This window comes from Vicia villosa, unplaced genomic scaffold (assembly GCF_029867415.1).
Source record: "Vicia villosa cultivar HV-30 ecotype Madison, WI unplaced genomic scaffold, Vvil1.0 ctg.000227F_1_1, whole genome shotgun sequence".
Lineage (NCBI taxonomy): Eukaryota > Viridiplantae > Streptophyta > Magnoliopsida > Fabales > Fabaceae > Vicia > Vicia villosa.
In genome coordinates this window covers 414,450-486,538 of record NW_026705085.1, presented here as the reverse complement: position 1 = coordinate 486,538, position 72,089 = coordinate 414,450, and the positions used below count along the sequence as shown (strand labels likewise).

The 72,089-nt window shown below is 37.5% G+C and overlaps 4 protein-coding genes across 4 annotated transcripts; all 4 read right to left on the bottom strand.

Annotated features, from left to right (window-relative positions):
• Positions 1 to 11,758: 11,758 nt before the first annotated feature.
• Positions 11,759 to 14,433, bottom strand: LOC131625593 (ADP,ATP carrier protein 1, mitochondrial-like). The gene is made up of 4 exons (XM_058896440.1): positions 14,279 to 14,433; positions 12,819 to 13,305; positions 12,355 to 12,726; positions 11,759 to 12,264 (listed from the first exon to the last, which is right to left on the bottom strand). Exons 2-4 carry the CDS (start codon positions 13,293 to 13,295, stop codon positions 11,968 to 11,970), a joined length of 1,146 nt encoding a protein of 381 aa, XP_058752423.1. The 5' UTR covers positions 13,296 to 13,305; positions 14,279 to 14,433; the 3' UTR covers positions 11,759 to 11,967.
• A 5,801-nt stretch (positions 14,434 to 20,234) lies between these two features.
• LOC131625601 (uncharacterized) lies at positions 20,235 to 24,390 on the bottom strand. The gene is made up of 7 exons (XM_058896448.1): positions 24,043 to 24,390; positions 23,544 to 23,780; positions 23,259 to 23,429; positions 22,085 to 22,556; positions 21,641 to 22,030; positions 21,043 to 21,574; positions 20,235 to 20,949 (listed from the first exon to the last, which is right to left on the bottom strand). Exons 1-7 carry the CDS (start codon positions 24,388 to 24,390, stop codon positions 20,235 to 20,237), a joined length of 2,865 nt encoding a protein of 954 aa, XP_058752431.1.
• Positions 24,391 to 27,485: 3,095 nt separating this feature from the next.
• On the bottom strand, positions 27,486 to 28,199 carry LOC131625600 (uncharacterized). The gene has a single exon (XM_058896447.1). The coding sequence runs from the start codon at positions 28,197 to 28,199 to the stop codon at positions 27,486 to 27,488; it is 714 nt and encodes a 237-aa protein (XP_058752430.1).
• A 21,202-nt stretch (positions 28,200 to 49,401) lies between these two features.
• LOC131625599 (uncharacterized) lies at positions 49,402 to 51,116 on the bottom strand. The gene is made up of 3 exons (XM_058896446.1): positions 50,741 to 51,116; positions 49,795 to 50,532; positions 49,402 to 49,658 (listed from the first exon to the last, which is right to left on the bottom strand). Exons 1-3 carry the CDS (start codon positions 51,114 to 51,116, stop codon positions 49,402 to 49,404), a joined length of 1,371 nt encoding a protein of 456 aa, XP_058752429.1.
• Between the last annotated feature and the right edge of the window lie 20,973 nt (positions 51,117 to 72,089).

Here is a 72,089-nt window from a genome sequence, read left to right as displayed (position 1 = left end):
GCCGACAAAGTACATGTACCTCCAGTCCCATTAAACGTTCTGACAGCTCCTTGGCCTTTTGCAATGTGGGTTATTGATATGATTGGAGAAATCAAGCCTACTGCCTCCAACGGACATCGTTTTATCATGGTCGCTATTGACTACTTCACAAAATGGGTAGAGGCAGCCTCGTTTGCTTCTGTCACCAAGAATGTTGTGGCCCGGTTTATCAAGCATAATCTCATTTGTCGGTATGGCATCCCTGAAAGGATCATCACAGACAATGGCACAAATTTAAATAACAGGATGATTATCGAACTCTGCACGCAGTTCCAGATCAAACATCATAATTCATCCCCATATCGACCAAAGATGAATGGCGCCGTGGAAGCTGCCAACGAGAACATCAAGAAGATCATATAAAAGATGACAGTAACCTACAAAGACTGGCATGAGATGTTACCTTTTGCTCTTCATGGTTATCGCACATCAGCACGTACTTCAACAGGGGCAACTCCATTTTCCTTAGTCTATGGTATGGAGGCAGTTCTTCCGATTGAAATTCAGATTCCTTCCCTAAGGATTATGAAAGAAGCCGATCTAGACGAAGACGATTGGATTCAGACTCGGTTGGACCAGATAAATTTGATTGATGAGAAGAGGCTTGCGGCTATTTGTCATGGCCAGTTGTACCAGAAACGTATGATCAAAGCCTTCAACAAGAAAGTCAGAAGTCAGGCATATCAAAACGGTGATTTGGTTGTAAAACGCATCATCTTACCACAGGGTGACCCCAGGGGCAAGTGGACTCCCACTTATGAGGGACCATTTGTAATCAAGAAAGTATTCTCCGGCGGAGCCATGTTGCTTACCACTATGGATGGCGAGGATTTCCCACACCCTGTAAATGCGGACATAGTCAAAAAATACTTCGCTTAAAGAAAAGCTCGCTAAGTTGAAAACCTGAAAGGGCGACTTAGGCAAAAATGAGCGTCTCGGTGGATTGAAAACTTGAAAGGGCGATCCAGGCAAAAATTAGAGACTAAAATATAATAATAATTATCCCGTTAGGCTGGAAACCTGAAAGGACAGCCTAAGCAAAAGTTAGGGAATAAAGCATACGACTATGTCCCGTTTGGCTACCTACTCACCTTCAAGGTTCAACACATCAAAGGCACCAATCGCTCCAAACATTTTCTTCCAACAAGTGAGGGATGAGATACTCAAGGACAGATTGGCAATAGCAGAATTGAAACTTGACTGGATTGTTTTCACATAGCTATTTTTCTTTATAAGCACTTTTCAAAGTTTTTTGTCCCCTTGTACTAATTAGCCTATTATGGCTCTCTTTCAAAATCAATATAGTTCATGCTCAAAGTCAATGTTTTCACTTTTTCTGTTTTGAACGCGTAAAATGTCCCAATGATAATTTTGAATGAACATATGCATTTGAATATGATTGATGTTTATAAGAAAAAGAGGAATAGCATTCAGGTAATGTCCCAATCATCTGGACATCATCCCGAAACCAGCAACATGGGAATATCCCCCACAGAGTAATCTTCAAGGAGTTATCTCCAGATAAGCAAGGCTCAATTAATTCCCCGACGAAATGTTTCATCACCGACACCGAGTACGGGCATCAGAAGAAACAGTTCCCCAACAGAGATATGTTTCTCAACAGAATCCTCAATGAGATTTTTCTCTCCAACAAAATGATTCAAGAAACCTTATTCCCCAGCAGGGTTGTTCAAGATCACTATCCCCAGAAGGTGTGATCCTCCACACCAAAGCTTGATCAAATAGTGCATCGGAGGATTACGCATCTTTCTTATTCCCAGTCAGGGTGCATCAAAATCAGAACCTTCAAAGTTACCTTCATCCCCAAGCGGTAATCAAAGATCCCTCAACAGAGCATCCTGGTCCGTAAGGAAGTTCCCCAGCTGAGTATACTCGAACAAGATAGTAAAGATCATCAACGGTCATAATGTCATCGTTTCCAAAAATAACAAGCAGGGATTTATTTTCCCAACCAGAAGTTTGATACGCTCTAAACTGCATAAGTCATGTCCATACATCATACATCATATGCATATTCATACATAGCATATAATGTTTCATAACAAACGCATACATAACATGCACGATTCTCATTCAGGTTGAGAATCTCAACATATACATTACATACATCATGACATTGCATGTCACTAACTTGGTTTTTCATGTGGACGAATATCCTCAGCAAGTTATTCTCAATCACATGCAGTATTCTCCTGGGTTCTGTTCGGACGAGCATTCCTCTCAGATATAATCAAACCAAAGATTCATTCTGAAGAGATCTCTCTTTCCAAAACAACTTATCAACCCTAAACAAGCAAAGCAGATACGGTCTAATGGTGACTCATTCTGACGCTTCCAGACTATACCACAGTCGAATAAACAACTTCAAATTCTTCAGATCTAAGTCGATACCTTGGACGGTTCCTTAATCATCTACCTTCAGATCTAAGTCGATACCTTGGACAGTCCCTTAATGATCTACCTACAGATCTAAGTCGATACCTTGGACGGTTCCTTAATGATCTACCTCCAGATCTAAGTCGATACCTCAGACGGTTCCTTAAGGCAATCAATCTTCAAGATCTAAAAACGGACACCTCAGACGGTTCCATAACGATCAACATTCAAAATCTAAAGCGGAAACTTTGGACAGTTCTGTAACGATCAACCTCCAAGATTTAAAACGGAAACCTCGGACGGTTCCGTAACGGTCAACACAGAGATTTAAATCCTTCATCAAGATATAATCAATGGATTCATTCTGATGAACAAACCATCAACACATTCACTAGATGGCATCTGAAATCCCATCTCAGGTAATATTTTGATCCGCCAACGATATTTCTCAAGCCGCATTCAATGCAAGTTCCAACATTACTTCCGGTGGAGGTAAGTCCAAATTTCAGGGCATCTAAATATTCAATCATCTTCTACCTTCATATTCCAATCGGTCTCTTCAGGTTTAAGAAGACTGAATAGGGGCAACTGTTGTACCCCAAAATTTGCCCGCATCTTTTTTCAAAGAGAAGGTAACGGACTTCTGTCTAAAATTTGGAGTTTCATATAATCTTGGATTTTATTTCATAAATATCCTGATTTTATGAATACTCAGTTTTTTAGAATATTCTTATACGGTATTTTGGTTCGCTGTTGAATTTATTCTTACACAAACGCCAAGTACTGTTTATCACTTCACACACGCTGTTTATTTGAGATTTATTTACAGATAAATAGTACTGACGCAATTGGTACAGAATTAAATTTTGCAGGCACAGAGTCCGGGGATTCAGACTGTACTAGTAACAATTAAATTATTATTGTTTTTTGTTTCCCACTAATTTTTGTACTATATTATTGTTTTCAAATCTCTTTCTTTCAAATCAAATCCTAACTTTATTCCATACATCTTTCTTTTCAAACCCTACCATACACTTTCTTTCAAAACCTACTATCATTCAAACTTTCCTTTTTTGTACGGTATCACTTCATTCCCCAACGTCTCCATCCTTCTTTTCTCTCTATAAATACCCCTCATTTTTTCCATAAAATCTCACATCAAATTTCACTCATCTCCCAGATTTCTATCTCATAGATATTTTCTCTTCTTCCCCGGCAAGAATGGCAAAGTGGATGGATACGTTTTTTCTTATGGTCATCACTGTTTTGGTGGTGATCATGTCCTTTTTCTGTCTGCATAGTCCTGAAAAATGCGGACCTGGGATGCTTACACTTCCGTGCATCTATTTTCTGTTGTTTATAGCATGGGTCTTTAATCGTCATACTTAAAGTTTGTCGTATCTTTCGCTTTCAAATAACGTACCGTTCATTATATTTGTCGTACTGTTCGCTATATTTGTATGTAATATTTGTACTGTCAGTATTAAATATTATACTACTTGTTATACCGTCGTTTAATTATCGAGATAATATTATGTGTGTTTATTGCTAGTTAAATACTTACTTCTGTGCATTAAATCTTTTTTTCAATTTTATTATCAGTAATTTTGTTCGCGTACAGTATATTTTAATTATTTATTATGTTTGTGTTTTTCTAACAAATCATGTAAATAATTTTTCACCATTAACACAACAAAAACAAAAAGAAAAAAAAATTAACTTTAACTGTTAAGTTTTCACTTCAACTGTTACGTTAATGCCTGGACAGCCAGTTAACAGTCAAACCCGCTGACAGCACGATTCTCTGTGTTTTGTATCATCATTCAAATCAATCTTTCACATTTCAAAATTCCAAGATTTTTGTTCTAGAAGTCTTCTGATAATCACATGATCAGCAGAGACTCAACACTGCACAAAAATCAGGTACGCTTAACTGTCTCCTACACAAACAGTCCCTAACTAGGGTTTTTGTTTTTTTTAGGAGAACAAGTTTTTTGAGACCTCAAATGGATTTCATGGATCTCCATATGTCTCAAAGTACCACCAGACAAATTTTCAAACTTCGATTCGCTCGGACGCACAATCAGCAGCTCAAACAGTCAACAGACGACCAGTTTGACCGAAAAGTCAACAGACAGTCAAAAATGAAATTTTTTGTCAACATCCATATTTTGTCAAAAGATTCATCATTTGATCAATGGTGGATCATAATTCATCAAGAAAAGTTCAGAAATCAACAAAACCCTAAGTTTCAAAATTAGGGTTTTCTCCTAAAAAGTCAACTGAACTTTGACCGGCCATAACTCTTTCCTCGTTCATCCTAAAAATTCTAACCAAAGCTTATTTTGAAGGAAATTCAAATATCTTTCAAATGAAATTGGTCCCATGGTCATTGGATTTACCATTTGGAAAATATGAGCTCAGACATTACCGGTCATTTTCAAAGTCAACAAAAAGTGGTTTCTTGTCAAAGCCTATAACATCAAGATAACTTTTCCAAATGCAAAAAAGTTTCCAAAGTAGCTTGTAGAGGATATTTTGAGGTTTCTAAAAAGTACGAGAACTCCTTCATATGATCAAAATTGAGGGATTTATGCCTTGTTGAAGTTGGCTATTTTTTTGGAAAATGCATGAAACCAACATTGATCAAAAGTGTTTTTTTCCCAAAAGAGGCCAAGCATTCATGATCCAAACATGTTTCTAATGATGTTAAAGGGCTCCCACGACCAACATAAGGCCCATGACATTTTTATTTCTTTTTTAATTTAATTTTATTCCATTTAAAGTTAAATTAAAAAAGAAATGGTTCAAGATAATGATCAAGGTTTTTGTCCTTAGCATGAGCCATCAAATTCAATCCAAACTCTACAGCATAGAGATGTACAGCAGACCTATAGCAAGAGGGGTGAAGAAAATTGAAGCCATGGCCAAGAAATTCAAAGCTTTTATTCATAAAATATTCAAAGATTCAAAGGCACTCAAGTATGGAAGAAAAGCTTGTTAGCTTAAGATTTCAGCACCTCTATTGCTTATAAAATGCTTAGGACACTTCAGCAACAATAGACACACGAATTCAGAACCAAACCTATGCTTGTATCACTCTTGTACCAACTTGAAAATTTCAAAGAAATTGAAAATTCGAATTTTTAGTTTGAGTTAGATTCAGTTGCAAATAATTGTCCAAACACGACCCTCAAGTGATTCTGAAACTATTCCAATAGTTTCCATCAACCAAAACACCTTAAACCGAGCTCCATAGCTCACGGTTGGTTCAAACAAAAACCTATAAAAATATAATCATACATGCATATTCAATAAGATGTAATCCCATATTTAAGTTTAGTTTGATGTTCTGATCATTTCTGGAAGTTTAATTGGGGTTTGGATGCTTGTACACGAAGTTGCCATTCTAGGGTTCTTGAGCTCCATTTTAGGATTACTCGATTTAGGCAAAATTAGGAGAAACTAAGGGCATATTTGAACTCAGGGGACAATTTTAAGTTGAACAATGGCCTCCTAATTAGTTTATATTGCTTGTGTAAAGTTTTGATTGTTTGCAGGTCTACAGCTACGCAAAAAACCGTAGCTAAAAGCTTTAGCCACAGTTGCAGAATCTTTAGGAACGGAAGGGAGGAAGAAGACGGAGCGTGGCAGGCTCTAATTGGCCAGAAAACGCGCGTCAGCAAATTTAAATTCCTTGGATCCAGTGTTTGCGCGCTCATCATAAGCCATGCTTCCTTGCTTCAGCAGTCACATGATCAATCCTGCCAGCTCATCCAACACATCTGAACACGCATCCATACCATAGACCCTCCCATCAACCACACCAGATCGTATATTTAATATATTTTCTATTTTATTTGATTTTCCTTGTAAAATTAATTTAAAATAGTTTTAAAAATCAAAAAATTATATTAAAAATATTTTTAGGGTGATAAAATGTTTAATTAATGTTTGACACAAAAATATTTTATTTTTCTTCATAATTAAAATATTTTGTTTAATTAATTAGATAATATTGTTACATTTATCTTTTAATTAATTTTTAACCTATCAAAAAATCAGAAAAAATATTTTCTTTTTATTAAATTAAGTTTATATATTATAAACTAATTTTGTACATATTTAGAATATTTTTCTCTTTAAGTTTAATTTATGTGTATAATTATTTGTATAATTATATGTTAATTAACTTAATAATCTCCAAAACAAATCTCAAAAATCTAAAAAAAAAATTAATTTTATTTTAAAATTAATTAACAAACAATTTGAACATATTTTAGACTTAATTTTTTAGGTTTAAATTTTATTTCTAATTCGTAACCTTTTAATTAAATTAATTATGCATTAATTTTAATTAAAATCAACCATCCAAAAATATTTTCCCTTTATCTTATTGCAATTTAAATTCATAGATAAGTGTATAGGTTGTCAAATTCATGTAAATAGCGTAGTTTACATTTCTCGCACAATCGATGTAATAGCGTAGATTTACTTTCCGCATTTTACATTCCCGCACTTTAATTTCTGTACATATAAAACTGCGTGTATGACAAGAATAATAACTGAAGCGCTAGATCACTAATTTCAAAGATAACATATCTGAAAATAAAACACAATCACACTTGCACCTCTTAGGGTAATCCCTCTGTTACTCTTTTCAAAATCAATTCTACTATTTCAAATACAATTCAAATTTCTTCTGTACCCAGTCAAGGAAAGTTTTCTAAAGAAATAGAACCTTATAAACTTAGGGTATACCTCCTAATTGCTTGCTCAATCAAACATAACAAAAGCTTTTCCACATCACTGTTTTTCAAAACAAACTTTCAAAAGACTACACTTTGTATATATCCAAACAAGGATCATTACGAAGTTAAAAATCTTTTTTAAACCATCAAAATATCTTTCGAAAGATAAACACTTTGTATACATCCGCACAAGGTTCATTACAAAGTTAACTCTCTACAAAATATTTAAAACCACATACAAGCGTTTCAAAGCAAGACAAACGATTCAAAAAAGTGAGCTAAGCAATTAAGAGCCCATGGATAACCATGGATACAAAGGGGTGCTAACACCTTCCCTTTGTATAACCTACCCCCCCCCCCCCCCCCCCCCCCCCCCCCGAACCCAAAATCTCTTTAAGGTCTTTTTCTGTTTATTTTATAAACCTTTCCTTAATTGGATAAAATAAAAGTCAATGGCGACTCTCTGATTTTCACAATTCAAAAAATAAAAAGAAGAGTCAGTTCGCATCCCACAAAAAACCGAGGACGACAAGTCCACTTATTGTAAATATTTTATCTGATAATTTAATCACAAGACAATGTCCATTTTGGTTCTTTACCAAATTTCAGATTCCTTGGATATGGAGATGGTCTGTCACCATATCTCAAGATAAATTCAACATATCCATTTTAGAAAGAAATTTCTTCTATAATTGGTGGAACAAGATGAGTTCTGAAGAAATCCAGAATAAAATTATTCTGATTCAAGCAGCTATAGCTGAAGATCAAAATAATAAAGTCAAAGAGCAAAGCTCCCAACAAATGTCTATGGGAAATTTGAATAACTTCTTCCAGAGAAAATATCCAAATGAATCGGAAGAAGAAATCATGGTTAGAACTTTGGATCATATGAAGAACCAATTTTTCTCCACTTTTCCAACTAAAGCATCAAAAGATGAGAATTCATCTATGAAGACTAGCTCTTCTATGGGATCAATGGATTCCAATAACTTTGATTGTTTAGCAGGAGAAGCCCGAGCAGAGGACCCCACTGCTGAAGATTTTTGGGATGCAATGATTCAATCTATGGCTCAAAAAGCAAAAAACAAAGCAAAGAGATAATAAAGAATCTCAAGACAAAGAGAAAAATACAAGAGAGAATCTTATCTTGTCTACCATTTCAAAAACAATAAATAATTTCAAAAGATAGGAATCTTATCTTTAGGGAAAAACAATGCAAAAGACAAAAGTAAATATAAGAAAGAATCTTATCTTGGAAGAAGGCACATGCAAGCATTTTATCTTCGAATAACGAAAAAATATTTTCTGCATTTTGTAAGAAAGTTTGTATTATTGTGAATTATTATTGTGTCGATGGGGCCCAATGTGTACCCGGCATTAATAATTCATCTTTGTTTGTTGTAACCGGCTATCATAGGTAGTTCTTACCGGCTTAAATAGTAAGTCTTTGTATCCCTATATAAAGGGAATTTCTTTTCTTTTGTAAGCACGCAATTCTAATAATACAACAAAGTTTTTATATATGCTCTGTCTTATATATATATATATATATATATATATATATATATATATATATATATATATATATATATATATATATATATATATCTATATATATATATATATATTATGGAGTTTTTATTTTAATTATTTTAAATAAAAAAGTTCATTTAGGGTCGGGTAGCCCGAAGCCCATCTAGGGCTGGGCTCTGATAGTAAATCTTGAGCCCATATAACACAGGTCTTCTTGGCCCAACCCTGAAAAGCTCAGGGCCGACCCGTTTAGAGTTGGGTAGCCCATTTTGACAGCTCTTTACATGCATTAAGACACTTGTCTTGTGCCTTCCATGCAAAATAACAAGTGTACTTTGCAAGGCATGCACCACAACAAAGGTATTTTACAAGACATGCACCATAACAAGTGTACCCCATAAACCTTGCTAGATGTCATCATATGGAACCTTCCATTTTGTCAATGTCATCACATGGAATCTTTCATTTTGTCAAATGTAGGTGCACGCACGCACAAACGCACATCTTCCCTCATTAACTAATATTTTACATTTTATTAATCAACTTAATTTTACTACTAAAAATTATTTTTAATATCATGACGATTACTAATCAACTTCATAATTTTATCAACCAAGATTTCACTTTTCATTAATTAACTTAGTTTTACTAATAAAAATTATTTTAATAAATGTTTATTAACCAACTTCATCACTTCATTAACCAACATTTTACTTTTTATTAACCAACTTTATTTTACTACTAAAAATTATTGTTAATATTTGAACATTTATTAACCAGCTTCATCAATTCATTAACCAACGTTTTACATTTTATTAAACTAATTTGTTTAACTACTAAAAGACATTGTTCATGCACTGTTCACGAACATGTTTACAGACATTGTTTAAAATAATATTTTTTTTATTTAAAAAAAAAACATTGTTCACAGTATAAATACGATAAATAGTGTATACGGTGTAAGTATTTTTGTTAAATTTAGAGGTCACCATATAACATTGTTGATAAAATAATACAAAAGGATGATGGTGATGAATTGACCGTATAAAACTATAAAACTTTTTACACTTACATAATAATTAATCTCTTTTATCTATAGACAAAATTGTAATAATCATTAAAAATTTACGTGCAGAATTCTGTGAAATATTATCATGCACACAATTCTGAGTTTGAACTTTGGTAACTATCATTTACATTGAAATTTTATCTTATCACAGTTCTACTGTAATTAGAGGCAATAAAATGGGGTTTGTCTCGTTAAGTATGTCCGTTTTACCAACACTTTAGTGTGGAGCAATCCAAACGTATAAGCATTCACCTTCGAATGTCTCTGCCCTGCCCTGCCCTATTTTTGTATAGATTTTGGCATGGAATTAACATAATTTTTTATACTTTTAAACTTAAAGATATAATCTTCACATGTCTAAATTAGACTTGTCCATCAGCGAAACAAAAATTTAAATAACAATGTTTAAAAAAAAAAATTACCAAAAAAATAAGTTTTTCAAAAAATTTACCAAAATGTCTAGGTTTTGCGGAACCCCCTGGAGTATGCGCCAAACCATTTGCCGCATTGGTATACCATGTAACTCAATTAGCCAATTCATTTGGCGTATGAGTGTAATAGGAATAGGAAAAGAAAAAAAAATACCTACATAGGCGCCAAACCATCTGGCGCATACACCTAATTTTGTACCAATGCGCCAATTCATTTGGCGCATACTCCAGGAGGTCCTACAAAACCTAGACACTTAGGTAAATTTTTTGAAAAGCTTGTTCTTTTTTGTAATTTTTTTTTTTAAACCTTGTTATTTAAATTTTCTTTTCTCCATCAGCTATGTCCATTATGCCCCGTCTTATCTTATTTTTTATTTTGTTTTTTGGACTTTTTCGAGATAACGGAACGAGGATGCTCTTTTCTACCTCTAATCATAACGGCATCCAAACGCTAGTTGAGTTTTTGAGTTAAAACTTTAGAGTTTTTGAGTTAAAACTTTAGTAACGAAGTTTGAACACGCAAGTTTTCAAGTTGAACATGTTTTATTTTAAAAGAAAACTAGGTGCGTAAGCCATATTAATGATGATACATTCATTTAACAAGAAAATGATTATTAAATCATGTGACTATAATTGTAATTGTGACAATCGAAGACAACTCCAACTCGTAAATGAATTTGGTCTCTCCTAAATCAAAGGATATTTACTCCAATTTTATTTCAATTCAACTTGGAGAAACCAAATCAAAAGAACTCCCCTTCCTAGCTCGATACTCTATTTTTTATTTCAATTCAACTTGGAGAAACCAAATCAAAAGAACTCCCCTTCCTAGCTCGATACTCTATTCCAGGTTGGCATCGATTTAGCGATATGGAATGTTTAGTTTGGCTTTTAAATAATATAAAACAGATCTAAAATTGATTCTTAAATGATTTGAAATATTTGGTCTGGCTTTTAAGGGCAAAAACAGATCTAAACTTGATTCTTAAATGATTTGAAATGTTTATTCTTATTCAACTCAATTTTATATAAATTGTATCCAATCATAAATCAATTTTGTTAAACTCAATTCTACTCAAATCAATTTTGTCAAAATCACACCCATCTTCTCATAATTTTCAGCCACCTTCGTCAAGAAAATTCCCCAATAATGATTCATCCATCACTAGAGAAAAAAAATTTGTTGCTTACTATTTTATTCATCTGGCTTTGGAATATTCCAAATTACCGGCCAGAACCACTTTGACGAAAAGTGCAATAAGGAAAGGGGCATGTACCACACATAATTTATATATAATTTATAAAGGATGACAAATAAAATCTAGGAATAACCAACACCTCAGCTAAAATTATGAATAAAACCAAACACCTTATCATACCGGTATTGTATTGACTGAATAAAGATCAATCAGGACATCAGATTCACATTTTTTTTACCAATAAGAATAATCAAATGAAAACACACTGATTGTCATTTTATTCTTTAAATAGAACAAGAGACTAATAAGATAGTATTTCAAAATCTTAAAAAACAGAAATTCCTAGTGACAGTACCTTACCTGCCACTCCAATAAATCAACTTTCAATTTCAACTTTCCAACCAAAATTATAAAAGGAGTTTGGGACAGTATCCCACCGAGTAAATTTATTAAACAAAATTTGCTGCAAGCAATTAGTCTAAACTCTCGGAACATAAATGATTTTCATCGCCATCTAAAAACAATAAATTTGACTTAAAACAATAAACTTAAGCACCACCAGATCCATATTTCTTGCCGAAAACAATAACCTGCAACTTGTCATAACCAGCAAGCACACCAGCACCAGCCACGGCACGGAGGATGTTAGCACCGGCTCCCTTGAACAATGACTTGGCTCCCTCGTTCTTGAGGATTTGTTGGAATGCATCCAAAGAACTCTTGTACTTGACAGCTTCTCCGGATGTCATCATCATTCTTCTCCTAACTGTGTCAATTGGGTATGAGGCTAGACCAGCACCATTGGTGATGAGCCACCCAAGTCCAAAACTGGCGAAAAAGCTATCCTGTAATATCATAAACAAGTAAAAATCTTTCAGCAAATGATTGAATAAAATTAATATAACTTTATAATGAGGCAACCAACAAGTACTGACCTGCAATTTTCCAGTCAAAAGAACTGGTTTGAGGGAATCGTACATTCCGAAGTAGAGACCACGGTACACAATGATTCCAACACAGGAGATGTTGAAACCACGGTAGAGTCCAGCAACTCCATCGGTTGCGAGGGTCTTCTTGTAGACATCGACAAGACCGTTGAATTGTCTTTCTCCACCCTTCTTAGCTGCCTTGGCATCATTGGCGAGACGGGTACGGGCATAATCGAGTGAGTAGACAAACAAGAGGGAAGAGGCACCAGCAGCACCTCCAGATGCCAAGTTACCAGCAAACCACTTCCAGTAACCATCTCTGTCCTTCTTGAAGTTGAAAAGCCTCTTGAAGTAATCTTTGAATGCAAAGTTCAATGCCTAGTAGAATTAAAATAGCATACGCATCAACATCGATAAGCAAATCAATTGAAATTAAGTAATAACCCATAAGATAAATTGACTTGACTAACCTGAGTGGGGAAATAACGAATGACATTGGCAGTGTTTCCTCTCCATAGAGCAACCAAACCCTCCTCGGCGGTTGTTCTTTTGAAACAATCACCAATGCCCTTGTATGGCTCAGAAAGCCTTCCAGTCTTGATCATCTCATCCTGGTTTTGGATCAAAAGCTTAACACGCTCGATGGGAGCAGCAGCAGTTTTGGAGACAGCAGCTGACACACCACCCATGAGAAAGTCAATAAGAAAATGGCTCTTTTCTGCTGGAGCAGCAACAAACATAGGAGAAGCATTGCTTGAAACTGCTGATAAATCAACAGTTGTTCTGCATGCAGGCGCCAATGCAGTGTTTGAGTAATTCCCGTAGGAGTATTTTTGGAACATGGCAGGTTGACGGAAGCTTCCACCATAACCAGATGAGACACCACCAGATCGGCGGTGGATCTGGCCAGTGACCTTCTCCATGATTGTAGGGTGTTGATCAACCATGGTGACTTTCCTGAAAAATGTAGTCAACCAAAGTCAAACAGTGTTTCATAAACGCTAATAAAAAGAAATAGAACAACATCAATCAATCTCCAATATAAGATGCAAACAAAAATCAGAAAGCACCCATCAATCTTATCTCAAGTACATGACACAATCAAAACCAGATGAGACGCAGCCATGGTAAAAAAAACAACATTTGATTTGTATGATTTTCAAGTCTACGAGTTCATCAGTGACAAACTATTAAGAATTATGTGTCAAAAAATCAAGCAGCAACAACAAAAATAACCCAACTTAAATAAACTACAGAACTTCAGTAGCATGCAACTAAACTATACCATAGAATTAGTAAAATTCGCCAAATCCAAATCAGAAAATATAAAACAATCAAAAAAAGGAGTATTAAAGCCATGCAAACTCAATCTCAAATATGAAAAAATTTAAAACAGAATCAACTAAATAAACCAATAAGCAAGAACCAAAGTATAATAGACAAATCACATGGAAAAAACAGATACAGATAAATAACAAATGAGATCTAACCAAAACCACAGATTCATTTCCACCTATTACAAATTTAAAAAAAAAAACAGATCTAATTATACAAATCGAAATTCCACTGAAAAAAAATTTATAAAACAGATCCATCAAATTCTAAAACCTAAAAAAGGACAATTTTCAATCACAGAACCAATCTGGATCAGATCAGTTCAGATCCGAAAAAAGAACAACAGAATTTCACAGATCTATTACATCTGAGGGTTTAACAAGTAAACAGCAATGCAACTCTCACATGCAAAATCAACGCAACTAAAAAAACTATAAATCAACATTTAAGAACAGTAAAAAAAAAAAATCAAAACCACAAAATTCGAAATCGAAAAAAAATAATTATAATTAAATCAAATCAACTCATCAGTATCATACAAAATTGAACAAAAGAATTCAGATCTGAAAAAAAATGATGAAGTGATGAAGTTTACCTTTCACGTAGGGTTTTAGCGAAAGGATGAGAGAACGAGAGAGAGACAGGAACAGAGGTTTGTGTGGAGGCGTGCGTACTTTGAACGGAGCAAAATTCGACCTCTTTATATATGCGACTTCAGTGGGTGAGTGGGGTACACTTTACACGTGGCGTGTTAGGATTCATAAAGATTGGATTCATAGAAGCGAGCATCACCGTCCAATATATGGTAGCTCTAGGAAGGTTCCAAAGGGGATGCATGCTTGAATTGAAAGGACAACCGTTGATTATTTGATGGCTGATAAAGAAAAATTACAAATATATTAATATATTTGTAGTTTTATTTCGACTTTTTTTGACTGATGAGATAATTTTTTAAGATGTAAATATAAAATAGTTATGCAAATGTAGACATGGCAACGAGGTGGGTGGGGACTGTTATTTTTTTTTAATTTAAATTTAAATTTTTAAATAATTATTGTTTTACGTCTCAAATTTAAATAGAGATAAAGAATTCAAATTCAAATTCGATTGAAATATATTCGAGTTGAATTAGGATATCCTGTTCTGTCACCATTTATTTTATTAAATCAATTTTTTTAATAGAAATATTTTTTTTTAAAATTAAATTACATTATAAATAATAAAATAAATCGATTTCAAAAAATTTCATACATAAATTTTAAATTATAAATATAAATCAAAATATTAAATAATTGACCTCATATTTAATATTTTAAATTATAAAAACTAAATAATAATGTACATAATGAAATAAACGAAATAGGTTCGGGGACGGGTTCGAAATGGATACTAGTGTCCTCATTAACCGACATGTCCCCATATTTTATAATCGGAAAAAATTTAAACTGAGTTAAAATGAGTTTTTCCCGTTAACTTCAAGACAGGTTCAGATGGACATTTGCAGTATGGGTTTTGTTTTCATGACTAAATGTAACTGTTTGTTCAAAAAGTTAAAATTCAAAGTTCTAAAAATTATATATATATATATATATATATATATATATATATATATATATATATATATATATATATATATATATATATATATATATATATATATATGGATGAGAGATGAGAGAAAGAGATATCAACCATTGGATTCATCAAGAGAGAGAATGTTAATACATTAATGAGGCTATTAATTTCTCTCACTTGATGAATCTAATGGTTGATATTTCTTCCTCTCATCTCTCATTTAAAAATGCTCTCACTTGATATGCTCCATATATATATATATATATATATATATATATATATATATATATATAGATATATATATATATATATATATATATATATATATATATATATATATATATATATATATATATATATATATAGGGGACGACTCAAGTGAGAACACTTTGTTATTATGAGAAATGAGAACAATGAATCACGATCATTAAATTTTGATTTTGTTGATTTTAATGGACTGGATTGATTTCTCTCTCTATGTTTTAATTAAATTAAATATTAAGGATCATAGAAAGATCCAATCATGTCCATTAAAATCCACAAAATCGAAATTTAATGGTCGTGATTCATTGTTCTCATTTCTCATAATAACCAAGTGTTCTCACTTGAGTCGTCCCCTATATATATATATATATATATATATATATATATATATATATATATATATATATATATATATATATATATATATATATATATATATATATATATATATATATATATATATATATATATATTAAAAAACTTAATTATTTTATTATTAAATAAACAAATATAATGATATGCATGTCTAATTTTACATTGATGTCTAATCACAATTCTTCAATTTTGCACTTCATGTTTGTGATTTCTTAATAAAAATTAGCATGTTGTTTGTCTTAGCATAACTTTAAAGTAATAATGCATGCCAAATTTTCTCTAATGATATTTTTAAGTTTTAAGTACATTCTAGATCTCCCATTTTATATAAAAAATAATAAATGAAGGAATTCATTTAATATAAACTAATCAAATGTTATTCAATAATGTGTATTTATTATAAATTTTATTATGCTTAATTATAGTTTTGGTTATCTATTTTAGTTTATTTGTAAAATTAATTCTCTTAATTTAAATTTACTAGTTTTGACTTCTCTCAAAATTTTATATTTAAAATTGACGAAGTATATAATTTTAAATATTACTTGATTAATTGATATTATTAAATTGAACGTGATTATCAAAATTCAAATATTAAATAATTAAGATTGTGTTTGTAAGTTTTTAGTGGTTATTATCCATTCAACTATTAATAAAATAAATAAATTTTAATATAAAATTATGAGAGAATATCAAAATTATTTAAATTTTAAATTGAAGAATTAGTGTCAATTGATGAATAAAAATAGAAGTGTCAAAACTATAGTTAAATTATTTAATTATTAGAAAAAACATTATTAGTGACATTCTAATATATATATATATATATATATATATATATATATATATATATATATATATATATATATATATATATATATATATATATATCCATTAAATTATGTTTTAATATTATCTTTTAGTTCCAAAATATCCTTAAAAATTATTTGATTGAATACATTTGTAAAATTGTTTTACACATTAGATATTAATTTATTTATTTTTAGAGAAATAAGATATTATATATATCTCAAAAAAACAATCCAATACAAAGCAACCCTTAGGGTTCAGCTAAAACCCACAAACAGTACAAACTAAACCATACACAGTTGAGTTATATGTTCATGCAATTTAACCTTCCTCCAGCATTTGTGTGTTACTCCATCTATAATGCTTCTATCTATACTCCTTGTATCAATTCTATTCTCATTATCTCTATACACAGTGTTGTTCCTATGTCACCAGCAAGCATAAACAGTTTCAGCAAATGCAGTTTTGAGAATTCTGGTTTGCCAACCCTTGTTCTTGCTCGCATCTATCATCCAATCCAGTTCTTGCTTCCAACCCTCAGGACACCGGTTTCTACCCAATGTTGAAAGTATTTGTGGGTAAATATTTTCGGTAATATATCGTATATCCACAGGGATTGGTTTAATATCACTGTCGTTCTATAGTTGATTATTTTGAGTGAGAAAAGTTAATTGCGTTTGTTTTATGATTATAGTACTATCAAATGTAAACAATAATGTAAATGTAAATAATGAACGTTTGTTAACGATTAAGGAAATATGTTGAGCCTTAGGGTTCATCAACCTATTCCTATACAATTTATCAATTAATTTACAATTGAACAATCTTTTGAATTACTATCTTCACTTATCCTCGAATATGATTCCATGTCTGCAAATCAAATTAGATAGACTTTTACCGGTATGAGATTCGATCTCTCCAAATATCAATATCGATAATAGTAATAAGGAACGATAATTATGAAAACTCAATCACAATTCCATCTCTGCAAATTGAGATTGAATCAATATAGTAACCTAGGGCAAAAGTTAGAATCTTTTCTTTCGATCAAAGACTCCACGATAATTTAATATAAAAACAAGGTTTCTTATTGATAATACATTCAAACAATTGTTCATAGGAAAGAATCAATGATATTGTATATTCATAGGTTAATTACTACCTTAAACTCAACAAGAGGAATTTAGCTCTCCATAGGCATGAAGAACACACAAGAATTAATAGACGGATTCATCTTCATCAATGGAATGTCTTCGATTGGTAAAGATTTGGCCTTCAATTGTTGTTCTTGACTGCAAACTCAGAATGCTCTCCTAATTTCGCTCACCAAAGATCTCTCTCTTATGAGGCCTAGGGCTTCTATTTATAATATTTTAACTTTGTAACGCAGCCACCGCGCCTCGGCACGCAATGGCGCGGCGTAAACTCAAGGCAGAGAGTTTGGCGCGTCTCGCTCCTTTATTGGCGCGGCTCTCCCTTTAATTCTTCTTTCTTCTTTGTGATTCTTCCTCTCTAGAGCTCTACGCCTGCGTGTTTCCTAGTCTTTGCCTCTTAGCTTCAATATCTGCACAAATAACACCCAAAGTGATGCAAGTTGTTCTAAGATTAGCATCGAACCTCGAAAGTTCGATTCTAACTATAAAATCCGTAAAATTCACAAGATCTATTCACTTTTAGCTCAAAAGGTAGTTAATTTAACACATGAAATTACCATTAATTCACTCCTAACAAACTCTCCCCAACTTAGAGTTTTGTTTGTCCCTAAACAAAATTACTTACCTCAACACAACATACCAACAATCATGCACAAGTTTTTCAAAAAGGTTTTTCAAGTGGTTCAATTCAGCAACCAAATCGGATACTCCTCATCTCCTTGCAAACTTAGAACATATACATGAAATAGATTTTGAAAGAAAATTACCTCCAGAAGTTCAAAACACTACACAATTGCAATTGAATCAGCACTAATCACTCACATCAAAAAGTATGATGAATAATAGAGGGGTTAAACACTCATCCAAACAATTAAATCAACAAAAATCCATATCATACGTTCACCATGTTGTTTGCATCAAGTCCTGTGGAATCTGAGAATCAGAAGGTCTTTCTAGGGTTGTAATGTGGTTTAAGATTCAAAGAAAAGAAGACAAACGAGGGTTGTTCCTATTTCAGGGAAGCATCCAAATCATAACTCCTTTCCTTTTCCTTCATACCTTCAACTTTTTCACCCCTTCTTCTTTTTCATTCGTAGCTCGATGTTTCTCTTTTTATTTTCAACAATTATTTTCTCTTTTTTTTTTCGAGCTACGAATTTTTTCGTTCTTTGCAATTTACCACCTATAGACTTACTTTTCTTTTGATTATGACTCTCCCCAACTTGGAGATCAACCTGTATTTAGATTATATGAATGCTCCCCTACTTCTATGAAGGTCAAAGAGAAAACACATCACCAAATTTTATGGTTGATGGTCCAAAACAAAACTTTTTATTGAGATCAAAACTCACCAGGTTTTTCCTTGGTGCATATGATGAAATTTACCTTGATCTCAGACTCAAAGAATGGCTAGCAAAGGATCACACTCTCACAGAAAAAAAATTTTAAGATGGAATCGGCTCAGAAAAACTCTCAGATTCAAACAAATGCCTAAATCACTTTCACAGATTTCCACAAGCGATGCGACAAACGGTTTAGCATGATACAAACAAGTCAAAATAATTGATGGTCTCCTGCATATAGTAAACAATGGAAAGCTTTCCTCACAATGGTTAAGGCTAAGCCGATCCAACAGAATAGTGTACCATAAAGAACTTCTGCAAAATATTTACTAACAACTTACGTTTCATGCACACAGTAGAAGTTTGAGTTTGAAAATTCATACCTGACTTGTTACTTATTGAAAAAGAACGTGAACTAAAAATTTTTGAACATTCACTCACTACCACTTTCATACATGTTGCTCCATTGTTGGTACTTTGCTTGAGACTATCTTTGCGTTTTCAGGAATACTCACTCTAAATTGGGGACAACATAAATAAAATAAAATAATCTGCAAAAACAAGGTCAACAATATCATCATATCCGTTAGCAAACATAGAATCAATCTCATCCGCTTTCTCTTGCGGTGGGTTATTGGTTTCAACACCTGTACCCCCCCCCCCTTACTGGACAAGGGTTAGGTTCCAGCCAACCATAATATGGGCCTTAGCTTTCCAGGGACGGGATACTTCTCCCCTTAGGCGCAGCAGATTCGTTAGTGCGGATTCTCAAACGACCGCGCCTCGCCTAGTTACACCCGAGGCGCGCCAAACTCTCTGTTTGGCTTCGCGGCGCGCTTCTTTGCTCCCGCGGCGCGCCAAACTTCTGTTTGGCCTCGCAGCGTGGTGATTGCATTCACATAGCGGGTTTGCGAAGATAGGATGATGCATAAAAATAATAGATGAAAAACAAAAGAACTTACTCCGTTGGGTTGCCTTCCAACAAGCGCTTCGTTTAACGTCGCATGGCTCGACGGTTGATATCTTTCTCTTATGTGCTCAAAAGTGAGATTGTGCACACTTCTCTATCAAATTCTCCCCCAAGGTAGTTCTTTAACCGTTCTCCATTAACGGTCCAGCTTTCTTTAGTCTTACTATCCTCAATAGTAATAGCGCCATATGATTTAACTTCCTTGATTAAGAACGGTCCTGACCATTTAGACTTTAGTTTCCCTGGGAAAAGCTTGAGTCTCGAGTTGAATAGTAGAACAAGGTCTCCCACTTTGAACTCTTTCTTCTTGATTCTCTTGTCGTGATACCGCTTCATATTTTCTTTGTACATCTTATTGGATTCATATGCTAGGTACCTGAATTCTTCAAGCTCATGGATTTGATTCTTCCTTTTCTTATAAGCCAAGCTATCATCTCTATTGAAGAATCGTAAGGCCCATAATGCCTTATGTTCCACCTCAACCGGGAGGTGGCATGCTTTACCGTAAACCATTTGAAATGGAGATGCACCAGTTGGTGCTTTGTATGCTGTCCTATAGGCCCACAAGGCATCATCAATTCTTACCGACCAGTCTTTTCGGGATTCTGATACAGTCTTCTCCAAAATATTCTTGATTGCTCTGTTTGAGATCTCTGCTTGCCCGTTGGTTTGGGGGTGATATGGTGATGCTATCTTATGGTTGATATGATACTTATCCAGCACTTTAGCTACCTGCTCATTAACAAAGTGAGATCCACCATCGCTTATAATCACTCTAGGCATCCCAAAACGTGTGAATATGTTTCAATTTAAAAATTTTAGCACCGTTTTGGCATCCGCTTTTGGTGTAGCGATGGCTTCTACCCACTTGGAGACATAATCCACTGCAACTAGAATATATTCATTAGCAAAAGATGGAAGAAAAGGCCCCATGAAATCTATGCCCCAACAATCAAAAACTTCTACTTCAATAATGGTTTGAAGCGGCATCTCATCACGTTTACTTATCCCTCCAACTCTTTGACATTTGTCACAATTCTTTGCATGATGGTGGGCGTCTTTGAAAATAGTAGGCCAGAAAAATCCGGATTGGAGAACTTTTGTTGCCGTCCTCCATCCGTTGAAATGCCCACCACTAGGCGCATTATGACAGTGCCACAAAATTTGTTGTGCTTCTTCTTCAGTAACACATCTTCTTAAAATGCCATCCTTACCTATCTTAAACAAATATGGGTCATCCCATACATAATATTTTGCATCGGCTACCAACTTTTTCTTCTTATTCCAATCAAAGTTTTCTGGTATGATACCGGTTGCTTTATAATTAGCAAGATCGGCGAGCCAAGGTCTTATTTGGAGTTGAAAAAGTTGCTCATCCGGGAATTCATCATTTATTTCAGCTTCTTGGTTGGTGACGTTTACATTGACCAAACGGGATAAATGATCTGCTACCACATTTTCTGTACCTTTTTTATCCCGTATTTCTATGTCAAATTCTTGCAAAAGGAGAACCCAACGAATGAGCCTTTGCTTCGAATCCGGTTTAGTAAGCAGATATTTAATGGCCGCATGGTCTGTGTGGATTACCACTTTTGACCCAATGAGATAGGATCTAAACTTTTCAAGGGCATACACTATGGCTAACAATTCTTTTTCTGTGGTGGCATAGTTGACTTGAGCATCATTTAACACCTTACTTGCATAGTGTATGACATGAAATATCTTTCCTTTTCGTTGGCCTAATACTGCACCAATAGCATAATCACTAGCATCACACATTAGTTCAAAGGGGTTTGTCCAATCGGGTGCTACGATCACAGGTGCGGTGGCCAGCCGGTCTTTTAGGTCATTGAAGGCTTGAACACAAGATTCATCAAAATTAAAACAGGTACCTTGGTTGAGTAAATTACTCAAAGGTTTGGCAATCTTTGAAAAATCTTTCACAAATCTTCTATAGAATCCAGCGTGACCTAAAAAACTTCTTACTCCTTTGACATTTATTGGAGGTGGGAGTTTTGAGATTACCTCCACCTTGGCCGGGTCCACTTCAAGTCCTCTGGAAGATACTTTGTGTCCGAGTACAATCCCTTCAGTCACCATGAAATGGCATTTCTCCCAATTTAATATCAAATTGGTTTCAATACATCTTCCAAGTGCCACATCCAAATTATTCAAGCACATATCAAAATTTTTTCCAAATACGGAGAAGTCATCCATGAATACTTCAATACTTTTTTCAATGAGGTCGGAGAATATGGATTGCATACACCGTTGGAAAGTAGCTGGAGCATTACATAATCCAAATGGGATCCGTCTATATGCGAAAATTCCAAATGGAGATGTAAAAGCTGTCTTCTCATGATCTTCTGGGTTCACCACAATCTGATTGTACCCGGAATACCCATCTAAAAAGCAATAGTAATTCTACCCCGATAACCTCTCAAGCATTTGATCCATGAACGGTAGGGGAAAATCATCTTTCCTCGTAGCTTTGTTGAGTCTACGATAATCGATGCACATTCTCCACCTGGTTACTGTTCTTGTTGGTATGAGTTCATTCTTGTCATTACGGATCACCGTCATGCCTCCCTTCTTTGGTACAACATGTACTGGGCTCACCCATGCACTATCAGAAATTGGGTAAATCATACCTGCTTCTAGAAGTTTGATCACCTCTTTCCTAACTACCTCTTCCATTGTTGGATTTAGTCTTCTTTGCGGTTGAGCTACCGGTTTGAATTCTTCTTCTAACATAATCTTGTGCATGCAATAGGCAGGACTTATTCCTTTCAGATCCGCCAATACCCATCCAATTGCATCTTTGTTCTTTTGGAGAATTTGAATGAGTCGGGCCTCTTCGTCTGGAGTCAACTTAGAACTGATAACGACAGGTTTATCTCCTTCTTTATCTAGAAAGACATACTTCAAATGAGATGGGAGTAGCTTTAATTCTATCTTTGACTCTTTAACTCCTTTTTTTAACTCCAAATCTTCTATCTTTTCCGCCTTTGTGACCGTGTTGCCACCTTTTTCTAATTCCTTTAAAAACAACTCAATCTCTTTTTCTTCTTCTTGAGTAAGTACATTGAAAGATTCAACAAGAGATCTCTCTAAAGGGCTAGATAGATGAATTTGGTTCGCCACTTCCACTACACTCTCTTCAGTAACATCCATGCGAAAACAGTCATTCTTGTCTTTTGGTTGCTTCATGGCATCGAAGAGATTAAAGCATACCTCTTCATCTTGAACTCTTAACTTCATTATACCATCATCAATGTCGATCATCATTCGGGTTGTTTTCATGAATGGTCTCCCAAGAATGATAGGTGACTCCTTATCTTCTTCCATGTCAATCACAACGAAGTCTACCGGAAACAAGAATTTGTCAACTTTCACTAACATGTCTTGTGCAACACCGTAAGGTAGAGTGGTTGATTTATCTGCTAACTGTAAAGTCATTCTTGTTGACTTCATCTCAATATTTCCCAACCGCTTCACTATTGATAGAGGAACTAGATTGATACTTGATCCTAAATTAATCAGTCCATTCCCGATATTTTGATTACTAATTGTAACTGGCAATGTGACTCTTCCGGGGTCTCTTGCCTTTTGAGGAAGGCGTGATATTATGGCACTACATTGTGCATCAAGTAGAACAACTTCTTCTTCTTCCGGTCTTTTCTTCTTTGTTAAGATATCTTTCATGAATTTGGCATATTTTGGCATTTGAGCAATTGCTTCGGAGAATGGAATATTAATTTGTAGTTGTTTAAAAATTTCCATAAACCTTGCATATTGCTTAGCATGGTCCTTCTTTGATGGAGCATGAGGATATGGCAAAATGTTGACTGGGTATCACGTTGCTTGCCAAATTTTCTCTACTGCTTTTTCTTTTCAGCTTTTCTTTCTTTTTGACTTCTTTATTCACATTCTCTTCTTCAGCATTAGTATTGATAATTTCATATTCTTCATCTTCTCCGTCATGTTTTTCAGCTTCCTCTTCCGTATTATCTTCAACCACATTCCTTTCAGTTTCATTATTACTTCCTTTTTGCCTAGTCCTTGTCACTACCGCTTTGCAGTGCTCTTTTGGATTCTCTTGAGTGTTGGCTGAGAATGTTGCATTTGACTGATTAGCTGCAAGTTGTTTAGCCAGTTGACCCACTTGAGTTTCCAAACTTTTTATCGCTGCCTCTTGATTCTTGTTATTTGTCATTGACATTTGTATGAACTGATTCATGGTCTCTTCCAACTTAGATTGTCCTCCTTGTTGTTGTGGTGACGGTTGAGTGTAAGGTTGAAAGGCTTGTTGTTGGTATCCCTGATTCTGTGCCCTTTGTTGATAACCTTGATTGTTATTCCTTGGTGGATACCCTTGTTGATACGGAGGATTCTGATATTGATTCTGCCTTTGTCCTTGGTTATTGTTCATGTAGTTCACTTCCTCTTCCAGAACTGGTGGACAGAATCCTGTTTGATGATCTCCCTTGCATAACTCGCACTTAGCAACTTGATAAGAATTAGATACCCCATTCAGCTCCTTGATTTGTTGTGGTAATTTAGACATTTGTTGTGCCAAAAGTTCCACTTGTGATGTTAATAGCTTATTCTGGGCCAGCAGAGCATCACTGTTGTTCAACTCCAATACTCCGGGTTTCCTATCTCTGACCGTTCGATCATGGTTGCCCTGACGATCATTTAGAGCCATTCGCTCTATTATCTGAGTAGCTTCAGCAGGTGTCTTGGACATAAGTAAACCACCAGCTGTGGCATCCAAGAGTGTCTTGTTCGTAGCTGTGAGCCCGTTACGGAACATGTGGATTTGATCAACTTCCGCAAAACCGTGTCCTTTGCACTTTCTCAACATAGCTTTATACCTTTCCCATGCTTCATTCAATGATTCATTACTGCCTTGAGAGAATACTGCTATCGCTGTTTTTACTTCAAAGAATCGATTTTGAGAGTAAAACCTTTCCAGAAATTTTTCTTCTAAGGTATTCCAATCAGTCATCACTGTTTCGGGTTGATCCAGATACCAATCTTTTGCCTTAGATAACAAAGAGTGTGGGAACAACCTCTTGAACAGTGCTTCTTCATCAACTTGAGCTACACCAGTTGTACCTGCTAACTCATAGAATCTAGTAAGATGTGTATACGGATCTTCGTGATCCAACCCGGCGAAAGGGCTTGCACAAACCAACTGTATGATACCGGTCTTCAATTCTGAAATCCGCCCGTTGGCGGCAGTTCTAGCAAACTGTGGGTTGAGCCTTGGGCTATTAGCACATGGACCAGTAGCAGCCATGTTGACAACAGTAGGTTGTATAATAACTTCCGGTTCTTCTTCCGTGAATAGTTCGTGAAAGAAGAGTCCTTCTTGCGACTCGTTAATAGCTTCAAGTCGTTGTGACGATGTCGCGGTTGCGTTGTCTCTTGTTCTTGCTATGTTTGCTCTTCTTCATGCTTTGCTGTTTAATCTCCTAGCGGTCCTTTCGATCTCGGGATCAAAAAGAAGTTGATCACTGGTGACTTTACTGCGCATACATGAATTTCTGCACAAACTAACAAACGAGTGAAGCAACCAAATCAATGAAATAGTAACAAAAACTCAAAATAAAAACTATTGCAATGTGTGCAATATTGACACCAATCCTCGGCAACGGCGCCAATTTGTTGAAAGTATTTATGGGTAAATATTTTCGGTAATATATCGTATCCACAGGGATTGGTTTAATATCACTGTCGTTCTATAGTTGATTATTTTGAGTGAGAAAAGTTAATTGCGTTTGTTTTATGATTATATTACTATCAAATGTAAACAATAATGTAAATGCAAATAATGAACGTTTGTTAATGATTAAGGAAATATGTTGAGCCTTAGGGTTCATCAACCTATTCCTATACAATTTATCAATTAATTCACAATTGAACAATCTTTTGAATTACTATCTTCACTTATCCTCAAATATGATTCCATGTCTGCAAATCAAATTAGATAGACTTTTACCGGTATGAGATTCGATCTCTCCAAATATCAATATCGATAATAGTAATACGGAACGATAATTATGAAAACTCAATCACAATTCAATCTCTGCAAATTGAGATTGAATCAATATAGTAACCTAGGGCAAAAGTTAGAATCTTTTCTTTCGATCAAAGACTCCACGATAATTTAATATAAAAACAAGGTTTCTTATTGATAATAAATTCAAACAATTGTTCATAGGAAAGAATCAATGATATTGTATATTCATAGGTTAATTACTACCTTAAACTCAACAAGAGGAATTTAGCTCTCCATAGGCATGAAGAACACACAAGAATTAATAGACGGATTCATCTTCATCAATGGAATGTCTTCGATTGGTAAAGATTTGGCCTTCAATTGTTGTTCTTGACTGCAAACTCAGAATGCTCACCTAATTTAGCTCACCAAAGATCTCTCTCTTATGAGGCCTAGGGCTTCTATTTATAATATTTTAACTTTGTAACGCAGCCACCGTGCCTCGGCACGCAATGGCGCGGCGTAAACTCAAGGCAGAGAGTTTGGCGCGTCTCGCTCCTTTATTGGCGCGGCTCGCCCTTTAATTCTTCTTTCTTCTTTGTGATTCTTCCTCTCTAGAGCTCTACGCCTGCGTGTTTCCTAGTCTTTGCCTCTTAGCTTCAATATCTGCACAAATAACACCCAAAGTGATGCAAGTTGTTCTAAGATTAGCATCGAACCTCGAAAGTTCAATTCTAACTATAAAATCCGTAAAATTCACAAGATCTATTCACTTTTAGCTCAAAAGGTAGTTAATTTAACGCATGAAATTACCATTAATTCACTCCTAACACCCAACCATTTCAGCACTTCCCTCCAAGTATTCTTCATGGTACGACACTCAAACAAAAGGTGCTGCAAGGATTCTTTGTTGTGGCAGAACTCACAGTTTTCCTCATGTATCATACCAAACTTGTACAGCCGATCTTTCGTTGCTAGCCTATTATGGCAAGCCAGCCAAAGAATAAACCCTGCTCTTTGTGAAGCTTCAGAATCGTACATAATCTTCCTCCAAGGCACTTTGGGACTTTGCTCAATCAAGCCATTGTACATTCTCCTAGTTCTAAAGTTACCTGATTCCTGTACCTGATTCCAGTAAACCATGTCAACCACTTTATTTTTGTTACCAAGGATACCTTTCAGGATCCATGAACACGAGTATTTGATTGGGACATTCATCAACTTATCATCTTTAACATAATAAGTATGTACCCATTTTACCCACAGGCTGTCTGCTTTTTGAATCAAATTCCATAGAAGTTTCATCATAAAGCTCCATTCCATTTATCCAGATCAATCACATTCATACCACCTTGAGATTTTGGTTCGCAAATTTTGCTCCAAGCAATAGTAGTTTTCCTAGTCACACAGCCTTTACCAGTCCAGAGGAAGGTTCTGCATAAAGCTGTCAGCCTTCTAGTTACCTCCTTTGGGAGAGGAATACACTGCAACCAATAATTTGTTGTGCTAAACATCACGTTGTTGATAACTTGGATTCTTCCCGAGTAACTAAGGAGGTGAGAGCTCCAATGCTTAATACAGGCACCTATTCTATCCACCAAGGTCATACATTGATTAACAGTTAATTTTTTGTTGCTCAATGGTATCCCATGATATCTGAAAGGCGGCTCACCAATACCAAATCCAGTGATTTCAGTAATCTGATTCATAGCACTACTATTCATCCCTCCACAATAAAGTTTGCATTTCGTAGGGTTGACATACAGACATGTAGCTTTAGAGAACTCATGAAACCTATCCATAAGTAATTGCACAGAGTTCACATTACCTCTTGTGAATAATAAAAGATCATCAGCAAAGCTAATGTCTATTATGTTCAGTTTCGCACAGTTGCTATGATACTTAAAATTGGTGATGTTTTTCAACTCAGCCAGCTTTCTATGTAAATATTCCATCACAATTACAAAAAGCATTGGGGATAGAGGATCCCCTTTCCTAAGACCCCTTTTAGCTTGCATCTCAGCAGTATACCTCCCATTGACATTAAACTGATAGCTGACAGTTTGAATAGCTTGTATAACCTAGTCCACAAATTTTCTTGGGAAGCTGTCATACCCCAAATTTGTCCTACCCTTTAACTTCTAACTGGCTTAGGCTTTACATTCATGTACATACATCACCTAGGTCATAACTCACATGCATGCATTCATACCATTGGTACTATTCAAAGATTAACAAGGAGGAGCTTTATTGCAAAGAATTGTTGATCAGAAAATAAGAAGACTGAGGTACAATCATGTGGTGCTATGTTCATGGAAGCTCCTGGATTGGGGTGTCTCTCTGCTTCAAATCAGGGCATTGATTAGAGGGTACAAGCTTGCAAATCATCTGGTTCTTTAAATCAGGGTTTCTTTGACCAAAGTCAACCAGTTGACTTTCTGGTCAACATTTAATCAGAAGTGGCTTCTATGTGTGGAAAACTTCTCATACTGACGGTGGATGTGTTTGTTTGACTGGATGTGAGTGGAAGAGATTTAATCGGGAATTTCATCAATAGTCGGAAAAATCGGAACAGTTGACTTTTGGGTCAAAATCGGGAAAATTATTCAAATATTGACTTTTGGTGGAAAATTAATCAAGAAAAGTCGAAGAACGGATAAAATCGGGAGTTCGGCAAAAAGTTGGGAAAAATAGAAAAAAGAAGACATTCCAACACTTAGAAAAATTTTTGAGGTCTTAAATCTTGTCGAGCAGTCCACTTCAGCACCAGATTACACGTGGCAAACGACATTTTTCGGAAAAGTTTCCAACATCAAAGTTGTTCCTCTCATGGAGGAGAACAACTTTGTAGTTGGACACTTTTTCATTTGAAGCTTGTATGAAGAGTTAAAGTGGTGTGAAGTTGCTGGAAACTCATTTTAACCAAGTCACATTCCAGGTCACCAGTCAGGTCATGACCTGGCATTTTCACAAACACATGGCGTGCCAAATCTCCAGTCATTTTCAGAGCTGTACAGAAGTGATATGAACGCAAACTTGGTATCATTCTCTTCTTTGCCATGTCATCTATCCATAGAAACAAGAATTGGAACAATTGAGCAAATATTGAGTGAGATACAAGCCTTCAAAGTGGTGCCCCAACCCTGACCAAATTCTGCAGGCAGCCATGACACAGAATTATGGGCACGCAACGCATTTCAGCAAACACGTGGTGGACCGAATGTCAAAGCCTATTTCTTCCTCCACAAGTCTCTATCTTAAACAAGCCCAGTTCTAAGCTATTCCTTGCCATGTCCTCTATCCAATGAGACCAGTATCACTGATTTTGGACATGTATTGATCGAGATAGAGAGGCTCAAAGTACCACCCTTGCAGAGTCACGTTCTGGCCATACGCAGGTGACAGCAAGCTGCTGGGCGTGTGCAGTGGTATTTGCATGAATTCAAGACCAGTTTTCTCATACTTCCAAGCCTTATCTTGAGATATTTTCAACACCAATCTTGTTCTATCCCATGCCCTCTTCGATATGACACCGTTCTTGCATCATTTCATAGCCCATGGTTTGAGATATAAGTGTTCAAAGTAGGCACCACAGCATGAAAAAAAAAAAAGTAAAACAACACACCATTGCACTAAAGCCCCACATTGGAAAAATGAGAAAAAGTGTGCTGCAAGTCCCACATTGGGAAAATGAGAAAGAGGCATTGCAAACTAGTTCAAGTCCCACATCCAAGAATTGTGAATCACAAACCAATGGTTGCCTATATAAATAGAAACTCACACACCTCATTCTCACTCACCTCCACTCTTCACCATATCACTATACCTCTCTCCTCTATCTCTCTCTCTATCTCTCCTCTCTCTCTCTCTATCTCTCCTCTCTCTCTCTCTATCTCTCCTCTCTCTCTCTCTCTCTCCTCTCTCTCTCTATCTCTCCTCTCTCTATCTCTCCTCTCTCTATCTCTCTCTCTACCTCCCTCTCTCTCTCTCCTCTCTCTCTCTCTCCCCTTCTCTCTCCCTCTCACTCATCTCTCTCACTCCCAACTATTTCTCACCACCCTCAACTGCCAAAGCAGAAGCACAACAACCTCACCGCCGCTACACTCCGCCATCATCACACCTCCAGTCCCACAACAAGTTCTCCAAGCTATTCATACTTCATCATCATGTGCAAGAGCTGAAGCCAAAGCGGGAGTAGTAAAAGTGTTCTAAAGGTTCGAGTTAAGATACACCCCAGGTGAGTCCTAATCATGCCTATAGAATAACAACATGTGCTAGATACATTTCATCGCACCTGCAAAGCGGATAACATGTTCATGTGGGGATCTTGGAATGATTTTCGTCTGCTGTGATATTGACTTTGTTTTCGAATGTGTTAGTAGCTTATTTTGGTTCGGTATATTGTGAGAGTCATGCTGCTGTGTTTGATATGGATTTTTGCTAAAGCCTTTGAATGTTAGGATCGTAGATCGCGATCTGTGTGCAAGTTAGAGGTAGAGTTAATAGAAAATAGTAGTATATTCGAACTCAGGGCAAGAAACCGAAACGAAACACGTAAGCCTTTTTAATTCCTGGGTGGTTTGACGTCATTCCGGTGGCTAGTGGTGCCAGAGAAGGAGACCGGAAACGTCTCCGGAGCTTGCATGCATGTTAATTGCTTTCTTTCTCCAATCCAACGTGGCATGTACTTATTGGGCTGATTTCCCATTATTTTGGTGTTTCTGTTTTTGTATAATGACATGTCTAGCTATGGATGGCCCAAGGAGAGTTTTTGTCTTGTAGTCACTAACTTAGGGATGACCAATTGATCTTATAGTTTGCCACGTTACTTTTCTATGTGGATACAAGAAAAACCATAGTGTAATAAAAATGATCACATGCTGAGTAAGGAATAAATATAAGAGTGTTTGTCTGGATTTTTGCAATGGTAACACCAGGCTGGGCCGTGCTCCTCATTGTTCCTTGGGCCTTAGCGCCATCCTCTTTGCACCCCTGTAATCAGGACCAATTTCGTTCATAACACATAGTCAATGCATTGCTTTTGCACCCCCTGCTTTTAATAAACAAAATAGAAATGAACTTTGTCTTTTATTCCTTTTACTTGTTAATTGATTCTTCTTAGATAAAAACTGCAACAAGAAACCTTTTCCTTTTAATTAGATTTTCTAGAAATTTTAATTTCTTCTAATCGTTTTTTCGAATTTTTTTTTTATAGTTTTTCGTATAATAAATCATAATAAATAAATAGTTTCTTTGTAAATTCCAAATTAGACTCTTGCATGAATAAGAATGAAGTAGTTTGTGAATAATTCTCATAATTGTTTGTTTTGGGTTTTGTATAGATTTAATTCTTTTATTTTGTGAATATTCTCCTTTGTGAATTGTCTAAAAAACCCTTGGTCTTTAATATCACTTTAATCCATTTAATTGTTTTTCTTCCCCCATTTCTCTTAGAATATTCCAATAACATAGAATTAGAAATAGGCTAGTCTCCCTCTTTTGCATTCTTTTTCCTTTTCAACCTTAAAACATTAATAAATACTTGAATAAAATCCCCTTAAAAAACACCAACCAAAAACACTTCAAAAAAACCTAATAAATGTTCAGACTTAAAACAAAAGTGAGGAAGTGATGCGAGATCTGGTGGTAGGTTCTCGTCATCATGGAATTACTCTAAAAGACACAAACCAATCATTCCTTTTTCTTTTGCCTGCTTGGCACATAAGGGCACCGTTATCTCCGCTCCATTGCATCCTAGGCTGTCCCCTTATGCAAGAGCGCGAGCGTTAACTCCGCCCAAATAAAAAACACAAAAACAAACAGAAAATCTTTAGCCGAGCTACGGTAACTCTGATTCCTGAAAAGGATACGTAGGCAGCGGGGTAGGGCCCGTGCGAGTACAATTCTTTATTTTCCCTACATTTTGCATTCATTTCGCATTTAGACATAGACATAGTACACACCCTTTAGATAGAAACAAACATAGGTGGATACCATCGAGTACGATGGGCGTGAGGGGTGCTAATACCTTCCCCTTGCGTAACCGACTCCCGTACCTTGATTCTCTGGTCGCAAGACCCTGTTCCTTCCCTTGTTAGGTTTTCTGATATTCCTTTCCCTTATGGGATAAATATATTGGTGGCGACTCTGTTCATTTTTCGCGAGCGTGCGACAGCTGGCGACTCTGCTGGGGATGTTGCTAGACCTGTTGCTGGTCCATCCTTAGTGAGTCGATCCTAGCCTGCGTTTGTTTGTTTATTTACTGGGTGTTTATTTGTTTTTTATGTCTATACCTTGTATATATGTTTGCATGCTTATTCTTTGCTCGCATATCATATTTATTTCTGTTTGCACATCATGCATATGGATTATATTCTGTGTTCCTTGGGGTCTTCTGTTCTGTTTTGCAGGTTGGGTGGGATGTTTCGAGGTAAAAGGCCCACTACCCAGGCCAAGTGACACCTAGGATTAGCGTGGATGCTCATGTTGGCTCCCGTAGCTCTTGCTACGATCGAGTTGATGTGGGGTACCACAACTGGGCGAGGTTCTTTCATGGAACACTGTGTCTGGCACTCTTGTTGCCTCAAACACTTTGTACCCCATGGGAACTATAGACCCCAGTGACCATTAGGGACCACCTGTCCGTGTCTAGAATTCATACCCGTGAGTTTTGGGGAGGGACAGGATACTAGCCTTCATCATACCCGGATTTCCATTTTGCAATCTGAAGTCGAAATTTTGAACCTGTTATAATCAGTATTACCCAGATGTTCAGAGTTGCGAGGGACATTCAGTCTCTCACCACATCATGCACATGACACATCATACTATTGCATTCACCCCACTTCATTCGCGGAGAATCCTAAAATCTAGTTCTAAAGAAAAAAGAAAAGGAAAGAAAAAGAATATGTACATACCTTTTTGCAAAAAATTGGAAAGAAAAAAAAAAGGAAAAGGAATAATGAAAAGATTTTAGGATTCTCCCAACGAAATGCATTCCACCACATCATTTAACATGCATGTTCATTTATTTTCAGGAACTTTTTGGCTTTGTCTCCGACTAACACATGGCTCCACCACTGAAGACTGGCAAGCGCAATTACTCTTATTCTTTTGTGAATCCTAATCTGAAGTTTGTTGAGTGTTTGGCAAAGAAGATCACACCGGATGAGTCAACCAATTTCCGAGAGAAATATGGGTACATTCTGAGCCTCCTCAAGATGCCATTTACCAAGGATGAGCAAGAGGGAGTTCACACTTTGCTTCAGTTTTATCATCCTTCCCTCCGTTGTTTCGCATTCACTGATTATCTTTTGGCTCCTACCTTGGAAGAGTATTCGTCATTCCTTGGCATTCCTGTTGGGAAAGAGGTACCTTATTATAGCGCCATGAAGGCCCCTGATTCTGTTGAAATCGCTAAGGCTCTTTATTTGAGCAAGTCAGTCGTGGAGGCAAATCTCACCAAGAAAGGAGGTTGTCATGGTTTTCGTATGGAGTTCCTGGTTAAAAGAGGTTGTGATGCTGCTGAAGCCAGAGAGTGGGACACTTTTAGAGCTATTCTGGCTCTAAGTATCTATGGTATTGTGATGTTCGCAAATGTACCTGACTTTGTCGATATGAACGCCATCCACATATTCATTCTGCAGAACCCCATTCCTACGCTTCTGGGGGATGTTTATCATTCCGTTCATCATCGTAATGAGCAGAAAGGAGGTTTGGTTAGATTCTGTGCTCCGCTGCTATACCGTTGGTTCAGATCACATTTGCCGGAACGTGGAGCTTTTGTTGATAATAGGTACACATCCAGATGGGCTGATAGAATTATGGGGCTTAGAGCTAATGACATTGTCTGGTACAACCGATCCTTGGACCATATGGAAGTTGTTATGAGTTGTGGGAAATTCAAGAATGTGCCTCTCATGGGCATCAGAGGTGGTATCAACTATAATCCTATCCTGGCTAGAAGAACATATGGATACGCTTTCATTAGTCCTCCTGAACAAGCAGAGATTGCTGAAAATATTTACTATCATTCAGCAACCAATGATGGGCAAATGGCAGAAGCTGCGCAAGCCTGGAAGAATATTTGCTGGAGAGATAAGAAGTATTTTGGCCAAAGAGACTGTGCGACTTATAAAGACTATACTGAGTGGGTTGAAGTTGTGGCCAACACCCGAGGGATGCCCTTCCCTCCAAAAGATCCTTTGTATCCTCCTGCTGGTGTACAACCCGACATTGTATCCATGCCTTGTTATAATCAAACTGTGGAGCAGAATAGGAAGTTGACTGAACAAATGGAAACGATGCAAGTTAAGATGAATACTGATAGGCAAGAGAAGCTTTCTGCTCTTCATAAGTTGAAAATGAGAGAAATAGAGCTTGAAGAATTGTATGCTAGAGGAAGTACTTCTCAGAAAAGGCCAAGAATGACTGTGAATTCTAAAGCTAATGAAACCCAAGAGAGGAAGATCAAAGAGCATTATGAGGATCAGTTGGCAGAATTAACAAAAAGACTTCAGATTCAGACTGAAAATGCCAATTCGGAGAAGACTCGTCGAAAGAAAGCAGACAAGCTCTTGTTGGATCGCCAGAATACCATAGAAAAATGTTATGAAGAGATCCGAATGCTGAAGGGCCAGATAAGAGAAAAAGACCAAGATAATGTCCAAGTTCAAGAGGAAGCTAGGTATTGGGAGGTGAAGAACCGCAACATGGAAACAATGCATTTCAGAAAGGATCTGCTGATTCAAGAGATCATTAAGAGGCCCACCCGTGCTGAGACCAAGAATCTCTTTGAAGAAATGAAGGCTTGGAGTGATAAGCACATTGGAGATAGCCCTCTTCGCCATTTGGACATGGGAGATCCTGTTTGAATGTTGATTTTGTTGTAGAATCACCACCAGATTTGTTGGATGGGATTCATGATTTTATTTCTGTATTTGTTGGCTCATGGGAGCAGGATATTTTGTACTTCAAAAACTTGGTTGTGGAATTAATTGATTATGCTTCCTCATCCTGTTTGTTTATCTCGGTTGTGCTTATCTTGGTTTTGCTTCACTATCTTCTCCGTTATCTTGCGTTGTTGGTTTGAGACAAAGCTAAAAAGTCTTGAAAATAATAAAACATGCACACATGCACCCATGCACTCATATCATACTGCATTTTCAGGTTTTTATCAGATTCTAATTGGGGTCCCTTCCAACAACAGATTTCTTTTCCGACGACGAAGCTGACTTTCTTACATCCTTACCGCACCAGGAGCAACGAGAGAATCATGGATCAATTTGAACAGAGTCAAGCTGCCCTCCGTAGGGATATGGATGTTATGGGGGAAAGAATGACCCAACTTATGGAGACTCTTCATGTCGTTGTCCAAGGACAAGAAGAGCTCAGAAAGAGCGTTGCTGGGCTGATCAAAGATACTCCTACCAATTCTGATGATGGAGGGGTGAAAACTAAAGAGATTCCTGTTGAGGGGGTTACAAAAGTAGTGGACGACCACCACGAGGTTATTGACCTTGAACATGATCTTACTGCTGAGTTGACTGAGACTGCTAAGATGTACCAAGCTCTCGAAGAACGCCTTAAGGCCGTTGAGGTTGCTAAAACTTCGAGTTTCGACACTGCTGCTATGTGCTTGGTACCTGGGATTGTTATTCCCCCGAAGTTCAAAGTGCCAGATTTTGATAAGTACAAGGGAGTTACCTGCCCAGAGACTCACATTCGTTCTTACTGCCGTAAGATGGCCGCCCATGCTGAGAACGAACCTCTGCTTATGCATTTCTTCCAGGATAGTCTCACTGGAGCTCCGTTGGAGTGGTATATGAAACTCGAGAGGTCTAATGTTAGTACTTGGGGAGAACTTGTTGATGCCTTCTTGAAACAATACCACTACAATACCGCTATGGCTCCTAGCCGTGCCCAGCTGCAGAATATGTCACAGAAATCTGAAGAGTCCTTTAAGGAATACGCCCAGAGATGGCGTGAACTTGCTGCTCGAGTTCAACCCCCCTTATTGGACCGAGAATTGATTGATCTGTTTATGGGAACTCTGAAAGGGCCGTATCTTCAGCACATGGTTAGTAATACTTCTCCTTCCTTTTCGGATGTGGTCATCATTGGTGAGAGGGTTGAGAACTGTGTCAAAGCTGGTACCATTCAAGGAGTTACTAATCCTAGCAACTCAAGTGGTAATGGTAAGAAGCCGTATTCTGGGTTTGTGAAGAAGAAGGAAGGTGAGACTAGCACCGCTTCTGTTGACCAAAGCCGAGCTCCTGCATATTCTGCTGTTCCGCCTCCTTATTATCCGATGCCTTATGCTGTTCCTGGTCCATATGTCCCTCAGGCATATGCTGCTGCTCTTCCACAACCATGGATGGCACCCCAACAGCCTTTCGTACCACAACAACAAGCTGCTGCTCCTCAGAATCGTCAACAGAACCCTAGGCCTCAAGGTCAAAGGGGCCCACAAAGAACAAGATTCCAAGATAGGCGTATTGATCCGGTTCCGATGTCATATGCCCAACTCCTCCCTCAGTTGCTTGCTGGCCAATTGGTACAACTCCGTGAACTGGGACCTCCACCTAGTCCTCTCCCTCCTGGTTATGATGTTAATGCTCGATGTGAATTTCATTCAGGGGCCCCAGGCCATACTATTGAAAAGTGTAGAGCATTCAAGTTGAAGGTTCAGGATCTCCTTGATGACAAACTTATCTCATTCGCCCCTACTGGTCCTAATGTGCAGAATAATCCTATGCCTCCTCATGCCGGTGCGACCAATGCTATTGAGTTATGTGATGATCAAATCCTGGTAAATGATGTTAATGAGGTAAGGATGCCGCTAGCAGTCATCAGAGAGTATCTTATGCAACAAAAGGTTTTGTGGGAGCTACATGACTACTGTTTGCAATGTTCTTCTAACCCTGAGGAATGCACTAGGTTGAAAGAAGAAATCCAGAAACTAATGGATGAAGGTGTTCTTAGAGTGGAAAGGGTCATTCCTGTTGAAGATGTGGCTACTCTAGAGATACCTTACTATCCTACTGAGGTGTCAAAGAATCAGGGTACTCCCTTGGTCATTCGTGCTCCGAGTACTCCTTTGGTCGTTCAAGCTCCGAGGACTCCGTTGGTTATTCAGGTTCCGAATGCTCCTTTGACTCCTTCAACCTCATCTCTTGCTCCTTCTCCTGTGAATGATTCGAAGGCTGTTCCTTGGAGTTATAATGCCGTGTACATTCGAGGGAAGAAATATGATTGTCCTCCAGTGGGTAATTCGAGCATCACTAATATTACTGGCGCTAGTGGCATTACCCGTAGTGGTCGGATCTTTGCTGCCCCTCCACCACTTCCTAAAGAGACCAATAAAGAGGCTAATACACAAGCAAAAGGAAAGCAAGTTGCTGTTAATCCTCCTGTAACACGTAATGCACAAGATGCCGAGCAACTCTTGAAAATCATTAAGAAGAGTGATTACAAAGTGATCGACCAACTTGATCAGACCCAAGCCAAGATCTCCATCTTGTCTCTCTTGGTGCATTCCGAAGCTCACCGTGATGCTCTGATGAAAGTTCTGGCTTCCGCTCATGTAACTCAAGACATTACTGTGCCTCAGTTTGAAGGGGTTGTGACCAACATTGCTGCTGGTAATTGTTTGGGTTTTTCTGATGATGAACTTCCACCTGAGGGTAGGGCACATAACAAAGCGTTGCATATCTCAGTCAAGTGTCTGGATGCTGTGTTGTCTCGAGTCCTGATTGACACAGGTTCTTCTCTTAATGTGATGCCCAAGACTACTTTGTTCAAGCTGAGTATGGATGGGGTCATGATGAGACCGTGCACTATGAGTGTCAGAGCGTTCGATGGTTCTAGAAGGTCCGTAGAAGGAGAGATCGATTTGCCTGTCTTGATTGGTCCTCACATGTTCTATATTGCCTTCTATGTCATGGATATACGTCCTTCATACACTTGCCTCTTGGGTCGTCCTTGGATCCATGCTGCTGGGGCTGTGACATCTACCCTCCATCAGTGTTTGAAATTTGTTGTGAATGACAAGATTGTTGTGATCACTGGTGAAGAAGATTTGATAGTCAATAATCTGGCGTCATACCGTTATGTTGAAGTGGAGGGAGAGATACAAGAGACGCCTTTTCAGGCATTAGAGATTGTGTCGGTTGATAAACTCCCCGTGGTTGAGAATAAGAAGGAACTCGGAGCACCCCTCTCGTCTCTGAATGATGCTAAGGCCTTCTTAGAAGCTGGCACTCCCCATAGTGCCTGGGGCAAGCTGATTGATGTTCATGAGAAGCGAGACAAGTATGGCCTTGGGTATCAACCATCTTCTTCTACTCAGCTCAGCATAATTCCTGGAAAGAAGGTGATTCCCCCCATTTCTCAAGTGTTCGTCAGTGCAAGCACCAGTTCTGGAAGTCAGGTTCTCGCCGTGGATGATGATGATGATGAAGATCTCTCCAGATTCATTTGCCATGCTGCGCCTGGACAGGAGCTCAACAATTGGACTATCTTGGACATCCCCAGAGTCACTTTTATGGAAATGTAATTTTCTTGTTTCGATAAGTCATATGCTTCGCCCTAAGCATTTTGACCACTTGTATAAAGAAGGGCCCCCATGTTGTTTCAATTTGTTTAATATTGAATGAAAATCATATTTTCGCATGCAATTACTGTTCCATTTCTTTCATTTTTGTTTTTACTTTAAAAACTTTTTCAAAAATGGCAAAGCTTTTTCTTTTTTCCTTTTTATGTGTTGCATTCTAAGGCATAAATCATCCATCGTGCAGATCCGGCTCGGATTCCATCAAAAATGATAATGTTACAGTTCCACGTCTTAATATCCTTGAGAATCCAATTGACCAAGCTGATGAGGATAGTGGGGAAGATTGTGAAGTCCCCGAAGAATTGGCAAGACTTTTGAGACAAGAGGAGAAATCTATTCAGCCACATCAAGAAGCCATAGAAATCATCAACCTCGGTTCAGAAGAAGCAAAGAGAGAAGTCAAGATAGGGGCCGCTTTGCAAAGTGATGTGAAGAGAAGGTTGATTGAACTGCTTCGAGAGTATGTCGACATCTTCGCCTGGTCATACGAGGACATGCCTGGTTTAGACACGGATATAGTTATGCACAGGTTACCGCTCAAACCAGAATGTCCGCCTGTAAAGCAGAAACCACGAAGAACTCGACCTGATATGGCTTTGAAAATCAAGGAGGAAGTTGAAAAACAGTTGAAGGCGGGTTTCTTATCTGTGTGTGAGTATCCTCCTTGGATTGCAAACATAGTACCTGTTCCTAAGAAGGACGGAAAGGTACGCATGTGTGTTGACTACCGAGATTTGAATAGGGCAAGTCCGAAGGATGATTTCCCTCTGCCTCATATTGATGTGCTAGTCGACAACACTGCTCAGTATTCGGTATTCTCCTTCATGGATGGTTTTTCTGGCTATAATCAAATAAAGATGGCTCCTGAAGATATGACCAAGACTACCTTTACTACTCCGTGGGGTACGTACTGTTATAAGGTGATGCCTTTTGGTCTTAAGAATGCTGGTGCAACATATCAACGAGCGATGGTGACTCTCTTCCATGACATGATCCATAAAGAGATTGAGGTGTACGTCGACGATATGATTGCAAAATCCCAAACTGAGGAGGAACACTTGGTACATCTTGAGAAACTGTTTGCTCGTTTGCGTAAATTCAAGTTGAGGCTTAATCCAAACAAGTGCACCTTTGGAGTGCGATCTGGTAAATTACTTGGTTTCATTGTGAGCCAACGAGGGATTGAGGTCGACCCTGATAAAGTGAGAGCAATACAGAATATGCCAGCACCAAAGAATGAAAAAGAAGTTCGAGGGTTCCTTGGGAGATTGAATTACATAGCCAGGTTCATTTCTCACCTCACTGATACTTGTGAACCCATTTTCAAACTACTGCGCAAAAATCAAGATATCCGTTGGGATGATCATTGTCAAGAAGCCTTTGAAAAGATCAAGCAGTATCTCCAAGAACCACCAATTCTCATGCCTCCGGTTCCTGGAAGACCGCTTCTTATGTACTTAACTGTGCTTGAAGGATCTATGGGGTGTGTGCTGGGCCAACATGACGAGTCTGGTCGAAAAGAGTGCGCCATTTATTACCTGAGCAAAAAGTTTACCGATTGTGAATCCCGCTACTCACTACTCGAGAAAACTTGCTGTGCTTTGGTATGGGCTGCTCGCCGACTGAGGCAGTATATGTTGACTCACACCACTCTATTGATCTCCAAAATGGACCCGATAAAGTACATCTTTGAAAAACCGGCTCTTACAGGAAGGCTAGCCCGATGGCAAATGCTGTTATCAGAATACGACATCCAGTATGTCACACAGAAGGCCATCAAAGGAAGTGTCCTTGCAGATCATCTTGCTCATCAGCCATTAGAAGAATATCAGTCAATGAAGTTTGACTTTCCTGATGAAGATATCATGAAACTAGATGATAATGAAGGACCCGAACCAGGGGAGCGATGGACTCTCACGTTCGATGGTGCATCAAATGCTATGGGCCATGGTATTGGGGCAGTTTTGACTTCTCCTCGTCAAACTCACATCCCTTTCACAGCTAGAATATGCTTTGATTGCACGAACAATGTCGCGGAATACGAAGCTTGCATAATGGGTCTCGAAGCAGCCATTGATATGAGAATCAAGATCCTTGAGGTTTATGGGGATTCTGCCTTGGTTATACATCAAGTGAGAGGTGATTGGGAAACGCGACACCCCAATTTAATCCCTTATAAGGACTATATCTTGGAGTTGTTGCCTGCTTTCGAGGAAATCACTTTCAATCACATCCCCCGAGAAGAGAATCAATTGGCAGATGCCTTGGCTACTTTGGCGGCTATGTTCAGAGTTAGCTCCCCTAAAGAAGTGCCAGACATAACGATCCTCCGTTACAAGGAACCTGCCCATGTATTCCCTGCTCATTGTCTCACTACCGAAGATGTGTATGATGAAAAGCCATGGTATTACGACATCAAGAGGTATGTTGAGAAGCAAGAGTATCCCGAAGATGCTACGATTGGTGATAAGCGGACGCTTCGAAGGTTAGCATCCAAATTCTTCCTGTCAGGAGACGTCCTGTACAAAAGGAACTATGATTCAGTTTTGCTCAGATGCGTGGATAGACACGAAGCAGAATTGATCATGCGGGAAATTCATGAAGGATCTTTTGGCACTCATTCCAGTGGGCATTCTATGGCCAAAAAGATATTACGAGCAGGATATTACTGGATGACGATTGAAAGTGATTGTTATGTGTACGTGAAGAAATGTCACAAATGTCAAGTGTATGCTGATAGAATTCATGTTCCTCCGACTCCTCTGAATGTCCTGACATCACCTTGGCCCTTTGCTATGTGGGGCATGGACATGATCGGACGGATAGAGCCGCAAGCTTCGAATGGACACAGATTTATTCTTGTTGCTATCGACTACTTCACCAAATGGGTTGAGGCTGCTTCTTACAAGAATGTAACCAAGCAAGTCGTTACTCGCTTCATCAAGAAAGAGATCATATGCCGATATGGGGTTCCAAACAAGATCATCACTGATAATGGGTCCAATCTTAATAACAAGATGATGGCGGAGTTATGTGAAGAGTTCAAGATTGAACATCACAATTCGTCACCCTATCGGCCGAAGATGAATGGCGCAGTTGAAGCTGCTAACAAAAATATAAAGAAGATTGTCCAGAAGATGGTTAGAACGTATAAAGATTGGCATGAGATGTTGCCATTTGCTTTGCATGGCTATAGAACTTCGGTTCGTACTTCAACTGGGGCAACTCCCTTCTCTCTTGTCTACGGCATGGAGGCCGTACTACCTGTCGAAGTGGAAATTCCTTCGTTGAGAGTCTTGATGGACGCCAAACTCGAGGAGACAGAATGGGTTCAAACAAGGCTTGATCATCTCAATCTAATTGAGGAGAAACGCTTATCTGCTATCTGCCATGGCCAGTTGTACCAAAAAAGGATCAAGAAAGCGTATGACAAGAAGATTCGGCCTCGAGAGTTCCACACAGGTGACCTAGTCGTAAGGAAGATCTTGCCGATTCACACCGATCCAAGGGGCAAATGGACTCCCAACTATGAGGGACCATACATTGTGAAGAAATCATTTTCAGGTGGTGCTTTAATCCTGACGAAGATGGATGGGGAAGACGTTCCGCTTCCAGTCAATTCAGACTCAGTCAAAAAATACTACGCATAAAAGACCCGCTAGGTCGACGTACCTAGGCAAAAATAAGGGCATCCCGGCAAACCAAAAAGGGTTTGGGCAAAAATTAGGGATAAAACAAAAAGAGAATAACCCGCTAAGTTGAAAACCCGAAAGGGCAGCTTAGGCAAAAAAGGGCATCCCGCTGGATTGAAAACCCGAAAGGGCGATCCAGGCAAAAGTTAGGGATTAAAAGCGAGAGGCTGCAGTCTGAATATCCTTCACAAAGACCACTATACGCCCTTGGCAGAACGGACAGATCAATCCAACCACTACCCTTCTGAAGCAAAGCATTGAGAGGATCGGGGATATGGGAACTGTAGCAATATCAGTTTTAGTGGAAATCTGAGCATTTCTCTTTGCCATTTCGCTCTTTGCATTTTATTTTCTTTTTCGCAACTACCTCATTTAGGAGTTGCTTCCTTGTACAGAAGCCTGTTCACAGGCATTCCATCAATGAAATAATCTTTTGATGCAAAAGCTTTCTTTCTTTCTTTTCATTTTACGCATGCGAGGTGTGATTTAATTCGTTATTAAACATTGCATTGAGAACATGGGGGCAATAACCACAAAATCAAAACGAAACATGATGTTACGTAAACATAAAAGTGCTCGAAGGGGCACCATTTGCATCCAAACGTTGTTTTCTGTGCAGGTTGCAGGTTCTAGCCATCATCTTGACTCATGACGTGTCACAAAGGTCATCATCATCCCGCATGAAAGTTCCAGAATATAATTCATCAGTACTGGTAAGCATGGAGCATATGAAAAGGTCCATATCCCTCTCCCATATGGCAGACGAAGAATAGTCTCTCAAAACTCATGATTCCCCGAGCAGTAGGATGTAAGGAAAGTCGAGCAAGTCACTTCCTCCCCAACAGAGCCATGTTCTAATCCTCCACACAGTTGCCAATAATCTTTGGCACTATGAAGCTTCCAACGCCCACCACAATGGCGTCTCAAGATCACGGGCAACGGACCCCAATGATCCTACTCTTCTGTTCCACCAGGGCCTTTATTTGGCACTCTTTGCATATAGAATCCATTGCATACAGCATGGCATCCTCAAAAGCGTAGCATATCCATTACAATGGATCATTACGCCGTAAAAACTCAAACATGCATACAAAGCATAAGCCAGATAATAGGAGCCAATGTTGAATCAGAACAATGACCCATCCTCTCAAGTTGTTACCTGTACAAACTTTGCCTGATATCTCCTATCATACTACAAACACTTCCTACCACGGTGCCGATGCGAGGTATCTTCAACCTCTGATGAGTGTCTGACACAATGTCTTCTTCCGTCCCTCGATGTCGATTCGATGTTGAGTCATAAGATCGCTACGAGATCTTATTCCTTCCCAAAGTGTGGAAAATCGCACGAGATTTTCTTTCGATGTTGAGTCATGAGATCGCTACGAGATCTTATTCCTATCCAAAGTGTGGAAAATCGCACGAGATTTTCTTTCGATGTTGAGTCATAAGATCGCTACGAGATCTTATTCCTATCCAAAGTGTGGAAAATCGCACGAGATTTTCTTTCGATGTTGAGTCATAAGATCGCTACGAGATCTTATTCCTTCCCAAAGTGTGGAAAATCGCACGAGATTTTCTTTCGATGTTGAGTCATGAGATCGCTACGAGATCTTATTCCTATCCAAAGTGTGGAAAATCGCACGAGATTTTCTTTCGATGTTGAGTCATAAGATCGCTACGAGATCTTATTCCTATCCAAAGTGTGGAAAATCGCACGAGATTTTCTTTCGATGTTGAGTCATAAGATCGCTACGAGATCTTATTCCTATCCAAAGTGTGGAAAATCGCACGAGATTTTCTTTCGATGTTGAGTCATAAGATCGCTACGAGATCTTATTCCTATCCAAAGTGTGGAAAATCGCACGAGATTTTCTTTCGATGTTGAGTCATAAGACCGCCACGAGATCTTATCCCCTTTCTTCTGTTGACGAGTTGATCGCCACGAGATCTTCTTTCGATGTCGAGTCATAAGATCGCCACGAGATCTTATTCCTTTCAGTCCTGACGTTGAGTCGTAAAATTGCACGAGGTCTTATTCTTTCGATCATTGTTTCATACAACCATTCTCTTTGAAAACCCTGTATTGGCACTGTTACCGCGTTACAAGCTATCACCGTTCAACCATTACTCACCGCAAATATTTCCATCAGAAAAACAAAAATCTCTTTCCCCACCAGATATCAAATGAGGATAACACTTACACCATCTTCTCTTCAGGACAAATTTCAGGTCTTGATATTTAATCTTCTTCCACCTTGAATGTTCGAAAGGCTAACGCCAATCTCACCTTCAGGTTTAAGACGATTAAATAGGGGCAGCTGTCATACCCCAAATTTGTCCTACCCTTTAACTTCTAACTGGCTTAGGCTTTACATTCATGTACATACATCACCTAGGTCATAACTCACATGCATGCATTCATACCATTGGTACTATTCAAAGATTAACAAGGAGGAGCTTTATTGCAAAGAATTGTTGATCAGAAAATAAGAAGACTGAGGTACAATCATGTGGTGCTATGTTCATGGAAGCTCCTGGATTGGGGTGTCTCTCTGCTTCAAATCAGGGCATTGATTAGAGGGTACAAGCTTGCAAATCATCTGGTTCTTTAAATCAGGGTTTCTTTGACCAAAGTCAACCAGTTGACTTTCTGGTCAACATTTAATCAGAAGTGGCTTCTATGTGTGGAAAACTTCTCATACTGACGGTGGATGTGTTTGTTTGACTGGATGTGAGTGGAAGAGATTTAATCGGGAATTTCATCAATAGTCGGAAAAATCGGAACAGTTGACTTTTGGGTCAAAATCGGGAAAATTATTCAAATATTGACTTTTGGTGGAAAATTAATCAAGAAAAGTCGAAGAACGGATAAAATCGGGAGTTCGGCAAAAAGTTGGGAAAAATAGAAAAAAGAAGACATTCCAACACTTAGAAAAATTTTTGAGGTCTTAAATCTTGTCGAGCAGTCCACTTCAGCACCAGATTACACGTGGCAAACGACATTTTTCGGAAAAGTTTCCAACATCAAAGTTGTTCCTCTCATGGAGGAGAACAACTTTGTAGTTGGACACTTTTTCATTTGAAGCTTGTATGAAGAGTTAAAGTGGTGTGAAGTTGCTGGAAACTCATTTTAACCAAGTCACATTCCAGGTCACCAGTCAGGTCATGACCTGGCATTTTCACAAACACATGGCGTGCCAAATCTCCAGTCATTTTCAGAGCTGTACAGAAGTGATATGAACGCAAACTTGGTATCATTCTCTTCTTTGCCATGTCATCTATCCATAGAAACAAGAATTGGAACAATTGAGCAAATATTGAGTGAGATACAAGCCTTCAAAGTGGTGCCCCAACCCTGACCAAATTCTGCAGGCAGCCATGACACAGAATTATGGGCACGCAACGCATTTCAGCAAACACGTGGTGGACCGAATGTCAAAGCCTATTTCTTCCTCCACAAGTCTCTATCTTAAACAAGCCCAGTTCTAAGCTATTCCTTGCCATGTCCTCTATCCAATGAGACCAGTATCACTGATTTTGGACATGTATTGATCGAGATAGAGAGGCTCAAAGTACCACCCTTGCAGAGTCACGTTCTGGCCATACGCAGGTGACAGCAAGCTGCTGGGCGTGTGCAGTGGTATTTGCATGAATTCAAGACCAGTTTTCTCATACTTCCAAGCCTTATCTTGAGATATTTTCAACACCAATCTTGTTCTATCCCATGCCCTCTTCGATATGACACCGTTCTTGCATCATTTCATAGCCCATGGTTTGAGATATAAGTGTTCAAAGTAGGCACCACAGCATGAAAAAAAAAAAAGTAAAACAACACACCATTGCACTAAAGCCCCACATTGGAAAAATGAGAAAAAGTGTGCTGCAAGTCCCACATTGGGAAAATGAGAAAGAGGCATTGCAAACTAGTTCAAGTCCCACATCCAAGAATTGTGAATCACAAACCAATGGTTGCCTATATAAATAGAAACTCACACACCTCATTCTCACTCACCTCCACTCTTCACCATATCACTATACCTCTCTCCTCTATCTCTCTCTCTATCTCTCCTCTCTCTCTCTCTCTATCTCTCCTCTCTCTCTCTCTCTCTATCTCTCCTCTCTCTCTCTCTCTCTCCTCTCTCTCTCTATCTCTCCTCTCTCTATCTCTCCTCTCTCTATCTCTCTCTCTACCTCCCTCTCTCTCTCTCCTCTCTCTCTCTCTCCCCTTCTCTCTCCCTCTCACTCATCTCTCTCACTCCCAACTATTTCTCACCACCCTCAACTGCCAAAGCAGAACCACAACAACCTCACCGCCGCTACACTCCGCCATCATCACACCTCCAGTCCCACAACAAGTTCTCCAAGCTATTCATACTTCATCATCATGTGCAAGAGCTGAAGCCAAAGCGGGAGTAGTAAAAGTGTTCTAAAGGTTCGAGTTAAGATACACCCCAGGTGAGTCCTAATCATGCCTATAGAATAACAACATGTGCTAGATACATTTCATCGCACCTGCAAAGCGGATAACATGTTCATGTGGGGATCTTGGAATGATTTTCGTCTGCTGTGATATTGACTTTGTTTTCGAATGTGTTAGTAGCTTATTTTGGTTCGGTATATTGTGAGAGTCATGCTGCTGTGTTTGATATGGATTTTTGCTAAAGCCTTTGAATGTTAGGATCGTAGATCGCGATCTGTGTGCAAGTTAGAGGTAGAGTTAATAGAAAATAGTAGTATATTCGAACTCAGGGCAAGAAACCGAAACGAAACACGTAAGCCTTTTTAATTCCTGGGTGGTTTGACGTCATTCCGGTGGCTAGTGGTGCCAGAGAAGGAGACCGGAAACGTCTCCGGAGCTTGCATGCATGTTAATTGCTTTCTTTCTCCAATCCAACGTGGCATGTACTTATTGGGCTGATTTCCCATTATTTTGGTGTTTCTGTTTTTGTATAATGACATGTCTAGCTATGGATGGCCCAAGGAGAGTTTTTGTCTTGTAGTCACTAACTTAGGGATGACCAATTGATCTTATAGTTTGCCACGTTACTTTTCTATGTGGATACAAGAAAAACCATAGTGTAATAAAAATGATCACATGCTGAGTAAGGAATAAATATAAGAGTGTTTGTCTGGATTTTTGCAATGGTAACACCAGGCTGGGCCGTGCTCCTCATTGTTCCTTGGGCCTTAGCGCCATCCTCTTTGCACCCCTGTAATCAGGACCAATTTCGTTCATAACACATAGTCAATGCATTGCTTTTGCACCCCCTGCTTTTAATAAACAAAATAGAAATGAACTTTGTCTTTTATTCCTTTTACTTGTTAATTGATTCTTCTTAGATAAAAACTGCAACAAGAAACCTTTTCCTTTTAATTAGATTTTCTAGAAATTTTAATTTCTTCTAATCGTTTTTTCGAATTTTTTTTTTATAGTTTTTCGTATAATAAATCATAATAAATAAATAGTTTCTTTGTAAATTCCAAATTAGACTCTTGCATGAATAAGAATGAAGTAGTTTGTGAATAATTCTCATAATTGTTTGTTTTGGGTTTTGTATAGATTTAATTCTTTTATTTTGTGAATATTCTCCTTTGTGAATTGTCTAAAAAACCCTTGGTCTTTAATATCACTTTAATCCATTTAATTGTTTTTCTTCCCCCATTTCTCTTAGAATATTCCAATAACATAGAATTAGAAATAGGCTAGTCTCCCTCTTTTGCATTCTTTTTCCTTTTCAACCTTAAAACATTAATAAATACTTGAATAAAATCCCCTTAAAAAACACCAACCAAAAACACTTCAAAAAAACCTAATAAATGTTCAGACTTAAAACAAAAGTGAGGAAGTGATGCGAGATCTGGTGGTAGGTTCTCGTCATCATGGAATTACTCTAAAAGACACAAACCAATCATTCCTTTTTCTTTTGCCTGCTTGGCACATAAGGGCACCGTTATCTCCGCTCCATTGCATCCTAGGCTGTCCCCTTATGCAAGAGCGCGAGCGTTAACTCCGCCCAAATAAAAAACACAAAAACAAACAGAAAATCTTTAGCCGAGCTACGGTAACTCTGATTCCTGAAAAGGATACGTAGGCAGCGGGGTAGGGCCCGTGCGAGTACAATTCTTTATTTTCCCTACATTTTGCATTCATTTCGCATTTAGACATAGACATAGTACACACCCTTTAGATAGAAACAAACATAGGTGGATACCATCGAGTACGATGGGCGTGAGGGGTGCTAATACCTTCCCCTTGCGTAACCGACTCCCGTACCTTGATTCTCTGGTCGCAAGACCCTGTTCCTTCCCTTGTTAGGTTTTCTGATATTCCTTTCCCTTATGGGATAAATATATTGGTGGCGACTCTGTTCATTTTTCGCGAGCGTGCGACAGAAGCCAACCTCCTTAAGAATACTACTCACAACAGGTCATTCCACTGAGCCATAGGACTTTTGAATATCCATATGTACCATACATCTAGGCATGCCTCCCTTCTTATTATAACCTCTAATGAGCTCATAAGCCAGCAGCACATGGTCATGGATTTTCTGCCCTGCTAATAATACCATTCAGCACTTTCCCCACTCTATTAGCCATGATATTTGAGATAATCTTGTATATAGTCGTACAACAAGAGATGGGCCTATAATCCTTTATGGTTCTAGCATCCTCTTTCTTTGGGATAAGGGTAACAAGAGTCCTATTGAACCTCCTGTCAAACCTTCCTTCATTGAAGAATTTCATAACCTCATCTGTGATATCCTTCTTGACAGTTTGCCAAGCACTTTTGAAAAATTTGGCACCAAACCCATCTACACCAGGGGCTGTCAGATCACCAATGCTTTTCAGGGCACCCTCTATTTCCTCAACTTTTATAGGTTGAACTAACATCTTTCTTTGATTCATGTTCAATTAATCACCTTTCCTAAGGTGATTTATGTCAACTCCCTCAATGGAGGTGTTGGCATTCCCCATAAGGCTTCCATAGAACCTCAACACCTCCTCTTCAATATCCTGTTGACTTTCAGCCACAGTGCCATCATCCTTATGCAGTCTGCTGATCATGTTTAGTTTTTGTTTACTCCTTAAAGAAGCATGGAAAAATGAATTGTTACCATCCCCGAGTCTAATCCAAGCAATTTTTGATCTCTGCCTCGCAATTTGTTCATCTACATCATTTAGATGGAGGAGATTATCTCTAAAAATATTTCTTGTATGATGAGTGTGGAATTCATTTTGTCCTGCATCTTCTTATCTTGTATCTCCTTGAGGTTTTTCCTGGCTTCATTAAGTTGCTGCTTGTACCTATGAGTGGCCTACTAAACTTCCTCATCACATGTTGTAATCTACTGAGTTTAGTCCATAGAGTACCTTTATTTCTCCAGTTTTTTTCTACTTCACTGTTGTAACCTTCCAGCTCAGTAACCATGTTAAGAAACTTGAAATTTCTTTTCTTTACAACTCTACCTTCCCCTTTAAGGCAGAGCAAGCTATGATCAGATATGTTAGGGCCCATCACATAAAGGCTCAAATGATTGTTTTGCTGCAGCCACTCCACATTTGCAATCACCCTATCAATTCTGCTATAGATAGCTCCATCCACATGATTATTGAACCATGTGTATTTATCACCTTTGCTCTCCATCTCATATAGGCCATTTTTCTCCATCATCTTAATCAGATAACTGTATTCATACTCTTTGACTAGTCTTCCACCAATTTTGTCAGTGGAGCATAGAACATTGTTGAAATCCCCCATGATACTCCAGGGGCCTTGCAGATCATCTCCAATATTCTCAATATGCTTCCACAGTTTCTTCCTTTCCTCCAATTTATTGTCAGCATATACAGCAGTGAGACAGTTCAGGAAATCACCATTTTTATATACATCACAATGCACCATTTGATGAGTGCTCTTTATTTTCCTAACATCCACTTTATGCTCATCCCTCAAAATCCAAATCCTACCATTATTATGGTCACTGTAATTGTCAATATAGCACCATTTACTACCCAAAATCTTCCTAATTTTCTCAAAAATTTCTGTTTAACACGAGTTTCAACCAAGATGACAATACTAGGATCAAGTCTAGAGAGACGGGAGCTGATCTCTCTACTCCTAACCCCTTTATTAAGCCCCCTAACATTCCAAGCTACTATCATGTCACTCCCAAAGGAGTTACATTAGGGTCATTCCCAACACTTAAGGATTCAAAACCATTAGAACAAAATAGTGGCTCATTTATCGTACCTGTTATAGCTTTCTTTCCATGTTCTCTATTCCTCTTCCCTACTTCTGTCCATACTCTTCCCTCTGACTGTACTTCCACATTTTCCTCATCTTGGCTTGGTGTTTTTACCTCCCTCTGTGCTACACTTTCTTTGTCTTGAGAGCTGGCAACTACTTCAGTCACATTAGGGGCAGGTTTAGGTTGCCAGTTTTTTAGAGCAACCTTCTTCTCCTTATTACACACATGACCAACCTTCTGACATCTTTCAAAAAACTGAGGGCGCCATTCATACTCAACCTTCTGCTTCTTCTTTTGTCCCGTATGATCTCTAATGCTGATTTCTTCACACAGCTTCTGCGTTATGTCCACCTCCATAAGAATCCGAGCATAAGACATACGTGACTTTCCTGCTGTGCATTCATCAGTAAACAGAGGGTGCCCTATCACACTCCCAATTTTCCCTAAGCTTCGTTCCCCCCATAGTGAAAGAGGAAGTTAAGGAAGTTTTACCCATATTGAGATTGTACGCAGCATATCCCTTTCCATTGAGAAGTCATGTCTCCACTCCATAATCACCATTAGCATATTATGGATCGTGTATGGTCCTTTCATCTATACCTCCTCACGGTCTATCAGTTTTAAGCTTCAAGATGAAGTATCCTTCGTCGTTGTAGAACATCTCTGGTAGTGCCACAAAGTTCCACGTCTTGCTCATGTAATTCTTCACAGCATTCATGCTCAGATTTGCACCAATAACATACATGATCAATGACGTATCCCAAAATAGAACCTCCGCTTCAACATCTTCTTCCTCAATCTCAACTTCGGTTTGACCATCGTTGACTTTAGGTGCAACAAATTGAAGTTGTTTGCTATTGGTAGTGTTCCTATTCCCGCGAATAGTGTCCACCCACAGCATCTCCTTCGGCTCAGTCCCTTTCTTCTCCGCTTCCGTCTGCTTCATTTCACTCATTATCGGTGAATTAGGGTTTTTAGCTTTCCCCAATTCAGAATCCTCCTCCTTCTCTATCACAATAGTTGGTTCCTATTCATCTACCTTCCTTCCCTCCGTCGTGCTACGTTCGTCCTGGCTCGTTCTCGGCGATTGAGACACATTCTTCTTCGACGTATGCGGTTTTACTGTCCGGCCACCCTGGATTACTGCCCAGGCTCAAAAGAGCCAAATTATTTTTTAGATACTTTAGATACTGAAGTAAAAAAAAAGGATAAATTGTAGGAAAAAAAAAGATAATTTATAGGTAAAAAAGGGACAAATTATAGGGAAAAAAAGAGACAAGGTAATGTAAAATAAGACAAAAGAGTTATTTAGAGAATCTCTTATTCCATCCCTTGAGTTTCTTAGGCGTATATGCGGAGGTGTATCTTCGGAAGCACTTTTTTATTAAACGTTTATAGTTTTTTCAACATTTATCAGTGTAAAAATACTTTCGTTGATGCACCTCCGAGAAGAAAAAATATTAGCCAAAAAAATGTGTTTCTTGATGTGTATCTTCGAAAACAGTGAGCATAAATGGAATTGCGCTGTGCCTAAGAGTATCGGGGAGTAGATTAAGATATTCTCTTTATTTATTTGTTGAACTATGCAAAAGATGTTTAATTTTTATTAGACTAAATTATAGTTTTTGTCTCTCTATTTTGTCTGATTCACGAAATTAGTCTCCATATATTATTACAATACTTTTTATAATTGGTTCTACTTTGAATGTATAAACTATGTAATTGTTAGTTGAGTATTAACTTAAGATCATTTAATTTAAGAGATAAGAGATTTTTGGTTGATAGAACAAGTATTGAGAATGTGAATATTGTGCAATCGGAAGTCGAATTAAAGCTACCGCCCAATGTGGTTAAGGAGTTTAACCTAAATGAGATTGTGCGTGATCCAGGTCGTAGGAAACAAATTAATGAGTATGCTCCGGTAAAATTATGTTTCATCTATTTTATTTTAAACTATACTTTTGTTGACAAAATAACGAATCTCTTTTATTTTGATTGATGACTATTCATATATTATATACAATGTGAATTTGTGGTATATAAATTTTTTTGCTAGGTTTTATAATTTTTTTTACTCCGCCAATATATATATATATATATATATATATATATATATATATATATATATATATATATATATATATATATATATATATATATATATATATATATATATATATATTATATAATATAATATTATACTATGTCATTGTGATGATTACTATATGATATAGGAGTAACAAATATTATAGACCAATAAAATACACGGTGATGCAACTTTGCCTGTAAAACTCGTTTTCATAATATTCTCCCCAATTCAAATATGTCGTTAGGGGTGGAAATAGGCCAGGCCGATAACAGGGGCTTACAGGCTAGCCTATATAGGCTCAGGCCAGGCCACACATTATTTTTAAATAGAAAAGACTTAGGCTTTTTTATAAGCCTATTTAGTTAAAAAGGCCAGGCCTCAGGCCCTAAAAGAAGACTTTTAAGCCTATCAGGCCGGCCTATTTAAATAAATATGAATATTTTTTTTATTATCATTATGTTATGTTTTATACTTTGAATTAAAATACATAAATACAATTTAGTTATCTTGAAGAACTTGTAAAAATAAGATGAAAACATCTGATGAACATTGTTTTCATAAGTTCTCTTAAACAAATAGTCTTGTAAAAATTATGGTAAGAGGTAAGTTAAAATAAGTCAATGCTAACAAATTTTTAGTCTCTTGATCTTTTAGTTAGTTAGTATATTTAAACATTATTTTAATTGCTTATATACATATGTCTAAAACAAATAGGCCTTTATATAGGCTAACAGGCTAACCAGGCCATCGAAAAGGCCAGACTCAGGCCTAAAAAATAAGCCTACGACAGACCATAGGCCAGACTTAGGCTTCAGTTTTTTTGACAGGCCAGGCTTAGGCTTGGCAAAGCTTAGCTCGGCCCAGCCTATTTTCACCCCTATATGTCGTCCACTAACTCCTGCACAATAAAATATACCCTCGTTGTGTATAATAATTTTAAATAAAAGAATAACCAATAAAAATGACTTAAATTACCTTATTTATACTTCTACAGATTAAAGTATTTTCAATGTTATTTATATTTATAAATTCTACATAAAGGTAGTTAATTACTTATTTTTTGGTCAAACAAAAAAGCATTTTTACTTATTTTATTTTTTTAATCCATCATGTGATACAATGTATCATAAATGTCGCAACAGCCAACAAGAGCTCAATCATACAATGTATATTATAGAGCTGTCACCGAATCTTATTTAAAGAAAAAATATTATTAAAAACATTTTATTTAAACTAATCCTAAAAGAGCTTTGGTTTGGCAGCTTAAATATGTACATGTGAAAAGTATTTTGAAATTTTTTTCTCTTTAATATTATACTATTTTATAGCATTTTTCTAAAATTTAATTTTTAAAATAAATTAAATCAAAATGTCTCATTTTTATTTAAATAAATTTTCCTTTATTTATATATTTATTTAAAGAAATTGTTAAAGTGCACTAATATCAATGAATCAATAATTTATTAAGGGTGTGTTAGGTTCGAGGTAAAGAGAGGAAATGAAATATTTATAATAAAATGTGTTTGTTTTAATTTTAGGAGGGGAACAAAATTCCTACAAATCACACTTTTTGTGTCTCTGAATCGGGGGAATTCGGAGGGGAGAGGAGGAAATGTAACGACTGCTATTTAATAAATTAATATATTTACTAAAATATTCTCAATTTTATTTTATTATTTCAAAATTATTATTTTCTTTTATGTTCCTGCTTTTTCTTTTTTTGTGATTTTTCTTTATTACTTCTATCAATTTGTTATAATTATTCTTTACCTTCATCATCATACATGCATCATGCATATCATTGCATTCTCATTATCATTTTTTCCACATGATCCAATCATCAATAAAGCAGGGGCATCTACCCTACCTTGACTCTCAAACAGAATTTCAGAACTCCGCCTAATCTATTCCACAAAGCAGAAATCATGATCAATCAGTACACTGCATGTAGAATTCATTGCATTGCATCTCCAGAAGTGCATAAAACAAATCAAACATTGCATGTAAAGCTTAAACCAAGTTACTCATCAGATGAGGTCCCTACAAGCATTCAATTGATAATCCACTGGATCACTCAGAGTTACCATTGTGGTGTCATCTTCCAAAGTCAACCATGTTCATCTTTCCTCAACCCAGAGTTGATATTTTGTGTTCAACCCAGAGTTGATCTTTCTTTCATCTTTTAACTCCGAGTTAATTATCTTTTCCCTCTCAACCCAGAGTTGACGGATATTTCTTTCTTTCCCACTCAACCCAGAGTTGACGGTTATCTTTTCTCCTTTCTCACTCAACCCAGAGTTGACAATTATCTTTTATTCAACCCAGAGTTGATCCTTTCTCTTTCCCGCTCAACCCAGAGTTGACGGTTATCTTCTTTCTTGCCCACTCAACCCAGAGTTGACGGTATTCCTAATTGTTCATCTTTCCTCTTGTAACCCAGAGTTGAATTACCCTCTCTCAACCCAGAGTTGATGTCTACCCATTGTCTTCAACCCAGAGTTGATTTTCCTTTCTTCTTCTTCAACCCAGAGTTGATACCCATATCTGGTCCCATCAATACTGATTTCCCTTTCTGTGCTCAATTCAAAGTTGACATTTTACCTCCTATCCAACCCAGAGTTGACTTCCTTTTATTCTTCGACCCAGAGTCGACCCACCCTTCTTTTTCAACCCAGAGTTGATGTGTATTTCATTTCTAACTCAGAGTTAATTTGATCAATCCAGAATTGATACATTCTTCCTCGGTGGAGTTGACACCATTTCTTCCTCAGTGGATCCTACCTCATCTTTCTTCAGGCAAATTTTCAGGTTCTCTTGGTATTTAATCTTCTTCTACCTTGAATGTTCGAAAGGCTAGCGCCAATCTCACCATCAGGTTAAAGATGATTAAATAGGGGCAGCTGTTGGACCCCAAAATTTGCCCATCCAATTTTTATTTCTAACTAGCTTAGTGTTTCATAATCATTCGCATATTAGGTCATCTAACAGCATGCATTATTAATCAATAAATCTGGCATTAGGATCAAGGACGTTGAAGAGCTAGGGTTTATTATACTTCAAGGGAGATTCAAGTTTGTTTCTTTTACTAACCATGGTTGATGAGGTTAGGGTTTTAATACTTTCTTCATCAAATTAACAAATTTCTATATGAAGGCTTCATTGAGACGATTTTGGCTTTTCTCCGGTTAACTGAGGTTTGGATTACAAGACATGGTGGCATGGTATTCTTTATCTCTATCCCCTCCAAGCGGTCAATTCAAGATTATCTCGGTTAATTTACAAGACTTTTATCACTAAACACTTGGAAACGGAAAGTCGAAGTGGGCGGATTTAAGGTACAAGCATACAATAGTTAGTCTCAAAGGTTTATTACCATTCCATTCAAATATTCATCATCCAAATTCTATTTAAAGCAACACTTATATATTCGTTCAAGAATATTCTTACATCACATTTATTATAAGTCCCACCTTACATCATTCAAAAGTTCTTATAAGTCACATTGTCCATATCATTCTATCTCAAAATCCATCACAAGCCATTACGAGTTATTCTCGATTTAACAAAAAATAACCATTCTCTAGTCCATTACAATGTCATTACAAAAGAGGAGCATTTCATTATAATTCTAAATTATGGACAACGTGTACACCTTCAAATGTCAATACAAATTTCAAATGTCTATAGACTCATTGCAAATCCCTTACATATATCCATTACAAGAGTTCATATCATATTTCAATCATCCCATTACATCAAAGTCTATATACTTTAAATATATATTACAAGCCAAAGTATAAAAGAGCTACATTCAAAAATATTGCTTTTCCTAAACCTACTTTATACTCTTCATCTTTCTCTTCAATACACATCATCAATCTTCTTCTTCACTCTTATTTCCTCACCATAATTGCAACCAATTGAGCCATAAATCCCGATGACCGCACCTGCATACATCAAGAAAAACCATACAATTCAGTTCAATGCATCATCATATTAGAGTTTGGCAGCAAAATCACTTCAGAGGAAAAAACAGTCCATATACAAATCTACCATGTTCAATCCTACAAAAAAGCCAGCTGCTGCACCGGTTAACAACCATGTAAAACCATTCCAAACAAATCTACACAAAGCCTAAGCTACAGCCCATATCATAGTTCATGCCATAAGTCCTCCTACAGCAGCCAAAGACATTCAATAGAAAACCAAAACAGAATCCATACTTGTTCACAGCTAACCAACTAGCAGCCAACTACTTTACTAATAGGAATTAGTTACTTGCCTTGTAAAATCCCTAAGCCTAACATGTAATAGAACCATCCCAATTTTCCCTCTTAATACCAACTCTCAAAACTAACAGTTTCCCTAACTTCTCATAACTGATCCCAACAGATTATAACAGAATTCTAACCCCTAACTTCCTAACCGATTCAGTTACAAACTCCTAACTACCAAAAATCAGTTACAGCCCATAACAACCTAACAGAACTATCTAACAGAAAATCAGAAGAGATAGCTAACCTTTGAGCCTCTATATAATCTTCAACCACCACTTTGTTCAGTTTCTTCGCTTCCCTCTCCACAATTCTCTTCACCTCATCTTCAATTCTCCACAGATCTTCTTCAACCATTCTTCGATTCATTCATCATACTCATGCTTTTCCTCTCATCACCATCATCTTCACAAAGAGCTCCTCACGAAGCTTCCTCAGAGCAATCATCAAGCTCTGAATGAAGCTGAGCTGAACCACTCCATTCACCCTGCTTCATCCTCAACCTCGCCATAAGATCTTCCACCTCTACTCAATCTTGAAGCTTCGAACTCCATCTTCGTCTTCAACATACGTCTGCAGAAATCATTGAGCCTCCATCATCATTGCTTCAATACTCAAAACTCGGAATTCACGAAGAAAGAGTGAAACAAGAAGAGAAGAAGATAGCGCAAGCGAAAAGGAAAAGAGGTGCACCTGAATTGAAATTCTCCGACGCGTTTATTTCGCCAGCACACAGTCGTCGAAGAGTCATCGGAACTGCTCCGGTAGGTAACTCCCTTTAAACTCTGTTTTCTCCGATTCTCTAGCTTGATTGATGCTGTTTATCACTCCACTTCGCACGTTCTCCCGTCAATTGCGAGATTTTCGCTCCGATTAGGGGAGTTAGGGTTAGGTGTTCGGATCATTCGATCCGGCCGTTTGCGTACCATTCAAGAGAAATTGATAAGGGGTTTGTGTTTAGGATCGGAAATGAGTAGGGATTTATGTTTACGGGGTGATGATTAGAGACGGTGATTCACGGCGGCGCTTATCGCCAGAAACCGCACGAAACGAGAGAGTGAGAGTTCTGAGAGAAGGAAGGGGGAACGACGCTCGTTCTAACCCTAAAGTCCTTTTATTGCTTTAATTAATTCCTTTTTTATTATTATTGTTAATCAAGAGTAATTAAGTGTTAATGTGGTATTAATTGAGTGTTAATGAAGAGTTTGCATCAATGATAAAGTCTGATGATAATTAGGATGAATGGATCAAATGTGAATAATCATTGGGCCACACGAATTGCTTCTGAACACCCTCTATGGCCCAGCACAACACTTTTTGGCAAGAGAAAATCTGCAACAAAAAGAAGCCCTGTTGGGCTCGTCTCCATTGGGCCTGCACCCAGTTTTAATATGCACCATATAATTCATTTTGCACCCCTGGTTTCCATCTATTTTTCTAATTTAATTTAGGTTCTTAATTGAATTTTGCCCTTTTCCTTTAGGCGATAAAAATCATTAAATTTTGTTAGATTTGTAGGTAATCTTGACATAGAAAATGATCATAAAAAATAATAGTTTTAGGCTTTTATTTCATTTCTTTTTGCTTGATTAAAATCATGTACTTTGTCATAAAAAATCAACAAAACAATAGTCCTTTAATTCACTTTTGGTACTATATTTTGCATCATTTGCTTCCATGTTTTGTACCATATTTCAAGTCATTCTTTTAGTCATTTTTGCACTAATTTGGTATCATTGTTTACTTGTAAATTTTACTTGTAATTTTGATCTTTGCTTGGGCTTGTAATTTCGTTCGTTTATTCCTAACTTTAGGTAGAAACCATGATAACATTAGGATCTAGAAATTCCCTTTTAAAGCACATTAGGCTAGTTATTCATCTTAGGCTAGTTTTGTTTATTTTCCTTTTCAACTTTAAAACATTAATAAAGGACGACGCGAATCATGCTAATGCTTTTTTTAGTGTGAAAGAAATGATTGGGGTGTAGGCCCCGATGTATGTTCTTTCCCACTTAGCGGAAGAGAAATGATTGAGGCGTAGGCCTCGGTGTATTTCTTAACCGTTATTTAGAGAAACGATTGTGGCGTAGGCCTCGATGTGCATTCTCTAAATATTCAAAAATTGTATTTCATTTAGAGAAACGATTGTGGCGTAGGCCTCGATGTGCATTCTCTAATTATTCAAAAACTGTATTTCATTTAGAGAAACGATTGTGGCGTAGGCCTCGATGTGCATTCTCTAAATATTCAAAAAAACTCCTTTTTTATGGCATGATTCAAGTCACAAATTAATTTCCCTTAAAAGACACCTAACCAAAAACACTTCAAAATATCTAATAAAGGCTCAGAGCTAATCAAAGTGAGGAAGTGATGCGATGCCTTGTAGTAGGTTTTCGTCCATCATGGAATCACACATAAAAGACACAAACCAATTTTCTCTCTTCTCTCTCTTGCCTCTGAGGCATTCTTTCTCTTGCCTTCAGGGCATTCTTTCTCCTAATCGGACACGTTATTTCCGCTTCATTCCCAGCTTAAGACTCCAGAGGTCGAGCAGCGGAGTGCGAATGTAACTGTTCAACTAAAAAACACAAAAACAAACAAAAACTAAAGAGCCGAACTACGGCGCTCTGATTCCTGAAAAGGATACGTAGGCATTAGGTCGCGGGGCCTAAGCGAGCACAACTATTTATAAACCTTATTTTCCCCGTGTTTCTTTTCTTTCATTTGCATGCATTCCCTTAGTAATTAAACTTTAGATTTATACACCCTTAGAATAGAACAAACATAGGTGGATACCATCGAGTACGATGGGCGTGAGGGGTGCTAGCACCTTCCCCTTGCGTAACCGACTCCCGTACCTTATCTCTGGTCGCAAGACCTTCTCTTATCCTTATTCTAGGTTTTCTGATATTCCTTTCCCTTATGGGATAAATATATTGGTGGCGACTCTGTTCACATTTCGCGAGCGTGCGACAGGTATGATGATGGTGATATGGGTTCAGCAAGGTTTGACAAAACTATAAGCTTTGTTGTTGATGTGAGACTTGGACCAAAGTGTGACAGATCTCTCTAATTGTTCTCTCCATTATTTCATTCGGTAATTTTTCACTACTTATTATTAGATTATTAGATCTTATTGTTTAATGGGGGAAAATATAACCGATTGATTTTTATAATCCTTTCTGGATCCGATTTTGTTCAACTGTTTGTTTTATTGTTTATGATCAATTTGAAAATTAGTGAACTGAGATATATCTTACAGGAAACAATTAAGGATTAATAGCGCTAGGTTAGGTTAGTTCACCATTCTAGTGAAATGCTATGGGTTTGTTTTGCAAATGCCAAGTTTCTTTTCCTTCTTTCTATTATGAGGTAAATTTAAGTGGTGATTTATGCGAGAAAAGGGTCAAATATTGATTTCTGTAGAAAAGAGTTATTTATCTAAAAATGTATGATTTGGGTCTGTTATGATTTTAGAAATTGAAACATTTTTTTTAATATTGATATTGATGGTGTATGCAGTTTTGATTTTATGATTGATAACTTGGATGGACCATTTTGTATCAAAGAGTTTACTGAATTTATCTTTAAATGATATTAATGCTTTTCATTTTGCCTTTAATTGATTCAAATATGAATATATATTGAATTGATTTTAGTGAATTTACTTTCAGTTGACACTTAAGTTTTTCAATTATTTCTTTTTTCTCAGCACATCATTAAACATAGAGAGACCGTGCAATGACATTGGACGAAATCATGCACCAAAATGTGTCTAGACCGAATCAGGCAACATTGTTGTAGTCGACATGAAGCCATCTGTCTGTGTACATATTACAGTGTAAGTTGCGGTTTAAACGAGGAAATTAGAATGCTTAGTGTCATACCCTAATTTTGACCCCCCCCTGAGATGTCACATCTCCAGACATTTCATCAACTCAAGAAAAATACCCAGAGCAGTCACTTGTTTACCTAGTACCCAGTCGAGGGTGTTCAAGAACAAAGAAGCTCAAGCAAAGGATCAATTGTAACACCCTTCTAAACCCCGCGGCGAATTAAATAATTTTATTCAGAGTACATGAAATAAGGGTGCCACAATTCAAAATAAATTAAAAACATCATTCAGTCATTTCATGCATTCACTGAGGCAATTCTCATTAATTAAAACAATTCATGTCAACACAGCGGAATTAAATCAAACAGATTAAGTTTAACATCTTAAACATCAAAACATAACTAGAGTTATAAAACATAAACTCTAAACATCGCGTCCCCAGTGTTACAACTATCAGAGCACGACACCTGACGCTAACTAAACAACTGACTCATGAGCTAATCCTCACCGAGTCGAACAACCGCTATCCTCAATTTGAAAATGACAACATGTAAGGGTGAGTCTTCATCATAATTAACAAATGTTATAAGGTTATAAGGCAATAACACATCATAGCTGCATTGTTCACCCAATTGTTTCATAAACAGACATTCAGACAAGTTTCATTCATCACAAATAGTCAACCAACACACCATCAATAGTTATAACACTGGAATACATCCATTCATGTTATAAAATTATGCATATGTATGAACTGACACTATGCATGTGGTACCAACATCATAATATGGGAATAACCCATGACCGATCCAACATCATCAAGATACGGCCCTGCCAGCACAGATTCCACACAATGGGAATCATACCCTTTACTGATCCAACACATCATCATGGATACAACATCATCAATGAATATGAATGAATGCAAACATACATGAACATACTTATACCATCGTCAAGTCTAATGAGCAACATCATCAAATACTCATTTCATCATAATCATCATCATCAAGCATGTTTATATATATATATATATATATATATATATATATATATATATATATATATATATATATATATGCATCATTCAATCACAATCACATCATTAATCATCACATAGATTATTTAATAAGGTTCGTTTAGCTTGAAACAACACACGAAACGGACCAACGGTTCAAAAGTTATGCATTTTACAAAATACTGCATTTTTCAAAAACCTTTAGTGGTAATCGATTACCCAAAGGCCAGTAACCGGTTACCCTGACTCACGAAGCACATCCCCCTGTTTTTTGTATGGGTAATCGGTTACCCTGCTTTTAGTAACCGATTACCGACTCCCAGAAAGCAATATTTCCCCTTTTCACGGCAGTAATCGATTACCCTGCTCCCAGTAACCGGTTACTGCGTACCTACACCCTCAAATTCTGCAGAAAACATCATTCTAACCATCCCAAACACATTCAAATCACACCAACACGAATAATAGGAAATGGAATGCACACATACCATGAATTACACATCATAATACATCAAATACACATCAAACAAAGCCATGATCACACAACATCATAGATTTCATACACAAAATCAATTATCATACAATTTGATTCAATCCCTAAATCTATCATATGACTCAATTGACCCGAATCCTACACCTATTCAATATTATTAACCCCTAACCCGATAATAGATGATAATCAGACAAGGCCCCCCTTACCTTAGCCAAATTCTTGGATGGGTCTTCTTCCTCTTTGGTTCTCTTTCACGTTCTTCAGCTCCTCTTCTCACAACTTCTTGTTTTCACGTTCTAATTGTTAGAACAAGATTTGTTCTGATCAATATTCTTAGTTTTGATGATAACAATGTATATGAATTTTGTATGAGATAATGTGGTACTCTAATACTATGCAATTTCCATTTCAGGAATTATATAAAGAGTATGCACAAAATCAGCGCAAGAAGCACTTACTCAGAAGGTTCAGCATGCAACATCAGAACATGGTCTGGCAAGACATCAGAAGATGGTCAAGCAGAATCAGAACATGATCTATGGAAGCATCAGAAGAACTTGAGATCAGAAGCAGAAGCATTGAAGTTCTCATGGTATCACGCTCAGAAGCACTTCAAGGTCAGAAGACAAGAAGATGCTCTGCACCAAGCTGTTTGTACTCTGATGATATTCAAACGTTGTTTACACAAACACCAGATCAGAAGCAAGTACTAGCTGGCAGGCTACGCTGACTGACAAAAGGAACGTTGAAAGCTATTAAAGGCAACGTCAGTAGACACAACAAAAGCAAGGCTCGAGGTAGTTGACAAAAGAGTGAAACATTAAATGCAATGCTGTACGGAATACGCAAAGCATTAAATGCTCCCAACGGTCATCTTCTCAAACGCCTATAAATATGAAGTTCTGATGAGAAGCTATGTTACTAACTTTGAAACCAACTCTGAGTAATATACAGAAACGCTGTCAAATTCAAAAAGCTCTCAAACTTCATCTTCAACCTCACTACATTCCTGTTGTAATATATTAGTGAGAATAAGCTTAAACTTAAGAGAAAATCACAGTTGTTATAATAGCTTTATAAGAAGAATTGTAACTCTTAGAATTTGTTTACATTAAGTTGTAAGAACTAGAGTGATCAGGTTGTTGATCAGTATACTCTAGAAAGTCTTAGAGGGTATCTAAGCAGATTGTTCCTAGAGTGATCAGGTTGTGATCAGTATACTCTAGAAGACTTAGAAGTTGTCTAAGTGGAAAACCAGTGTAATCTTGTGTGATTAGTGGATTAAATCCTCAGGTGAGGTAAATCACTCCAAGGGGGTGGACTGAAGTAGTTTAGTTAACAACGAACCAGGATAAAAATCATTGTGCAAATTGTTTTTATCTTACAAGTTTTAAAGCTACACTTATTTAAACCCCCCTTTCTAAGTGTTTTTCTATCCTTCAATTGGCATCAGAGCGCCGGTTCTAAGGTGCAAGCACTTAACCGTGTTTAGAAAAGATTCAGGAAGAGAAAAACGCTTAAGTCAAGATGTCTGGTGAAAATCCAACAAATACATCTACATCTGGCTCTGCTGAGCAATACAATGGAAATGGTAACAATGGTTACACTAGACCACCAGTATTTGATGGTGAAAACTTTGAATACTGGAAAGATAAACTTGAAAGTTACTTCCTTGGTCTAGATGGTGACTTATGGGATCTGCTGATGGATGGTTACAAACATCCAGTGAAAGCTAGTGACGTAAGGCTTACAAGACAAGAAATGAATGATGATCAAAAGAAGCAATTCAAAAATCATCATAAGTGTAGGACTGTTTTGCTGAATGCTATCTCTCATGCTGAATATGAGAAGATATCTAACAGGGAAACTGCCTATGACATATATGAGTCATTGAAAATGACCCATGAAGGAAATGCCCAAGTCAAGGAGACTAAAGCTCTTGCTTTGATCCAGAAATATGAAGCCTTCAAGATGGAGGATAATGAATACATTGAGAAGATGTTCTCAAGATTTCAAACGCTAACTGCTGGATTGAGAGTTCTTGACAAGGGATACACAAGGGCTGATCATGTCAAGAAGATCATCAGAAGCTTGCCAAGAAGATGGGGTCCTATGGTGACTGCTTTCAAAATTGCCAAGAATCTGAATGAAGTCTCTCTTGAGGAATTGATCAGTGCTCTGAGGAGTCATGAAATTGAGCTGGATGCTAATGAACCTCAGAAGAAAGGTAAGTCTATTGCGTTAAAATCTAATTATAAAAAATGCACTAACGCTTTTCAGGCTGAAGAAGTAGATTCTGAAGAATACGAATCAGAAGAAGAAGATGAACTATCCATGATCTCCAGAAGGGTAAACCATCTCTGGAAGAGCAAGCAAAGGAAGTTCAAGAGCTTCAGAAGTTCAAAGAAGCCTGAAAGAGGAGAATCTTCTGGAGGCAGAAGATCTGACAAGAAGAAGGTCATCTGCTATGAGTGCAATGAGCCTGGACACTTCAAGAATGAATGTCCAAAACTTCAGAAGGAGAATCCCAAGATGAAGTTTCATAAGAAGAAAGGTCTTATGGCAACATGGGATGATTCAGAATCAGAATCAGAATCAGACTCTGAAGGTGAGCAGGAAAACCTTTCACCGATGGCCACAGTGGATGATGGATCGGAATCTACATCAGCATCATATTCTGAAGAGGTATTTTCTGAACTTTCTAGAGAAGAGTTCGTTTCCAGTTTAACTGAACTTCTGGAACTCAAGGCTCATCTTAGTATCAAATACAAAAAGCTAAAAAAGCTATTTGAATTTGAAACTAAGAAGCTGGAAGTGGAAAATTCTGAACTGAAGGAAAAATTTTTAAAATTATCCAAAGATATTGGATCTCCTTCTGAATCAGAAAAATCCATTCCTAGTCTCAATCATATTCTGAAAGATTATGACTCGAGCTTCAGGAAGTTTCTATCTAGAAGTATTGGCAGAAGTCATCTTGCTTCTATGATATATGGTGTTTCTGGAAACAAAAGGATTGACGTTGGCTATGAGGGAGATACCTCACAAAAATTTGAACCTCTTGATGACTTGAAAATCATATAGAAGCCATTGTATGATCAGTTCAAATATGACCACTCACATGATATTAGGCTCATTTCACATGCCAAAAGTTTTAACACTTCACACACCAAGAAGCATGTGACACAACCTAAAAAATATCATGCTGCCAAACCTAAAGAATATCATGCCGTTCCTCCTGTTACTTATCATGCTAAACCCAAGTTCAATCAGAACTTGAGGAAAACTAACAAGAAAGGACCCAAGAAATTGTGGGTACCTAAGGAGAAGATAATTTCTGTTGCAGATATCCTTAGCAGCAAAGAAGACAAAGCACAAAGTGTCATGGTACCTGGACTCTGGGTGCTCGCGACACATGATGGGAATAAGGTCTATGTTCCAAGACCTGGTGCTTAAGTCTGGCGGAGAAGTCAAGTTTGGAGGAGATCAGAAGGGCAAGATTATTGACTCTGGAACCATAAGTATTGGTAACTCTCCTTCCATAACTAATGTACTTCTTGTAGAAGGATTAACGCATAACTTATTGTCCATAAGTCAATTAAGTGACAATGGTTATGACATAATCTTCAATCAAAAGTCTTGCAAGGCTGTAAGTCAGAAGGATGGCTCAATCCTATTTACAGGCAAGAGAAAGAACAACATTTATAAGATTGATCTTTCAGATCTTGAGAAGCAGAAGGTGACTTGTCTTATGTCTGTTTCTGAAGAGCAATGGGTCTGGCACAGAAGATTAGGACATGCTAGTTTGAGAAAGATTTCTCAGATTAACAAACTAAATCTGGTCAGAGGACTCCCAAATCTGAAATACAAATCAGATGCTCTTTGTGAAGCATGTCAGAAGGGCAAGTTCTCCAAACCTGCATTCAAATCTAAGAATGTTGTCTCTTCCTCAAGGCCGTTAGAACTTCTGCACATTGATCTGTTTGGACCAGTCAAAAAGCATCTATCAGAGGGAAGAAATACGGATTAGTCATCGTAGATGATTATAGCCGCTGGACATGGGTAAAGTTCTTAAAACACAAGGATGAGTCTCATTCAGTGTTCTTTGAATTCTGCACTCAGATTCAATCTGAGAAGGAGTGCAAAATCATAAAGGTCAAAAGTGATCATGGCGGTGAACTTGAGAACAAATTCTTTGAGGAGTTCTTCAAGGAAAATGGTATTGCCCATGATTTCTCTTGCCCTAGAACTCCACAGCAAAATGGAGTTGTAGAACGAAAGAATAGGACTCTTCAAGAAATGGCCAAAACCATGATCAATGAAACCAATATGGCTAAGCACTTCTAGGCAGAAGCAATAAACACTGCATGTTATATTCAGAATAGAATCTCTATAAGACCTATTCTAAATAAGACTCCTTATGAATTGTGGAAGAACAGAAAGCCCAACATTTCATATTTTCATCCGTTTGGATGTGTCTGTTTTATTCTGAATACTAAAGATCATCTTGGTAAGTTTGATTCTAAGGCACAAAAATGTTTCCTTCTTGGATATTCTGAACGCTCTAAAGGCTACAGAGTATACAATACTGAAACATTGGTTGTAGAAGAATCAATCAATATCAGATTTGATGATAAGCTTGGTCTTGAAAAGCCAAAGCAGTTTGAGAATTTTGCAGATATAGATATTGATATATCAGAAGCTGTAGAACCAAGAAGCAAAGTTTCAGAAGCTGAAAATATCAGAAGCAAAGAATCAGAAGATCAAGTTACTGCATCTTTAGAGAATCTCAGAATTTCTGAAGAACCAACAGTCAGAAGATCTTCTAGACTCACCTCAGCTCACTCAGAAGATGTGATCCTTGGAAAGAAAGATGATCCTATCAGAACTAGATCATTTCTAAAGAATAGTAGTCAGAATCAGTGACCAGAATCAGAAGATGAAAAGCTCTATTCGTCATCAGAAGCAAATGTAATACAACACAACTGTCATCAAGTGTTTCTGATGGTGAACACGTGTTTGCACGGTTGGTAAAAGCGTGAGTGAATCTGATGGGACGCCACCCTAGGTAACTGTGTAAATCATTTCAATTACCACGTTCTCTCACCTAACGTCACTCATCATTTAATGCAGTTGATTTCATTTGATTCTGTAACTGTTCATTCTCATAATTTTTTTGCATTCTTTTTCAAATCCGCCTCTATAAATATATTTCAAATCATAACGTTTATCTTTTTCGCTCCCATTCTCTCTCTCCTTGTGCATGCACTTTTGTAACCTCTTTGCCCTTTTCTCTAACCCTAAGCGCAAACCCAGAAATATTTCTTGTAATCTCAGTATTGTTTCAATGGCTGCCTCATCATCCCTCAACGCTGGTTCATCTGCTCCTCTCCATCTTCAAGAAGAAGATCAGCAAATTGTTCCAGTTATCTCCTGCTCTATTTCCAAAAAGGAGTTGGAAGTTATCTGTGAACTTATGGTAGACTTTGATAGTCTTGAAGAACATGAGTTTCATCTTAAAGAAGATATCATTTATCAAGGATGGACTTCATTATTTGCTGAATTCTGTGGACCGGTTTACCCAGATCTTGTAAAAGAATTTTGGGTGCACGCTGTTGTAGCCCCTAAATCTATTTTGTCTTTTGTTCATGGGAAGTTTGTGGTCGTTATTGAAAACATCCTGAGAATGATGTTTGATCTAAGAAACCTTGAGGGTGCTCATGAAATTGATCTAAGGGCTGATTGGGATGAAGTGTTGGCTACTCTCTATAAAGACGTGAAGAAAACCAATCGTGTCAAGGGCATGAAGCATCTCTACAAAATCTGGACCAAGATTCTTCTGGGGTGTTTCTATCACAGGAAAGCAACCCATTCTGCAGATTTTGTCAACAATGAGCAGAAATACATTCTGTATTACATTGCCACTAAGAAGAAGGTTGGTATTATCTACATAATCTTCAACCACATGTGGAATGCTGTGAGGGATTCCAGAAATGCTTCCAGAAAAAAGAAGTGTACTATTATTCCTTTTGGAAGAATTATTACAAATCTTCTGGTTCATTCCAAGATTGTTGAGGATCTGGAAGCTCAAGGGACCATCAAAGATCTTGTTGTTGATACTGGGAGTTGCTTGAATGTTCTCACATTGAGAAAGATGAGTATTATTGATGTTATCATACAAACCCCTCAACCTCTTCCTGGAGCAAGAAGCAGAAGAGATCCTGTTCTTGCTGACTTTGAGTCCTTCTTCAGAAGTGAGCTGCCAGAAGTCAGAACTATATATCTGAATTCACTCAAGGAAGAAGAAGGCAAAGTTGCTCCTGCTAAAGGTGGTCGTAAGAAAGTTTCCACTTCCAGGCCTGCTGCTTCAGAAGATGTTTCAGAAGCTGCACCTGATGCTGTTGTCAAGAAGGAAAGAAGGACAAAGCGAAAATTTGATCATCCTTCTGTTAACCAGGAGAAGGTAGTCCAAAGTGTAGTTGCTGCTACTGATGGTGTAGAGAAAGCTGCTCAAGAAGAAGTTGTTGCTGAAGAAGTTCCGGAAGTTATAGTTGAAAATAAAGATAGTGAAAAGGAGACTGCTGAGAAGAAGAAGAAGAAAAAGAGAAAAATGAAAAATAAGAATGTGGAAAGTGAAAAGGCTGTTGAAAAGAAGAAGATAAGAAAAAGAAGATTAATTATTGTTGATTCGGATGAAGAAGAAGAAGCTCAAGAAGCTGTGAATCAGCCAGAAGGAATCATTCAAGGACCAACAACTCAAGTAGTTGAAGGTCAGAAGGCTGTTGATAATGAGAAGGAGAGACTGGAATCTACCAGAAGAAGAGAAATTTCTCTTGGGAAGGCAAAGATTGTGGAAGAGCCGAAGAGTAAGAAGCAGAGGAAACTGGAGGCTGTGTTTGAAGCTATTCAGAAGGTGTCCAAAGGTATACATCTCTCTGAACCTGATTCTGTTCCTGCTTTACGTTCAGATGTTGCACCAATAAATGTTGCTCAAACCCCTGAACCAGTAAATCAACCAGAAAAAGCCCCATCAGAATCACCCATAAATGTCCATGTTCTCACACCTCTTTCTTCTCCTGTAACCAAAACTCTTACTCCTCCTCATTCACCCATCACAACTGTTCCCATTCCTTCATCTCTACCCACAACCAACCTTGCTTCTGACTAGGCCCTCGAAAACCCTGTCCTTAATATACAACCCCTTCAAACTCTCTTTCCACCTCACACAAATATATCCACTTCTCAACCCCCACCTCATGCAAACTATGAACCCATTCCTTCCACCTCTCAAAATAATCCTTCTGTATCAGATATTCCAGATTCTGCATCACATGAGCAATTGCTCCGTGACTGAAATTACACACCCAAGCCTCGTCCTGAAGCTGAGCTGGTAGTGTTAGGATCTGAGAATGAAGCAGAATCATCCTTTCGTTTGGATAGAGAGCCTCAACCCTATTCTGTCCCAAACCCACATTCTCCCATAACAAAAATAAACTCCCGCCGAGCATACCCTATTGGTGTAATCTATGAAATGGTAAAGAGGAATATCAGAAGAATCTTTGATACTCTCAGAATAGTTGAGCATGCTGGATTAAATGATGTTGCTATGCGAAAATTCTGGAGAATCTTCCGAAGAAAAGCAGATGATTATTTTGAAGAACTTCAGGAAATTTGTGTAGAACTTGCTCCACGACCTTGTGGAATTCTGAGGAACTATGAAGGCTTCTGGTTCAGTCGTCTTGGAGAGAGATATTGCTTTGAAGAGAAGAACTTCATTGATGAACTTGTAGAAGTGCGAATTTCTGCGGAAATGGAAGCCAATCCTTGTAGGGAGATTGTGGTCTGGAGACCTAAGTATCCAGTTCTGACTGGAGACTTCAAGTCATTGTTTGACTTTCTGAGGGAAAATCCTTCTGAGAAAGACCCCAATTTGGTCATTCCAGAAGTTGTTGACCCGCCAGAAGTTGAAGGTCCTTCTGCCCCAAGGAATCTTGCTGCCATTCTTCAAGCTCTTGAGAATGGAGATTCTGATCTTCCTGCTCTTGAGTATGGAGAAGATGCTGATATGGGAGAAGCTGATGCTGAAGATCATCCTGCTAAGTCTATTCCTGTTGAGGAAAATCAAGATGATGATCTTACAATGGAAGCTGCAGTTCAGAATGCTGTCCCTCTGAACAGAAGTTGTGAAGCTTCTTCTGGTGAACCCTCTCTTCTGGTGAAGACTCTAGAGGTTATTCAGAAGAACCAAGCTGAGCTAGCTTCTCGTATGGACAAGCAAGAGGACACCAATGCTGAGTTCCGCTCTTTCATGGAGAGGCAGACTGAGAGCAATGCTGGGATTCATGACATGCTGGCCAAGATTATGTCTAAGCTAGGGTCGTCTTAGTCCTTTTGTGTCTTAGTAGTTTCTCTTTGTTTCTTGCATCTGTCTTCTATGCATCTTTCTTGTACTTTCTGACAATTCTCATTTTGCAATCAATGAAAGTTATCCTTCTTTTCTCTCATTAATTGTTTTGTTTTTCATGTGAATCTTTTGTGTTTTTTGATGTTATGACAAAAAGGGGGAGAAAATGTGATAAATGATCTGATTTATATTATCTGTTGCTGGGAGAAAGTCTCCACATTTCTAACAAGAAATTGCAAGTTCTGTGTCTTTGAGTGTTTTGCAGGAAGTGAAGATCTACTTAAAAGCTCAACATGAGAAGCAAAGACATGGGGAAAAGCAATTCTGTATGGAATCAAGCTCATGGAAATTGAAGCAAGCTGAGTGCTGTGAAACTTCAAGATCAGAAGCAAGAAGGAAGAATGTTATGATATTCTGATGATAGAATATTCTCCAACTCATTCTTATTCCTTATATGTTCTGATGCATGTTTTTGTTCTAAATATACTCTGAAACATTATTGTTTTTGCTCTGATACATATTATATATTCTGATCATATTTTATGTTCTAATTCATTCATGCTCTGAATTTTTTCGTTTAGTTTGTTCTGTAACATTTCAGGATGTAGAGATGCTCTGATGATGCTCTGGTACATTCAACAATATTCTGATACAATCTAGCATGCAATGATTCAAGAAGATATTCAAGCTCTGAAGCTATCCTATGGAAGCAAGAAGCAGAAGCTATGAATGTTCTGAAGAATTAAGCATATGTGATCGTCTCAACTGAAATGGAAAATACTCAGGGAAGTCCTTTATTTATAAATTTCTTCCAGTATTTATTTCAGGGGAGATTATTTATCTCAGGGGGAGATTGTTAATCTCAGGGGAAGACATATTCACACACTATGTTTATATGCTTATGCTATAGCTGTGTAATTGTCTTTAGCCGTCTGATATTCTGATTGCAAATTCATATCATTTATATATGTTTTTGTCATCATCAAAAAGGGGGAGATTGTTAGAACAAGATTTGTTCTGATCAATATTCTTAGTTTTGATGATAACAATGTATATGAATTTTGTATGAGATAATGTGGTACTCTAATACTATGCAATTTCCATTTCAGGAATTATATAAAGAGTATGCACAAAATCAGCGCAAGAAGCACCGACTCAGAAGGTTCAGCATGCAACATCAGAACATGGTCTGGCAAGACATCAGAAGATGGTCAAGCAGAATCAGAACATGATCTATGGAA

Bases quoted from the DNA above. Each gene is read 5' to 3' on its own strand.
- LOC131625593 (XM_058896440.1), bottom strand. From the start codon at position 13,295: ATGGTTGATCAACACCCTACAATCATGGAGAAGGTCACTGGCCAGATC. The intron at 12,727-12,818 runs GTTAGTCAAGTC...TAATTCTACTAG, and splicing joins TTCGTTATTTCCCCACTCAG to GCATTGAACTTTGCATTCAA. The intron at 12,265-12,354 runs GTCAGTACTTGT...ATGATATTACAG, and splicing joins TTTTGACTGGAAAATTGCAG to GATAGCTTTTTCGCCAGTTT.
- LOC131625601 (XM_058896448.1), bottom strand. From the start codon at position 24,390: ATGACAAATAACAAGAATCAAGAGGCAGCGATAAAAAGTTTGGAAACT. The intron at 22,031-22,084 runs GTAATTTACTCA...CTTGTGTTCAAG, and splicing joins AAAGATTGCCAAACCTTTGA to CCTTCAATGACCTAAAAGAC. The intron at 20,950-21,042 runs GTGGGTAGAAGC...TGGGATGCCTAG, and splicing joins GCAGTGGATTATGTCTCCAA to AGTGATTATAAGCGATGGTG.
- LOC131625600 (XM_058896447.1), bottom strand. From the start codon at position 28,199: ATGCAAGCTAAAAGGGGTCTTAGGAAAGGGGATCCTCTATCCCCAATG.
- LOC131625599 (XM_058896446.1), bottom strand. From the start codon at position 51,116: ATGTCTTATGCTCGGATTCTTATGGAGGTGGACATAACGCAGAAGCTG. The intron at 50,533-50,740 runs GTACGATAAATG...CGTGTTAAACAG, and splicing joins TGGAAAGAAAGCTATAACAG to AAATTTTTGAGAAAATTAGG. The intron at 49,659-49,794 runs GTACAAGCAGCA...TAAATGATGTAG, and splicing joins GTTTAGTAGGCCACTCATAG to ATGAACAAATTGCGAGGCAG.